The following is a 59,602-nucleotide window of genomic DNA, read 5'->3' on the forward strand; positions in this document are numbered from 1 at the left end:
AAGAGAGAGAGCCTTTGAGCTCCATAATGTTTCAGAAATAATCCTTGATAATCCATGATATGGCGTTTCATCACCGCAGTAGCTGCCGGTAGCATCTCCCGCATGAGCTCAGCCCCCTCTGTTTTTTTTATCAAATTTTTTTTTTTAAAGCTTTATCCCCAAAATCAGCACTTTTGAAACAGGAAGTGAACTAGAGGGATATGAGGCATGGCTAGAATGGGTGATCTGTTTGGTATTTTGAGCAAAAAACTTCATAGCCTTTTTTTAAATATTTTTTTATATATCTGAGACCTATGCTATTGCCTAAAAATAGCATGATAGGTCCACTTTAAATAAGGCATTCAAGCATGCAATTCAAGAAAATAAAGGGACCATTAATCGATACAGGTGATGTGAAGATTTCCATCTATCGTATACATTCCCTCTTTTCAGATGTACTTGACTTACATGAATATTGATAGAAGTACACTATAATGCTAACAATCACTACTAGGATACTAGGATACTTATATATATTTGGGCTCTGTATAAATATATCTAAACTGAAATCCTTGTTGAGCTATATTTACTGGCACTGAACAGCTAGAATGGGAAGATGACGGGAAGTTAATTATTCCCTTGTTATTTTATTTTATTTCACAAGATATAACTCACTTAATTACCATGTAGTACCAAGTTTATTGTTTATTTAACAGTGACAGGCAGTGAGATTTATTTTCATATTAAGAGCACAAGCAATCTACAGCATCTAATGAGCATAAGCATAACATGTAACAATTATATTATGTACATTTAATCAGATAAAAAGACAAAATCAAAAAACAATCATTCCCATTGAGACATCCTAGAGCCTAAACTGTTCTGTTCCAGGAGGTCAGACATAGCCAACTCCATTGAAACTCACACTTAGTGACTTATTGTTAAATAACTGAATATACACTGAATATTGTAAAAAACAAAACAAAGCAAAAACAAACAAACAAAGCATCACCGTGTAATACATGAGCCTGGGATTCAGTGTCTCACTAGATTTTACTACTTTATAAATCACAGAGCTATAATAGGCTCAGGGTTTTCCTCTTCTGCATTCTCTATCAGTTTATTGGTATCGACCACATCAGGTTGGGATCGTTCTCTGTCGAAGTAGAGCGGATTGTCAAAGGTGGGTAAGGTGGGACGGGGAGCCTTCTTGTAGACGAAAAATCCAAAGGCTATCAGCGTAGAAGTGACGGTAATTATCAGCACGACTATCAAACTGGTGTGGACACGACTGTGAGGATCCTTTTTCAGGGGTTCTGCACACATTTCATCAAAGAAGATATCAGTCAAAACAATCCAAACATTTATTTTATTTTCCGTTACATATTTTTGAAACCTGTCAATGTTATATTACTGTAATGGTTTTTTTTCCAATAATAATGATCAAATACTCAACGAAGACTTACCAGGTTTTCCTCCTGGATCTGAAGGCATCACTGTTGGGGGGGGGGGGGGGGAAAGGAAAATGTCTCATATTATTAATCTCTTTTATGTAATATAAATGTGTAATATTATGCTACATTCTGAAAAGAAACATTTAAATGACATGGTTAAGTGATCTTACCTTTGGGTGTTTCGCAGACGTATGATCTGTCGTGCCATCTGCGCCCCGTCTTCCAAGCCCCGTCCGAGGTGGCCATCTCTGCGTAGTCATTATCAGTGTCGTCTGCAGCCCAGTTAGTGTAGTCCATCACAGTTGTATCCAACCACATCCATGTTCCTGGGGCCAAACGGACAATGATTGTATCACTACAGGGGCAACATCTGGTAAACACTATATTTGGTGAATTCAAGCTAGAATTTTTCATTTGGAAGATTTTTTAAAAATGTTTAGTTTGTTTTCATTTAATCACGTACAAAACCAAGAGAGCTACAATCATTTTCAAATACATGCATGGCGAAATACATATAATACTATTGCAATTCATTTTTCAAACATTATTCCTTTGACCGACAGGTGGCAGCACTGCGCAAAGATACGCAACAATGCACCATCAAAGCTTTTTGTTAAGGTTTCCACAAGTTCAGTTTCAAGAGGAAGAAAATGTATTAAACAGGTTAGATCCGACGGATACACGCAATGCATTTCAGTGAGGAATAATTAATTAACTTTAAGAACAGTTTTTCTTTTAAATAAAATGTGTATTGGTACAAAGAGTGTAGTCGTACCTTTATGAGTTTTATACAAGCCGATCCAGAAAGCGGTGTGGCTATCTTGAAACATTTTCACATTGTTTTGAATGAATTGTTGCTCATCTGGATCTTCGATACTAGCCAGGATTCCACCTTCAGAACAAAATAACAGAACCGGTTATAACAATTACCTAAACCCTATTGCTAGTTGTGGTTTGGTCACATTTACTGACCTGTAGAACAACATTAACATGTCCTAATAAAACAACAAATATTAGGGCTAGGTATACAATTATTCTCTGCAGGATGTATCTCTTAGTTTTTTTTTAGAAAACTTTATTTTATATTATTTGGGCAGTACATGATATACAAAAGTTACATTAATAATACATATAACACACAATGAATACATATATAAATAACATGTGTCTCTTACCATGCCTGACACAGCTGCTAGCTGCATCTGCCCATTCAATTTCCTCTGTTATAAACAAATAACAATGACCCTTGTATGGCAGCCAGGTAAAACTCTGGTGGTACTCCTCATTCGTCTCGTCAGGGCAAATCCCTGGGAAGTTGGTTGACTCTGTTGGTGGCAAATCTGTGATTGACAGAGAAAGTATTGTTTATGTTCAAGGAAATCACTGCTGGCTCATAAAATGATAAGATGATATATGCTCTATGGTATTGCGACCAGTGTCTGCCACAGAAAACCTGCTTACTGTATGTAGAACAATACGATACAATATGTCAATTATCTCTTACATTTTCACAAAAATCAACTAAAATATAATTTGACAATTTTACGAGTTAGCTCTTCCAGACATTTAAATGAAAGAAAATCTACAATTAAATAAAAAGGATACAAATAGACCTCCTGTTACCTATAAAGTGTCACATTAACGATGTTTAGGCACTGTTCAATGTAAAGGAAGGACTTGCGCATGGACAAAGACATGCTATTGGAGTTATTGTTGATGTTATGCATCCATATCATGTTTCATTACACCCTTACTTGACACTATCTATTTGCGTTCGTACCTGAAGACTTCATGCAAACACTGTTCATGGTCTGGTTGCAGAAAGCAGTCTCCCATTTTCCATCCACATTAAGGAACACACACGGCCTGTTCCTGCTTGGTTCCCCTGCAGCCCAGCCTGCATTATTCAGGTGCCAGCCATCAATATACCTAAAATACCCTTGTGTCTGAAAACAAGAATGGATCAAATCACCATTTTAATTTGGCATGCATTGTCAATGGCTTTTTGAAATGTAATTTTGTGCCACATAGATTAAACAATTGTACACTTTGTTGTTTCCTCATGGATAAAATCTTATAATTATCTATAGTAAATCAGTTATAAAAACAAAAACAGTGAAACTCTGAAACTAGCCCATAGGAGTTGTTTCGACAGTAATGTTGAGCTTTCTGCAGCTATGTACCTGATTCTTGTTCAGTCCAATCCAAAGAGGGGCTTTGAGGTGCATAGCCTGCAGCTCCACGTGGGCCTGCGTCCACTCGTTTCGCAGGCTAGCCAGGTTTGCTTTTTCATTTTCACATAGCTTCTTTGCATTCTCCCAGGTCAGATTGTTAGTCACAACTCTGATGCTGTCATTTCCCAGATGTACATAGATGTTAGAAATGTCTGGTTCTGGTTGGGGCGGGATATGTGGGTCTGTTGAGAGGAAGACAATCGTTTTTTTATGTTTTGTTATTTTTACAGACATCTTATTGCCACGTAAACTGTTAATTTGACTGCAAACACTTTTTCAAATCATCTTTACTCTACTACGGAGAATGCACAATGATGTTTAGGCTATATAATGCGGTACCCTAATTTCTTAATTCAAGACATGCATACATCACCTTTCATTTTCATAAACTCACCAAGATTTTGAAGACAGACAAATCCATTGGTGTCATTGCAGCCCTTGATAAGCCATTTCCCGGTACCAAGATCAGGACTCCTTGTCATCATAACACATTGTTCCTGCTTAAGTATATTAGGAGTGGGGTGGGAAGTCAAACATCTTTACAGTATGACATTCAAATGTAAACAAATTCTGAATCATGGTTTAAAATTGCAGCAGTCTTGATTGATTGATTGGACTGCTTACTACCTTTATCTGGTGTTAAAAACTAAAAAGACTGATATTTAACTTTAAACAAGCAGCTAAAATGTTACCTCATCCCATCTTTTATAAAAGGTCCCCGGACGACGTCGTTGTTTCTAAAGAGCAGAACAAGATAACAAATATTTCAAACACTTTTTCCATCTAGACAGCAACTCAACAACAAGTTTGTAGATTGTGTGTACTTACAGAATAGCCCCAGTTGGTGTATAGCCTTGTTTTGCCATCAGTCCAGAAAAACCCGTCTTGTTTCAAACCATTTAAACCAATCCACAGGTCTGTAGTTGATATTTCAGCCATTTTAGTAGTCAAAAATGCTGAAAATGTAAATGGTAGAAATTAAGTCGTTATAACCTTTTTTGGTTCATTTTTTTTAAGATTGTGATTAAATTAGATTTAAATCAGTTAGAAGACACCATATAAATGACATCTCAAATATGTGCCTGTTAAATTTGTGCAGTTGTTTTAAGGTTAAGCAGGAACGTTCCCTTTCTGTATTTAGATCATATTCATGATTATGTTACATGATGATAATTAAAACAATAGGAATAAATGTGGAACAAACCTTGCACACGTCTTGTGGAAATTGACGCTAAATTGCCTCTCATGGTAATGCACTGTCTCCTTGCTTCCTCCCAGGTGGCCACTCGACTGCTAATAATACTGTAACACTATAAATGAGGAATAAAATATTGATTATTTTCCCTCTACAACCAAAAAACATTTTGTATTTAAGCTTCAAGGCCATCTGATATGACCTTCAAAACAAATCAGTCCCATGAGACAAAGAACATCTAAATGCTAAATAACTGAGATTAAATAAGTGGTATTGTAAGATTTGTGCTGAAGATATTAACATAATTTAGCAGTTGTTTTTCACCTTTGAGTCAAATTTGGTCCATTTGAGTGGACAGCCACCTTTAGGAGGGACTTTGGGGGCAGCAGTGCTGTTGACGGGTGGAGAGCCTCCTCGTTTACAGATGGATCGTTGCTCCTGGCCACAATTAACAGTACGCCAGAAGCCTATAAAGTCAGCAGAGATATGATCAGTAACATTTCACCAGCAACATTTTACTTACATCTAATCTTATTTAGAACATCTTGTCTCTTTATCATCGTTCAATTTGAATTTACTCACCCATGTAATAAGTCATAGTAACACAGCTCTCATCAAAGGAATTATCATTTGGTTGATTTTCATCCCATCTTTGATACCCCACTGGAGAATTATCCATCCACCTTAAACCACACACAGTTACATCAATTACAATGTGTAATCAAGCAAAGAATAGTAGTTTCACATTATATACTGTAACCCAAATTATATACTATCAACCATTTTTCCATGGTTCATAAACCGCAGAAAAATTAAATATAGAGGTAAAAATGACTTGCACATTTAAAAAAAAAAACCCACTAAAATCAAGAAAAGTTATGCATGAAGTCCAACTAAAGCGTTACAATTACTTAAAAAGGTAAACCGGAAGGTTAGGAAAAGTGGAATAATGCATGGTTGAGGATGACATAATGTAAATTATGCACAATAAAATGCACATAGTATTATCAGCAATAGGCAACAACGATTTCCCTAACCACTTTAGATCAAATCATTGTATTTCATTTTATATAATTTTATATTTATACTCACCAAAATGACCTATCAAGATCGACTGACAAACCTATATAATAGGACCCATAGCTTCTGGAAATCTGCAAACACACAAACACGCAACCTTTAAGACCCCTTCTAGTTATAAAAGGCTCTTCTAATAAGGGTACACTTTCAAGGTGTAAGAAAAACACACACGAAGACCCCTACCTGTTTCCATAGGAAGACATTTTCGTCTTTGCTGTTGATGGACACCAAGTCCCCATGCCTCTGCTGACAGAAGAGACGAGCGTCCTCCATGGACATTACCATTCCGTTCACATAATACTGACTCCCTCTCCACACAAGCCAGCCGTCAGATGTCGTGTTAAATGCTGCAAAGGTTTTAGAAAGATATTGACAATTTTCAATGTATTTTCTTTTTCAAGTTTTCCTTTCTTTTTTTTTCCGTTCTAGCCAATCTTTAACACTATAACACTCCTCATCTGAAAGTTTACAAAACATCAAAGTTAATGAGTTTTGGTCCTTTATATGGCCTATCCCAAGTGTGCCTTCATTCTTCTTTTTTTTTAAAGATATATTGGTTTAGGACAATAATAAACTACTTAATTAAGAAAAAGTCATATTTAAAAATGTCCCAGTTGTCTTTCACTTGGTTTTCATGACCCTTTAATATATTTGTATGTTCACATTTCAATAAGATGTGTTACATTTTGGGTTTTAGCATCTGAAACAGCCAATTGTAAGACTTTTGTGATCATTATATATACTAATCATAACTGTGAAATGTTAAGCTAGTACTTGAACACATCAAAAAGTGTTACATGTGACTGTAACTAAACAGCTATGTCTAAATGTGTTGCACTTGTTTCTATCCCCATGGGTGTGTGTTTGGTTATACAAAGTCACTTACCCACCACAGTATTATTTGGAGGTGGCTTTGGTGTCACTCCTGTAAGGCCACAAAATAATGTCAATTTCATGCAGAAGAAAGCAAAAACATCTCCCATCCTCCAGGTACTTGTCTTTGAGTCTTTTCTTACTTTTTGATCATGTTAATCAGAAAGGGTAACACGCCATCTTGCCTAGTTTTATTATCTGATTGAATATAAGATAAGTTAAATGTAAGATAAATAATTTGTGTTATTATTCAAGACATATCTTAAACCCTGTCGTTGTAAAAGTATTTCAGAATAATAAATACTTTATTTAACCTGGCAAATGTGTGATAGTTTCCTCATTAATTAAAAAATATAAATAAAACACAATATTTATATAAACATAAGAAATAAGAATGTGCAAAAAAACATATAATTTAAAAATAAGAATTAAAACTAAAATGGTCCAATGAAGACAAAATAAAATATAAATACATATCAAGTCAGTTGTTCCTGAAAGAATGTTTAAAACAACGTCTTAAAAGAAAAGCATTAACTACACTCTTTTTCAACCGTACCTGCGCGGATCTGACACAGCCAGTCATTGAACAATTCACAGTTCACATCGTTCCAAGACCCGGACTCATCCCAGTTGTGAATCCTGAACTCAGCACAAGATTCATCATTGTTGTGATTATTGGGCTCTCCTTCCTGCCAGTGTAGGAAGTTTACCTGTGAACGAAAATACATATTTACAGGATTGAGTGATTTTGATGATCAGATTAGTTGGAAAAAGTAAAACACAGTCAACTAACCGGTGATCCATCAGTCCATGTAAAACCAGAGACAGGGTCAGGAATACGAAGTCCAATCCAGGCTTTTCCGTGTCTGCAGTACAAAGATTAATAAATGATTTATCTATCCATATTATTAGTATTATTATTATTATTATATTGACTACTGTTACCCCGTATGACTTAATTGAAGAGATGAAAACTACAACAAAAAGTACTCAAGCAAATTAACAGATCTCAATTGCAAGGTGAACTTCTTATTCTATTATTTTACGTATTCAGTGTAAGTTTTGTGTCTTTTTTTATTATTTTTCTTTCAGAGGGATCTAATACCACACTGTATATTAATCCGTGTCACTTTTTAAGTAATAGTTCAAACAGGCTCATACCGTGCCACAACCAGCTCAGCTGAGCTGTGGATGCTGAGCAGGTCTCCTCCAATGGCCTTGCAATAATCCCTGGCCTCAAACCAGGTCTTCTCATTTGCACGAGGCCCTGTGAAAAACTGAGCACAAGAGGGAAAACCTGATTAAAGTAAACCAGATCATATTTATTTAATATTTGTATTTTTTTTTAACAAAAAATTGGAAATAAATTATTTGTGACCTGTGACATTGGCCCACACAAACAGTAATGTTTCTCGCCACTTGGGGAAACAAGTCGTTTACACAACACCGACATACAGTATCATCTCCTTTTAGTTCATATGGCAAACTCGTTAGCAAACAGTTATTCAATTGGAGGCGGGTTCCTCTCTATCTGGCCCAATATTTACTCTCTTTAGCTCTGTTTTTGGTCCCTTCTAACTCCTGAGGTAATCATATGTGGAATAAACCAGTGCAAACCCATTAATACATCACAGGAGAAACTATACTGTGTATATGTAGTATGGCAACATATATAGAAATGCTTGATTGTTGGTCAGCACCATTAAAACATTTTAGATTCAATTTAAGTTGCAACTCTGTATAAAATAATTATTTAGATAACTGTAACAAAGAAATCATAATTTCAGTGCCAAGTACTTGCTATAACTCCACTGATCTGCATTTATAACTTTTGACAGATAGTTTAAGCCTCTGATTACCAACCCAGTCATTTTGGCCAATATTCAACTTATGCTCATGATGATGATCAGATTGTCCCTAGAAACAACAGCTAACATACAATAGTAGTAGTTTAAAGTTTGGTTATATTTTTTGAATTAATTAATTTGATGGTAAATGTGAAAGGACATATTTTTCTGTTGGTATCAACATGTTTTATTTGCGTTGACCGCTGGTTGTACCTTTGAACAGAAGTTTCTTGTTCCAATTCGATTCCAACCCTCCTCACACTCAGGAGGTCTTTGAGTGGGTGGCACAGGGGTTAAAACTGCCCCCTGTGCCAGATGTTTGCAGATGTATTTCTCCGTATTGGTGCAGGGCAGCATATCCCAGAGTCCAGACAATATCCCAGTTGTGATGGCAACACAGCCTTTTTCGTAACCTTGATTTGGGTATAAATATGTTATTGTTAATCGAGGAGCTACTGGTAATGCCTCCTTTTTTAAAGATACAATTGCATCTTTCACCCTACCTGGCATTTGAGCGTTCCAGTGAGTAAACTTCACCGTGTCTGAGTTGGTCCACACAAATTGATCAATGTTTTTCTGGTTTGAGAGGCCGAGCCAGAAGTATTTCTCTGGCCTCAACCCAACCAAACTGACGAGGTAGGCATTATCCACTCTGGAAGTAGTTACACAAGTAGATGGACTTTTAGTTTTTGTTTAATCCAATCGTGTGGAATATAGTGTATGGCACTTGCACATAGTCATCTCATCTCTAATACAAACATAAGGGGTCTTACCCATTGGAAACATCAGCTAAGTAGGAGCTTGAGGTCGTGCAGGCATCTTTCGCTTCATCAAACGTCTTTGTCTCCGTTCCTATGAAGTAGCAATAGGACCCATGTCTTTTCCAACCCTGTAGGACACAGAGAACTAATTAGATCTTGAGAGTTGTGATTTTAAAATGCTACATATCCATTTTGTACAAAAAAGACATTTATCTGCATTGGTTCAGTATACATGAGAGAGATAATAAGCTGACCTACATCTGAACGTGATATATAGCCAGTAACTATTCAAAGGTAATTTCTGTCTTATTAATCATGCACTTTGATACTATATTATGAATTCATATTATATGCTTATAGAGCTCATATACTCTTTCCTCTAACAACATGTACTCACAGCTTCGCAGCCAATGTCCACATCTACTTTTACCGGGCTGGTTTCTGAGGAGCTTTGCTTCATACAGATAAAACCATGTTTATCTCCACAATAGTTATCCGCCCAGTTAGCATTCTGCAAGAAGAAAAAAACTGTAAAAATGATGCATACATTTGAATCAAATATACTGGATGGATTGACTACAACACTCATTCATAATGGGACATTTCTAATGCTTATTCTTTATCTTATACGACAGACAACAGATTTGTTCTTGTAATATTGAATGTGGTTTTATATGTAATATTGTCCTGCACTACGAGTAAATGTCTCTTATGTTATGACAATGACAATTTTACTGAATGTCACAAACAATAATAAATATATGCGAGTATAACTACTTACGAACTACGTTCGTAGCTTCCAACAAAATAAAATAATTGATGAATTCGACCCTAAGCTCTAAATTTGTTTCGTCGCCCAGGATAAGATCAAATCTGTCTTTACAAACAAAATGCATCTGCATATTTATTGTACAAATCAATAGAGCTTTTCTAAAGTTCCATTCAACCAGGGTGGTATCTGACCTTTCCCCATGTATGACCTGTATGGATTTAGTGGTATTGAATGGGTATAGGAAGGATACAATAAATAATAAAAACAGTCATATCCACATGGTGCTCCTTACATCTCCCTTCATCAGAACGCAGTTGACTGTATGTGCGGAAACAGTAGGTTTCCCAAACTCCCAGCTGGTGTAACTGACAGTGGAGTGGTCGCTCCATTCAAACAGCCCCTCTGTCGTCCTGTCGTTCAGCCCAATCCAAAGCTCATCAGTGGGTGCTGCAAACATGGGCAGTAAAGAATATACAGTATCTCATGTCAACCATTGGCAAAAATCTTACTCTTTTAACATGTTCTTCAACTATAATAGTGGACGTTTTGTTGATGTGAACATTGGTAAGAAATAAGCAATTGTAGACATCAGTAAATCTGTCAGCAAGTATTGCACTTTCTACTTTAGGTGATACATATTTTCTCAGTACATTGGTGTAGCTGTATTTGTTTCTTTATTATACTGTATTTTACAGTCTTCCCTATCGATTTACTCTGCTGTTAACTCTGTAAAATGCTAACCTTGTCTTCTGCAGACCCCTTAACAGTCAACAAACATTGAAATATATTAATAATTATCCCATTTTGAGATTGCGCCAATTAACAATGTCTCCGACATGATTATAAGTGCATCGTTAGTTATCTCATGAATAAATAACTAATCCTAATACATTTGACTGTATTTTTAAATTCTTGCATGTCATGGAGATCAACATTTTATGATGTTTAAGTCTGAGTGTGTTCATGTCAAATAAAAAAATAGATTAGGTTTTGAAATCAATCCACAGCATAAAAAAGACGTTAAGAAGTTAGACTGTCGTGTCATCCCGTACCATATCCAAGTTGCGAGATGATAAAGCTTTGGTCCTCCACGTTGCGGATGCTCACTAGATCCCCTCCTTCATTACGACAATCTATCTGAGCATCAGTCCACATTAGAGCTGTCCGCTTAAGGTGGAAACAGTGTCCATTGTAGGGAATCCAAGGGTCTGGACAAGATCCTTGCTCAACTGATGAGAAAAGGAACAAAAGGGGATGAATGACTGATACCAACAAGGAAAAACAGTAGCTTTTGGGAAGGTAGAATATGTTTATGTACTTTGTGGAGGAGTTGGAGGGACCCCGGGTTTGTAGCAGACGTAGCTCAGTTTCTTGCCGCAGGATGAACTTTGCCAGGTGTGCTGCCCAGCAGAGTCAAGAAATGCACAGTTGTGTCCAGGATTAGGAAGTGGATTACCTAAAAGAAGATGATGAGTTAACATGAGATTCCTTTCTTTATGAGTGGAGATTAAAATACACGGACTAGATACACTGACTAACACAGCCTGGTTTCTTGTTTCTCTAGATATCATAAGGTATAACACATCTTGCAATCCTGTCCAATAATATCCCTTATTTAAATGAGGAAGTTATGGGATCTTATCAAGGGAAAAAAAGTGGAATTTATTTCGAAAGGGATATTCATTTAGGGACAGGATGACTGGAAAATATGTTTTGTGTGCATGTTTCATTATTAGAAAAAGCTGATTTTTGTCGGCATTGAAACAGCAACATTGACAAGGATTTAGCTGCTTAATGCTTCATCATGATGCAAGCTAATTGCTAACTGAGTCGGTTTAGTGCTATGCAGGTAGTTTACAGTTTACAGTTTTTCACTAAAAACCACAATGGTGCGTGTCATGAGAGTGAACCATAACAATAAAGTATTAGGCTCTAAAACCAAAACAATAAGCTGAACACACAGTCAGTTAGAGAGTTTGTAGGGAATGATAGGGTCATTTCCTAGAGGAACTTTGGAAGATCACTTTGAACTGTTCTGGCGTGCAGACTTACCTGCAGTCCATCGCAGATAACAGAAGGGCTTCGAATCCGTCCATTGCCAGCCATGATCTTGGTCAAGGACCAGCCCGATCCACAGTTGAAGTTTCCCTGATCCCATTAGTGCTGTGTGTTAATGTGTGTTTGTGTGTTTGAGAGGGAGAAAAAAGGGAAAAGGACAGAGTAAAGAAATTGTTCCTCTTTTGCACATTGTTCCTCTTTTGCATGCTTTATAACAAGTCAGCAAAAGGCAGAATTCAAAGTCACACAAGGGAAAGCTTAAAAAATTAACCATGTCCTTTAAGAGTGTCAGGATTAGAGAAAAACAGTGCATATTAGTACATCTAATGATGTGTGATAAAAATATAATAAATAAACTGAGAGTGATTGGGAGCTAGTTTCAACGAGACCTACAGATTTGCAACCAAAGTGCAGAGGCTTCATATCACTCCTGTAAAAATGGATTGCACAATTTCCTCTGTGTCGCAGTGTCACAATGACCCTTGGACCAACATTAGGCTGATCATAATGTTCTGGAGGCCTTTTTTTCTAGAACTACTGGTTACTGGTAGTCATTGTATCACTGTCATTTGAAGTGCATTTTGTTTTGTCCAGGGACTGCAGATGAAAAATAACCTGTTGGCTAACTCTGGCGCATTTACAGAAATGTCAATCAATGTGCACTGACCCTGTCAAATAAATAAAAAAATTAATAAACTTGTTTCTTGTTTTCCCCCTAAACAAAACAACAACATGTCTATTGAATAAAACAATTTCAGTGGTTTGAAAAGTAAATGTCATTTGGTAAAACTTATTTTCAAACAAAATCTTAAGATTCCAAACGTACAGAGTATCTTACTGAAACAAATACTGGCCATGTTTTCCTTACTTAGAATAGATGCATTAAACATCATTTTAAATATCAATTTATAAAAAAGTGCTAGACTCTATCTCAAAAAGTTTAACATGTTAAGATCATTTAAGGGCTTTTTGATTTACCAACAGACCATTTAACCCATGTGAGATGATACATGTACAAAGTGACCACTCTATGGTGGGTCAGTATGCATCTGCACCATCCACCAGGTGGTATCTTACCTGAGACAAACGCCTGCTCGTGAGGGTCTGTGATGCTGAGCAGGTTGGCCGCCTGCTGTTTGCAGCTGGCATCAGCCTGGGCCCAAGTCAGAACCGACTGTGTGTTGATCTGGTAAAACGCTCCTGTGACAATGTTCTTCGCCCAGTGTTCATTGGCTGTTCAACACAGTAACATCAAAAAGTTAATACTGAATTAATTCAAACAACAATTCATCACTTTTTAACCTAAAAGTGAGCTCTCACATTGCATGCTTTGTGTTTAGCATCAGGTTATGTTGATTAAACTACACATCAACTCGTAAAAAATATCACGTAATATGTACTCTGAAACCAAAACGAATCTGCCTAAAGATGCATGTAATGTTGTAAATGAAATGCAGTACTCACAATTAGTAGGGCAGTATCCCCACCGTTCATGTTCATATTTTGTTTCAACTGCACACCATTGACGCTTTACCGAGGAGTCGTATGTAGTGCAGTCTCCAAACCACCGGTCTTTGTACATGAAGGGAAACATGCAGACCTTCCCAAACGCATTGCCTTCAAGGGTGTAAAGTTCTAAAAGGGAATCAAGAGGTTGATCAAATGAAATCGTCTTGAAATGTTTTCTCTTCTCACTCAATTTACTTCCGTCAATCACAGCCAAACTCTAGTGAGAAGAAACACGTGGCATCATTCAACTGACACAAATATGCATGATTTTTACTGGGATTTTTTATTGTGTTGTTTATTGTAGGGTGTGGCTGTTCAGTGTTCATACTGTACCTCTGTATGTTCTTGAACAAGCACCGCTGGCTGTCCCTGTGATGGTGAGCTTGTTATTGGGCCCGACAGTTCTGGAGAGAGCAATTGAATCATCCGGTTTGACTTCAATGTAGAGCGATTGGCCTTTGAGGGCAAGCAGTGTTTCATTCTTGCATTCCCACTTTTGTAGGTCACTGTTGTTACAATCGTAGAGGCTCACTTCACTCCCCACACTTTTGCCCTGAGCACCAAGGCACTTTTTGCTTGAGGTAACAAAAAGACGATCACCAGTCGTCCAGCGCACTTCAAGGCAGCGGACTGATCTTTTCACCAAACACGAAGCAGTGGCTTTGTTAGTGAGTGCAAATGGGGAATCTGCAGAGAGATGTGAAAACAGGCACAAGCATTAACTTCAAAGTTGGTCAAATAACTTGTTTTTTTCCAAATTGGAAATATTAACAAGTAAAAAGCTTCATAAAAATAATTAATTGGAGACTTCTTCTTTTCAACTTGAGCTCCTCTCTCTTCAAAACATTGTTTTTCTGTTTTATTATGGAAGACTACAGATGCCATCAGAGCCTCCTTAACACTGTCAGCTGTAGTCTCAACAAATACTTTTAATGTGTTTTAACATTAGTTTTGGGGAGGCTGTGGCGCAGTGGACTAGTGTGTTGGTGTTCGGATCAGGGGAGCACAGGTTCAAACCCCACTGCAGTCAGCATGTTGTTGTGTCCCTGGGACACTTCACCCCAAATTGCTCCTGTGGGGATTGTCCACAGTATTGAGTATGTAAGTCGCTTTGGATAAAAGCGTCTAACATGTAATGTAATGTTTTAATTAATGATTAAATTAAACTAATTTTCAGTAAAACAAACGTATGAAGGTTGCTAATCTTTACATCTGTACAAAGACACACGTTGACAGCTCACAGATGTCAACAATGTATATAAAGAAAGAATAAGTAAGTCCTTACATACAGAATATGTGACATAAAAGAAGTTGAGTGCTTACTTTACCATTTCTCATTGAACATTGAGATGTTGTGATGAAAAGCAAAAAGGCTGCTAGCGTTATCCTCCGGGTCGTCATTCTCCTGATAAGTCTCAGAGCCGCAGACATTGTCCACGCATTGCAAGCAGAGGACTTATGAGCATGTACATGAAAGGGAGGGAATCTTAATACTACTGTCACTGTCAGCTTTTTTTCCTGCTTCTGCACATTTCAACATTTTGCTACTGGTAAAAAAGGGGGGTTGGGAGGGAAGTAGGGGCAACATTCAGAAAACACACAAACACACGTACACACATGTACACACACACACACACACACACACACACACACACACACACACACACACACACACACACACACACACACACTTGCACGGATCTCAAACTCCAGAAATCTCAAAATGTGGCCCCATTTACTTCCTGTCGTGGAAGAAAATGATGTGTAAGAGATTTATGCTAAACATGACTCATCAATGTCGGGGGTCTGTGGTCTGGTGCAGCTTCCACCATCAAAGACTTTATTGCACCTCCATGGTTTCTGCCATTTAGGACCTGTCCCTCTGTGTCACTTTCCTTGCATTTTAATGTAAAAATGGGGATGAAATGTATATCTGTAAACGATGAAGTAAAAAACATATTAGGAGATGATACGTTTGCAGGATTATAGCCGAAAGTATCCAGTGTCTCTGTTGATAGCATGATTGAATTTATCTCATGTACACTTTCTGTGTACCTGGTCTGCCCTGCGGATAAACAAGCCAAACTAGTTCCAAATATGTTATTGTTGAACAAATTCAACATGAATCCAACACAAACGTTACCAATAAAAAAGTACAGTTTTCTACTGACAATTTGTATCCCTCAAACAATCTCTGAGCATAGTATCGCAGTCTTTTGCAATATTTATCGCACAAATTGAATTTACCATAGCGATGATGACGATGAATGTTGGGCAGCAATACTCTTTTTTTCATAATACTGTTGCAATGGTTAAGCCAGTGTATCTGTGTCATTAAAATATAAATTAAAAAACGTTTGTAATTATAAACAACTGGTTAGCTAAATGATAGCAACAACTTAATGCTACCTTGCAACACCCTACTGACCTTCCAGCTGTCATACCAAACAATGAGCTGACTTTTGAAGTGTGTATGCTTGCATTTAAACACTGCTTAAAGTCACTATGTTACTGTATTTTCTAAATACTAGAAGTTTTATTATAGCTATAAGGAGGCACACGATTACTTGTAAAGTTATCAGAGCAATATATTGCACTTTTGCTGATGAAGAGAAAAAATGTGCATCCTGAATGTAGCAACACAATATCCTGTTTAGTGGCAGAGGCCTTCAGATGTTGAGGTCTGTTCTCCAAACGTGCCTTAACATATATCATAGCATTTTATATTTTCACTTCCTCTTTGGTTATTCTCCTTTTTTCAGGACTGTGCTGAAATATGAACCTTTGTGACTGCAGTGATTTTTTTTACAAGGCTTACAAGTAGGACTAGTGCAAATTGTATTCTGCATTATACTCACATTTGTAATTAACAATGGCTTTTTGTGGCAAAAAAAAGAAAACATGTGCATCGGACATTGTAAACGATATAGAAGGTTAAGACATATTCGTTTGAAGTGGAAAGAGAAAGATTATGTTTATGAGATAGAAAGTAAAGTAGGAACCTTGGTTATATGCTGTTTCTTCAAGAAGCTTCATCTGCACATTTAACCAAATGTCTATAAAATATTGCTTACCTCCGTCAAGGAGATTATGTTGTTGGTTTGGTTTTGTGTTTTCAAGTTAAAAAAAAAATGTGGTGGAGGGTGAACCATTGACCAAGAAAAACGCCATTACATTTGAAATACATTGCCTTCAAGTCTGCAGTGTGTTTTTATCAAGGTCCTTTTAATGAGATTTTGAAGCCTGCGCTTACTAAAGTACTTTTCTACATGGCTTATAAACACAGTTTAAATGAATTGCTCTTTCCCTCTCAGTTATGCAGAATAGTGGTTGACCTCATACACTCCGGCTTCTCATAATGGACCTCATACACTCCTACTCATACGTGTTGACCTCATACACTGACACTGGAACATGCAGATATTTGTATCTCCCAGTTGGAAAATCAGATAAGATCCATTAAAGCAGGTCATTATCACAAAAATGACCCAGTAATGTGAGGGTAACGAACAATGAGAGCTTAACCGTCTTCATTTTAATGAAAACTCATAAATGACATGAAGTGTAAGAATGTCATCTGGAGAATGTCTTCCTGCCGGACTCGTCTGTAACTTTAAAAAGGACTGTGAAGATGGCTCAGAAGAAGAGTTTTGTGGTACGCTGAGTTTTTCCAGTGGTCGAAGAAGTACTCAGTTCCTTAACTTAAGTAAAGGTAGAAATATAAATTACATGAAGTGCTATACGTTTTCATGTGTGTGTGTGTGTATTTTTTTAGATTAAAATCCAAACTGACTCCCCTCACTGTATGTCAGTTAACCCACATTCATATTTTTACCTACAAAAACACTTTTCTGGAACATCTACGATACGTAACATCACCGTCGGTAACTTTGTAAATGAATGAGACGTACAACGAGGGTCATAAAGACGAGCCACGGAAATGTATCGCACTTTACTGAGAACCCTGTGGACTTTAAGCCTTAAGGGTCGACCGATAAGGACTCTCAGCCTCAGCTCAACTGTTGGTATAAAAGCGTCTCTCCAGTAAAACAGTCACAAACTGTTTATCAGAGGGTTGGCTGGGGTTATGATCACACTGGATCTTTCATTTTCTTTGGATTTTCTTGCCATGTGGTTTGTTTCCCCAGACATGAAGCAAATATGTGTTCTGCTGTCAGGTAAGGGTCATCATAGCTGGACATAATATATTAAAGGCATTCTTAGGCTTGGCCATATTTTGATATTGTGATTTGAAACCAGATATCCTCTTAGATATATATATATATATATTGAAGTATTGCATATGTGTCTGAGTTTTGATATTGTTTAACCACTTTATTGACTTTGATTTATCGAAAACAGTCAATTTCACTACATTGTCACAATCTCAAAATCAAGATATTTGGTCAAAAATATAATTATATTTTATTTTCTCCACATCCCCCCTGCCATTGTTGGTGTACATTATCTTGTGCATGGCTGTTAAAAAAGAGGTGTAAAGTTTGTGTTTAAAGTCAAAGGTGTTTTGCAAGCTCCCCGAGAAGATTTTCTTTGTATCTCTTCGTAATAAAACTCTCTTTACAGTATTGATGGTGGTCGTATCATCTTGTCCTGACGGGGGGTTCAACTGCACATCTGGAGAATGTCTTCCTGCCGGACTCGTCTGTAACTTTAAAAAGGACTGTGAAGATGGCTCGGACGAAGGGTTTTGTGGTACGCTGTGTCTTTCAAGTCTTGTTAAACCTTTCCAGTGGTCGAAGAAGTACTCAGATCTTTAACTTAAGTAAAGGTAGTAATATCACAGTGTAGAGATACTCCTGTAATACCTGCAGTAAAAGTACAAAGATATCAGCATAAAAATATATTTGTTGTCCAAATGTTCTATTTGGTTAATGATGAGTTTATGTTTTTTTAAACCATATATACTGCCAGAAAGCTTGTGAAGTTCACTAAGCGATCAATAGCGTCAAAAATAGCAGGAGTTTAACATTTCAATTATTATGTATTCGTCTTCTAAAAAAGCAAAAAATAAATACAATAAAACAGAATATAAACACAATACTGGGAACAAGAATGCTTTTGAATTATTTCACAAAACCTTTGGATACTTTCCATTTGTAGGCAAGGCAAGTTTATTTATACAACACCTTTCAACATAATGAAATTCAAAGTGCTTTACAAAAAGGAAAGACATTAAGAGCATTAAGAAACATATTATAAAATGGCATTTAAAAACACTCATTTGAAAGCAAAGATAATAAAAAATTAATAACAAAGGTACATGAATAAAAGTTACAGTGCAGTGTGAGATATGAATATATCAATTAAAAGCAGCGGCAAAAAGAAAAGTCTTCAGCCTGGATTTAAAAGTAGTCAGAGTTGCAGCGGACCGGCAGGTTTCTGGGAGTTTGTTCCAGATATTTGGAGCATAATAACTGAACGCTGCTTCTCCATGTTTAGTTCTGACTCTGGGGACAGAAAGCTGACCAGTCCCTGAAGACCTGAGAGATCTGGATGGTTCATAATTTAGCAGGAGGTCAGAAATGTATTTTGGGCCTAAACCATTCAGTGCTTTATAAACCAGCAGCAGTATTTTTGAAATCTATTCTTTGACACACAGGAAGCCAGTGTAAAGACTTCAGAACAGGAGTGATGTGATCCACTTTCTTAGTGTTAGTGAGGACTCGAGCAGCGGCTTTCTTTAGTGAGACCTGTAAAGACACCATTACATTAGTCGAGTCTACTGAAGATAAAAGCATGGACAAGTTTTTCCAAATCCTGCTGTGTAATCTTACTCCTTCTCTCTTGTTAAGGGTCATGTGACTTTGAGCATCACTCCTGTGGTTGGAACGGCAGCAGCAGTCCTGCCTCTTACCGCTGGAGACGGCAGATGGCAAACATCACCTCAGTACCTGGACTGGACCACAGCACAGGACATGCCTCTGGTAATTCTTAAACTACTGGCGTTTGTCATTTGTTGTATTACTTTGTGGGATACAAATGTTAATTAGATAGCATGATTGTTGATGTTCTTATTATTGTTTGTCGGTTGGATTCAGGACATGTCATGCATGTAGCTGGCGAAGAAGGCCCAATTTTCTCTACGGCCTATTTGGAGTACTTTGTTGACAACCTGGCTGCTCTGGGATGCCAGATCAGGTACTAAAACAATACATTTCCCCTTCTTTTAACATGTTATGTGTCATATGTGTTCTACAAAAGGATATGTTTTAGATGACAATGCATTTCAACTATATCATGCCAATTTATCTTGAATTTGTCATTTAGCATGTGCTAGCTGGTGCCAGTTTTTTTATTTGACTGTCATTGTTTTTCAGCTTTTGGTACTACCTTTACAATAACTCATCATCATCATCATCCTCATCCCTTAACCTCAACATGATCCGAAACCCCTCTATGCCAGAGTTGCTGCACATCTCTAAAAGTAAGACAGACTGTTGGGAGAAGGCTACAGCTTTCATCGGTAATCAGCCAGGAGGATACAAGGTTAGTCAAATACACTGTTTGTTTTTAAGACTAATAATAAACATTATCATCTCAAACTGTCCATAAATCTGCTAAGAAATCATAGAAACCAAGAAGCTTCTTACTCATGCAGAACTTGCCTGAGAATCATCACATATTTTAGTCGTCCACACATCCATGAGTACTTTGCAAATAGGAATTTCAAGTAACTAATTCTGCATAATTTAATTGTGCTTATTTGACAAAATGCAAACAAATACAGTCCTAAATAATAATAATAATAATAATAATAATAATAATAATAATAGGGCCTACACACGTTCCTGCATCAAATGCAACATGATATGTTATCTCCACATATCCTCAAAGGATTGTGGGAACTGTAGTAACACAACTTTCTGCATGTTTGTCTGCCAAATATAAAGTAAGCCATGGAAAACAATCAAAGTTACAAAGGGAGGATCTCTCATGGTACCTTTAGTAGTTTAGCTTTACTAATGTACTTAAAGGTTGGGTAGGTAATTCACTTCGGAAACACTTGTTGTTATATTCCATGGAATGCTCTTAACATCCCGATAGCAATTAATACATTAAATGCTTTGACAATAAATACATTAAAAAAATGCATCTGTGGAAGCCGTGGCGCTGTAAAAAGCACGACCAATCATCTGAGCCGGCCCGGCTAAAATAACTGGACGGCCTACCTGCCTGTCAGCCTTCCATCTGTGCACAAACTTATCTCATGCCCTCATTGGTTATGTGCGCGTTCGTGTGTGTTGGAGGAGGGGCTCTGTAAGGAAGTCTGAAGGAAGGGGCAGATTCTTTCCGGCTGCGTACTTTCAAATTCTAGCGCACTCGAGCTGGTTTCTCCATTCTTACCTATCCTACCTTTAAATTCTATCAGTGTATAGATTTAATTTAATTCATATTCATATTCATGGTGTAGCTCTCCAAATCATTAACTGTATTGTACCTATAAACTTTATTGTGTAAACAGTTTCCTGTTTTGTCACCTGGCGGATCAATACAAATCCACCTAATGGTTTAATTATTTTATTTGGCGTCCTGTAATCTCTGGTACATTTTACACAATACATTTGTGTTGCCATACAGACAAAGCTAACGTGGGCCGGAATGTACAAAGAAATCAAATTGTTTCAGTGCTTTGTACTGTTCAGAAGATTCTAACAGTTTTTTTGTTCTGAGGAATTTATTATTTAATCTTGGTAATTTTAGCAATCTGCCTCTCCCAAAATCAGCTGAATTGTTGAGTTTCAGAATGAATGTAGAGCAAAACATTTTTCTTTACACAGTTGGAGTTTTCCTTCAAACCTCCATATACGGTAGCCATAGACGTTATGTTGGACGATGTCATGTTTGAGAACTGTGCAGAGGGAGACGTCCCTGCAGGATCACACCAACTCTCATGTGATTTTGAAGAGGACACCTGCTCATGGTACCACGACCACACTGCCAGCCTTCTGTGGAGACGGGAAAATGGGGAATACAGTAAACCAACGGGGAAGGGTGAGTGCTCTACTGGCGGTATACAATCATTCTGTTTTAAAAAGGACTTGTGACTTGTTTTAGTGAAATGAACCAAATAAATGAACCAAATCAATTTGGGATCAATAAAGTACATATTATCTTATCTTATATAAACTCTACAAGGATTGTGCAATAGTGCAGGTGTTGGTTTCATTTGAGTTTAATTATAATGCACATTAGTGATGCTTAAAGTTAAATTACTGAAGTTTAATTGCAGTGGACCTGGAGCTTTTCTTGACCAGGGGTTCAGGGACATTGCTTGTTTCTATTTAAATGGATTTACAGCTTAGAATTTCACATCAAGAGATAACGACACTTTAGTAGATTAACAAGAAGAGCTTTAAGTGGAAATGTTTAGGGTTTCATTCTGCAAAACATATTTTGCTCAGATCGTATTTTATGTAATAAAAACACCTGAATCTTGTAACCTAACATCAAACTATTAACATATTAATTAACACATTATGATACTTGGTACTACCTATCCATAATAAATAAATATAATACAGGATGAAAAAAGGGACAAAGAGTGTGCCCATTAACCAAAATCAAATGGCAACAACACAACTGCATTAAAGTCTTGAACTGTCCATAAAATGTATTATTATCTGGTAATTCAGATAGAAACTTTTTATATTCAGTCTGCTTAGGATATTGCCTACTCTTTAATGTGTAACATGTTTTTTTCTCTTTTTCATGTCTTCTTTCTCAGGCTACTTCATGCTCATATCTGCTAAAAACAACCTGGACATCTCATCAGCAGCCAGACTCATCAGCTTCCCTCGACCTGAAGGTCACGTGACATGTGTGAGCTTCTTGTACCACATATTTGGCAACAGCATTGGTACGTGCCTCACTGTCTTTTTAACACATTTTTTAAATAAATAATATTTAATTAAACTAATCTAAATCCAGAGGTCAAAAGCTACATCCCAAGATCCACAACATTCAGCTCATTTTCAACCATCTTTTGCCTTTTCTCTTAATAATTCACATGCATCCTACAAATGCACAAGCTTAGTTGATCTTTTGTTGTCATCAGGTTCATTGAAGTTTATTACAAAGCTTTCTGGTGAAGAGGAGACGGTTGTATGGATGAGAAATGGCACCCAGGGAAACAAATGGAGATTCGCTGATCTTACCTTCGACAGTGGCAAACCAATACAGGTACAATTATTATTTCTGATATATTTTCATCTGCTGATATAATATATACATATATATTTTAGAGAATTATTCAGAATGAAATTGTATTTACTGTAAAGAGCTGTTTTAAGACATGTTGGAGAATTTCCAATATACAGTATAAACCCGTGCAAATACATTTTCCTATTTTAAAACACAAGCCTCTTATTTGTATTACTGTCTCACTGTTTCATATAACAAATACAAGTCTTTCTTCTTATTGAATGTCAAGCTTCAATTTGGTTTGGTGTCTCATTAACTTTCCAACCCAGCGGTTCCCAACCTTTTTTAACCCAGGACCCACTTAAGAATCTAAAAAAAATTCCGGCCCACATTCAACCATAAACAATACGGAGGCTAAATAAAGTTCTGATTGGTCAATTCAGAACATGTGACACGTTGTTAATCCAGTAGATCAGACCGCTGTCAAGGACTGTAATGACCGTTGCTAAGGAGGATCGAGAAAGGAAAGGAGGTTCAAATAAAAAAAAATCGTAATAATGAAAATGTTTCCAAATAAATCATAATGTTTTGCAAATTACTTGGCGGCCCACTTGCAATGCCACAGGTTGGGAACCGGTGTTCTAACCCATTTAAAAAAAAGTTAAATAAGTCATTTAAACCCTTTGTTATGGTGAAACCCCCTCAATAAATGTATGTCCTTCAGTTTATTATAGAAGCTGTGGCGGGAGGTACCCAAGGCAGCATAGCCATTGATGACCTGAAGGTGTACAGCAGTGACACCGGCTCGTGTCCGGCTGAGAGAGAGTGCACCTTCCAGGGCTCGCTGTGCGGCATGCTGCTTCGGCCATCTGCAAACTCCAGCTGGAGCCGCTCCATTGGGGGGTCGAAGCCTGCCAACGTCTCAGGCCCAGCCACAGATCACACTCTGGGGACGGAACAAGGTTTGCATCTCACTGAGATATACTGTATGCAGCTGACTATCTTTTCAACGAGAGAAGTGGCTAATTAGTAGTGTTAATGTCATTGGATGTTTGCTCCGAGTTCCTCCAAACAAAGAATCTATGAAGGATGGGGATAAGGTCGACTTTACATTCATTATCCCCAGTCTCAATTTTGCTTAAAGATTGAAACCTGAAAAAGAGATGCAATAAACACAAATCAAAAACTGGTACAATAGGGAATTTATTTATTTTTACTCAGATGTAATATCAAAGGGGATGGACTGATGAAATGGACTATAACTAGTAAGATATTGTATGCTTTTGTTTTTTATATAATTAACTAATTTATTGGAAAAAGGTTTGATATCTGATCATAAAAAGGTCAATTTCCTCATTACAGACTCATCTTCTTTGTAATTGAAATATCTCTTGATGATGATTTGAAGTCATTGTACATTACTTTTGTGTGATCCCAGGCTCAAACGTACATGCATATACAAATAAATGAATCAGCGTGTGCATAACTCCGCCCTTACTGTGCAGGTTATTACCTGAGTGCCCAGCTGTGGAGCCAGCCTGCTGGGTCCAGAGTTGCGGTGATGACTGCAGTGATGGAGCCCACCCCTGCTGACGGGGAATGCCTAATGTTCTGGTATTACATGGAGGGAAGTGGAGTGGGAGATCTCTGTGTTCTCCTTCAAACTGCTGACGGAAACAGTGAAGAGCTCTGGAGCAGAAATGGAGATCAGGGAAAACACTGGCGGCACGGACGAGTGACACTCAGTTCTGGTGCAACGTATCAGGTACTTGGTAGTGTGTTAGATATCAGGTAAAGACTGGTAAATAAACTAAAATCAGGGCAAAAAAGCATCTTACAACATTCTTTAAATTATTTTATAACTATATATTATTCAGTTTCCACACTCATGCACGTACATGTATACCTTTTTCGCCTGCCAATACAATAAGTGTCGATTATTTAATTGAGCTCTGCTTTTCCTGAAGCCTGCACTCTCTCACTCATACTGTTCCTATGTTAAACACGAAGCCATGTGGAAATAAAACAGTTAAAATGCATTGTGTCTGAGTGACAGGTGGTTTTTGAAGCTGTGGTTGGGGTTGAACCGAGGAGAGATATCGCCATTGACGACCTCATAGTTCTGAATGGCGCCTGTCCCGCAGCAGGTTAGTGACCTGTTGTGTGGATTTAAGTTAGTTTTTTTCATATTGCATGTATGTTGCAAACTATATGTGTTATCCCTCGCAGGATTTTGTGACTTTGAAATGGACTTCTGTGGTTGGGTGAATAATCGTCCTACAGAGTCCGGTTTGGACTGGGACTGGCTCTCAGGTGACAGCGTTGATGGCCTTATTCCAAAAAAGGACCACTCCACAAATTCTGCTTTAGGTAAGAAAAAATAAACAAATTCAACTAGCTGCATGATTATTGTAGAAACAATATGAGTGGGAGGAAGTTACCTAAAATGTTCATGCATGCACCTGACTAATTTATACTACCGACTTAAAGGGGTCCTGTTGTGCTAATTTTCAGTTTTCATATTTGTATTTTGTGCCTCTGACATGTAATGTTTAAAAAGTGCTTTATTTTCCTCATTTCCTCATTTTGTTTTTGTTTTGTTTGTCTACCTTCCCTCCCAAATGTAAAGCGTCTTTGGGTTCAAGAAAAGGGCTATAGAAATAAAATATATTATTATACTGCCTGTGCTGCAGCACCTCTTTTCACCCTCTGTCTGAAACCAGAGCCCAGTCTGCTCTGATTGGTTAGCTGGCTGGCTCTGTTGTGATTGGTCCACCGCTATTATGTCCCGCCCCTCAGCCTGTCATGTACAATGTGTTGAAGCGCTAGCCAATAGAAGCACGAATGTAACACAGTGATGTCAATATGGTAAGGAAGTAAACAAAGGAGTCCAATGGAGGCGGTTTAGGCAGGGGGAGGGGGGGGGGGAGTGTGGCGGAGATAATCTCCCTCTGGAAGTACTTGCCAGGTCCGACTTTTGTTGTATAGGAGGAAACATCTGCAGAAAACTCGCCATTTGGTAAATAGGTCCCAGGGGTGAAATCTAAAGACCATTCGGGAATATAGTGGGCCAAGCGACTGCCTTTATACTCTCAAACTTTAAGCCACCACTCAGACTTCAGGTGACAAATGAACCTTCTATAAATGTGAATCATGCAACAACCTATGTGCAGGACACTGTTGGAAATGATTCTTCTGGATTGTTTATGTTGCTTTGAACCCTCTACAGGTCACTTTGCATTCTTCCAGCCGTCTGACTATCAGAAAGGAGAAACTGCCCAACTGGAGAGTGAGACGATGGAGGGAGTAGACCGAGCTTGCCTGGAGATCTGGCACTATGTCCACGGTTGGCTTCAATCTGGTAAGAACAGTCTTTTCATTCTTTATTTACACTTTTTTATAATTTGACATAACAGTAAATATGGAGAAAGAGGGGACCATAAGCAGCTACAAGCATGGATTTAACCCCTGTATAAAAAATGATCTGAATTGATTTGACCTGAAAGGGGACCTATCATGCAAAATGAGTGTGTCATGTGTCAGGGAACTCACCAAGTGTCAGAAAACACAACCCTCTCTCTTTTCCTCCATACCCAAATCTCTAAAAACGGGGCTGCAACGGATCTGATACAGACTGATACAGACTGATACAGATTTAAAAATGACGTCAGGAACGAGGAGCTCCGCCTATATGGCCAACGCTCCACCTATCAGGGGAATGTGGGGTTGGGCCACGGCCGGCCATTGCCGCTCGAAAGCGCTGGAGACGCTGTAGTACATATGCCCGGCCTGTAAGTGGCGCTGTAGTCTGCCACAAAAGCAGCGAAGAAGACTTCCCGCGCATGGTTGCCATGGTTGCCCTTCTGTTTATTCTCCGCTGTGGCTCTTTTTCTCCCTCCCCGAGGCAAGTGTTTGCTCCCTCGCTGTAATTATCTCCGGTTAGTCCACCAGCAGATGACAAACACCCACCTCTCCGCCTCTTCCAAGGAACGAGGGGACCGTGCGGCAGAGTTTCAGTTAGATTTTTTTGCGCCGGTCAACATGTCCGTTAAAGTTTAAATCTTCCGGTCAAAATGAGAAAAGTGCCGGTCAAAGGTCTTCTTTGTTATTTATTGAGCTTTAAAACAAATGAATAACGACTCTATATAATCATATAAGAATAAAAACACGGAGGACGGAGATCTCTTTTTCTCCCCCTCTTCTGACAGCCCAGCAGCTGATCTCAGAGCACGCTCCCCTCTCCTGCAGGGGGGCGTGGTCAGCTGCAGCTCATTTGCATTAAAGCTACATCACAGAATCAGCCCCTGCAACAACAGGGCTGGAAAGAGCAAATAGAGCGAAATGAGGCATGGCTAAAATGCAGGATCTGTTTGGTATTTTGAAAAAAAAACTATATTTATATACTTTATATAGGTATGGCCCTACAATATATAAATATAGCATGATAGGTCCACTTTAAGTGAGATACATGACAGCATCAGTAACACTCAGAGCTAACCTGTACTGGAGCAACCCGGTATCACGGTGAGACGTGAACATGTGACGCTTTACCATTGCTGGGAGACGTGAAGATGTCACGGTTTCGTCTTTTCAAAACGTGAAAAGCGTGACAGCTACACGGTATTGTTAACCCATGTTAACCAGTGGAGAAATAACCGGAAATACCAAGCAAATGCTACCCCGACGTAATGATTTATTTTTTAATAGTCACACTCGATTACAGCGATTTTCTTGTTGCCCCAGCTGGTCGACACCTCTTTTAGCATAAACAAAGGCTACATTAATGTATTAAATCGATGTTAATCCATGCGTGTGGATGTGGAATTAACGGACGTGACGTTGTGCGATTGAGTTGCCAAGCAACAGCTTCGGTTCATATTAATTTACAAACTATTCAACTACAACCGTAGTTATATTTAAAAACATGTTAGAAGGCCTCACGAAATACTTTAATGCACATTAAAATGTAAATGTGAAGGAATGTGTGTATAACAAAATACATCGGTCATTAAACGAAACCGGAAACAGACGTAGGCAAGATCCTCAGCTCGATGATTGGATGGTTATCCGCAATGCATGCTGGGATTTGGTGTTTATGTGATGTGTAAATCTGAAAACCTTTTTTAAAAATACAATAATACTTTATTCCGAGTGTGCTTGCTTTTCTCTTTGAAAGTCGTCACATAACGGCATTGTAATACACGGTTCGGCTGCATTAAATATTACATATCTGCCGTAATTCTCTATTTATAGAGCCCTGATGAGAAGACTTCTAGACAAACATGAGGCACTGAAAACGTGACGTGGATCATAAATATATAAGCAATTAAACAACATCTTATATTTATTTTCACACAATACGTCTCCTTGCAGTATCAACACTAATTCGGCTGACTTTTATATTTGATCCAATTGGTAGATAGGCTGTATTTAAACCATAACCGTGCAGAGCTGATAGAAAGGGACACCTGGTGGTCAAAGCACGTTATTGAATTGTATTATTTTATTATTAGATATTAATAGGAGGATGTGCAAAACAGACAAACTAATAAGGCTTAATTTAAACATTAAAGAGTACTTTAGGTTAAGGTCTTATTTTGAATAAGAAAAAAGCTTTAAGAAGAATATGGAGGGATGAAACCCTCTTGAAACCGCAGGTCGTTCCTTCCTGCAGCGGTCAGACTTTACAACCAGCACTGCCCCTTGTAGACCCTCCTACACACACCACAACACAGACTATAACACCCCTTGCTGCTAAATACAAACCAACTTTGTGCAATATGTGCAATATATATATGCCATTAATAACTGTGTAATTTATACCTGGCCACTAAATCAATATATATGCCGTTTTGTTTTTGATCTGTATTTTTGAAAATTATGTAACTTTTTATCTTTTTTTTAGCATATTGTTTAATATATTATAACTTAGTACTTTTTTAGCATATTGTTTATTTTATTCTAACTTAGTACTTTTTTAACGCATGTAAGATATGCAACACTAAGCTGTCTGTGGCTCTTTCCTGCTGTAACGCTGCACATTTCCCCTCTGTGGAACTAATAAAGGTATTCTGATTCTGATTCTTTAATGGTCACACATACAGAGCACACAGCACACACAGTGACATTTGTATCTACAGATAAATATTAAGCCTGACAAAGTACTTAACGTCTAATATATTGCTTTCCTGCAATGTTAACTATGTTTAAGCACTTATTTGTTTATTATTTGTTTATTATTAAACTGATATTATACATATGTATTATACTCTTATAAGATGTATGTAGATAGTATAAGAAATGTGCAGAATGACAGTTTAATGGTGGAGTATAAACACATATTGATAGATGTCTTGTAATGCACTGTTGAGGAACCTGCGACCCAAGTTTTTCATTCATTGCATAACTACACAGTAGTTGTGTTTGTATAATATGATATGTCAATAAACCTTAGCTTATAAAATCTTGAAAGGGATGTTCAAACTAGTCATTATATACAGTCTTTAATGAACTATTAGTAGAGAATAACGATTAATGAATATACTTTATAGAGATCCTATTAATATCTAATAATAAAATAATAAAATTCAATAACGTGCTTTGACCACCAGGTGTCCCTTTCTATCAGCTCTGCACGGTGATGGTTTAAATACAGCCTATCTACCAATTGGATCAAATATAAAAGTCAGCCGAATTAGTGTTGATACTGCAAGAAGACGCATTGTGTGAAAAGAAATGTAAGATGTTGTATAATTGCTTATATATTTATGATCAACGTCACGTATTCAGTTTTGGCGGCAGTTCTCCTGTTTGTCCAGAAGTCTTCTCAGCAGGGCTCTATAAATAGAGAACTACGGCAGATATGTAATATTTAATGCAGCCGAACCGTGTATTACAATGCCGTTATGTGATGACTTTCAAAGAGTAAAGCAAGCACACTCGGAATAAAGTATTATTGTATTTTTAAAAAACGTTTTCAGATTTCACATTCACATAAACACCAAATCCCAGTATGCATTACGGATAACCATCCAATCATCGAGCTGAGGATCTTGCCTACGTCTGTTTCCGGTTTCGTTTAATGACCGATGTATTTTGTTATACACACATTCCTTCACATTTACATTTTAATGTGCATTAAAGTATTTCGTGAGGCCTTCTAACATGTTTTTAAATATAACTACGGTTGTAGTTGAATAGTTTGTAAATTAACATGAACCGAAGCTGTTGCTTGGCAACTCAATCGCACAACGTCACGTCCGTTAATTCCACATCCACACGCATGGATTAACATCGATTTAATGCATTAATGTAGCCTTTGTTTATGCTAAAAGAGGTGTCGACCAGCTGGGGCACCAAGAAAATCGCTGTAATCGAGTGTGACTATTAAAAAATAAATCATTACGTCGGGGTAGCATTTGCTTGGTATTTCCGGTTATTTCTCCACTGTTTAACATGGGTTAACAATACCGTGTAGCTGTCACGCTTTTCACGTTTTGAAAAGACGAAACCGTGACATCTTCACGTCTCCCAGCAATGGTAAAGCGTCACATGTTCACGTCTCACCGTGATACCGGGTTGACTGGAGAGCATGTGTGTGAAGAAGCAGGAAATAAAAAGGAACTCACCTTGTGGTATAACCGGCAAGAGAGAAAGCCTTTGAGCTCCATACTGTTTCAGAAATAATCCTTGATAATCCATGATATGGCGTTTCATCACCGCAGTAGCTGCCGGGTCCCGCATGAGCTCAGCCCCCTCCTTTTTTTTATCAATTCTTTTTTTTAATTTACGCTTTATCCCCAAAATCAGCACTTTTGAAACAGGAAGCGAAATAGAGGGATATGAGGCATAGCTAGAATGGGTGATCTGTTTGGTATTTTGAGCAAAACACTTCATAGACAAGTTACGTCCCCAGCTCGCTTAGGGTAAAAGGGAAGCAACACGAAACTAGGTGTTCTTGGTAAGAGGTTGATTTTAATAATAAACTCAAAATAAAGATGATATAACCAAAAATACAGGCTCTTAAAACCAGCTATCTGTTCAAAATAACTCTACACAAAACAAAGGCCACAGAAGTTCAGAAGCGTTTTACATTTTGGGTAAGGGCTCTATACAGTATACTGTCCAGGACATGATAGGGGCACTTTGACTAAATGTATATCCAAAAACGTAGGATGGTTTGATGAATAACAACAAGGATCCAAGAATCAGAGAACGCGGTACAAGAGGGCTTCTGGTTTTGCATTGGCGATCTGATGTGCATGCTCTTGCCTCTGCTTACTTTTTATGCTGATTTTCCTATTCTTATTCTCTGAAAACTTCGAGCAGCGGCTCCTGGACATTAACTTATCACTGGGACAGTTAATCTTCGTAAATAGACGGAGGGTTTCAGCCATATTTCAACATTTTTACGACGACGTCAGTCTTACAGTAGCGTGGCCTAGTAACAGCTAAAGCCTGGTAGGCTACTGCATGCTATTTAGCTAGTTGGTAGCAAAATGCCTCCGTTCTCTACAGATGACTTCCAGAAACTTATACAGAAGATGGCTGTGTTGGAAATGAAAATGCAACGGTTGGAAGTTAACGTGGAAGTGAATGGACTATGTCGTGGGAATGACACCACTTTACCAGTGTTGCAAAATAATGGAGAAGGGTATGCTAACTCACAGCTAGTTAGCAGCTACAAGGATTCCAAGGAACAGGAGGGCTGTGTACCGGGTAATAAATCTACAAGTGGTAGTCCTCCCTGGAACTCTGGGTGCAAAGCCTAAGAGTAAATCATTTCCATGGGATTTGGGAGGACGGATAACAGGCAGAGCCCAGAGCTCCGAAATATGTGATGCGACCGGCTGGCCTGCATTGTTATCACCCAGGAAGAGTGCCTCTTCAACCCCTATTCATACTAGGAAACAGCAGTGGACAGCTGCTAAAGGGAGAATTACAAACAATCCTCCTAAACCACCAAGTGTGCCAATCCAGAACAGATACGCTCCGCTGACCGAGAACCGGAGATCTGATGACCTGGATAACCTGTCCTCTTCACACAGCAGGGTAAGGACCAATAGCTACTCCAAAAGTAAAAGGCTAGAGGGAAAGCTAACGACTGGGCCTGAAACTCTGATTGTGGGTGACTCTGCTGTAAGAGATGTAAAAGGTCTGTGTAATAAGAACAACACCAAAGTACTCTGTTTTCCCAAGGATGTGGTCTCTGACTTGGCTGAGAAGATCCTGCATATTGGGGCTGAACATCCGACTGTGAAGAATGTGGTACTGCACATTGGAACAAATGATGTTGTGAAACAACAGTCAGAAGTGCTGAAAGAAGACTTTAAATGTTTGTTGGAAACTGCCAGCTCTATAAATGCAGAGGTGTTCATCATTGGCCCTCTACCGCCAGTCAGAAGAGGAGTGGAGAGATTCAGCAGATTGTTTGCACTGAACACCTGGCTTTCAACGGCCTGTACTGACCATTCTGTTCATTTTCTTGACAATTTTAACTTTTTATGGGATCGCAGACATCTTTTCAAGGCAAATGGAGTTTGCCTGAACAAGTCAGGAGTGAAATTGTTTATCTCTAACATATTCAACTGCCTGCATCATCAATCTGTTCCCTCTGCCAAGGACAAGCGCCTGAGGAATGTTCTGATTATGGGAGACCTATGAGACACATGGAGGAGTCTCCACTGCCCGTCACCCCCCCCCCCCCCCCCCCCCCCCCCCCCCCCCCTACTCCGTTCACCCTTTCACCCTCGCCCACCCTCCTGGAGATCGTTGAACACACAAAGGAGATACAGAGGGTTGGCACCGATTCCTTCCTGGAGTTCAAAGACCAAACGAAGGCGATACGCAGGATTGGCACCATGTCCTTTACCCCCGTTCCTCAACGACGCCCACCAAAATCACTGCAGAGACGCGCACCATCTCCCCCGTCCTCATCACCGCGCCTACGTCAACCACCTCCCCCCCCTGGCAGCATGTCCTCTACCCCCGCACCATCTCGCCCGTCTCCATCACCGTGCCTACGTCGACCACCTCCCCTCCCTTCGAGGGGGCATCTGCAGTCTCCGAAGCCTGATAAGGATGTGTGTGTACAAAACACAACAAACTCTTACTGATATGTGATGGGTCCAGGCTCAAGGGCGTATGGCACTCTCAACTCTTTCCAGGACATGTCGGGGCCCTGCCTGCCAGTAGCTTTGCCGATATCTGTGTTGATAGGTAATAGATTAAGAGCGGTGAATCATAGAAACAGGAAGCGCTCAAACGTTTGTGTGAGTTTATCTAATTTAACAGTGATTCCATGTCAGCCACAGCTTGTTACAAAAAACATGACTGATAGTGTGTTTAACAAACTTAAACTAGCTTTATTAAATGTCAGGTCTTTGGCAGGAAAAACATTTTTAATCAATGATTTTATCACTGAGCACAATCTCGATTTTATGTTTTTAACAGAAACTTGGATTGAACAAAATAACAGTGCAGCTGTTCTTATCGAATCAACCCCTCCCAACTTTAGTTTTATGAGTCAGGAAAGAATGCATAAGAAAGGGGGTGGAGTTGCTATTCTGTTCAATGATTCCCTTCAATGCAGGAAGACATCGTATGGAAACTTTGATTCTTTTGAATATGTGGCCCTTCGGCTGAAATGCTCCTCTCGAGCTCTGTTCCTAAATATCTATAGACCACCCAAATACTGTGCAAGCTTTTTTGATGACTTTACTGAACTGCTGTCTATAGTGTGTATTGACTTTGACCGTCTAGTCATTGTTGGTGATTTTAACATCCATGTTGACAACCCCCAGGACAGAGGGGCTAAAGAACTGTTTTGTGTTCTTGATAGCTATGGACTGACTCAGCATGTGACGGAGCCCACGCACAATAAGGGGCACACTCTGGACTTAATTATCTCAAAGGGTCTGAATATCTCTAAGGTTGTGGTGACTGATGTTGCACTCTCTGACCATTCCTGTGTTTTCTTTGAGACCTCTATTTCTGTTCACAAAAATGTTCAAAAAGAGGTAACCACAAAGCGATATTTAACTGAAAATACTAGCGAAATGTTTACTCACAATTTTTCTTCCACACTTGCCCCTGCTAACATCTCAGTAAATGAGCTAGTAGATCATTTTAATTAAAAAATTAAAAATGTTATAGATGCCATTGCTCCAACTAAGGTAAAGGAAGTGTCTGGCAAGAAAATATCTCCATGGAGAAAGGCCATGACCGTGAAAACAGAAAAAAGAGAATGTCGAAAAGCTGAACGCAGGTGCCGAAAAACAAATCTCCAGGTTCACTTTGAAATCTATAAAGAGAGACTTGGCCTTTATAATTTGGAATTGAAAAACGCACGACAATCGTTCTTCTCTGACATCATTACCAAAAACAAAAACAACGCACGTGCCTTGTTTGCTACCGTCGACAGACTAACTAACCCCCCAGTGTCAGTAGCCTCTGAATTTCTATCCACCAGGGCGTGCAATGATTTTGCCTCCTTTTTCACTGACAAAATTCAGAAAATCAGACAAGCAGTCAGTGCCTCTGCATCAGGAACAGCAAATGTGTTGTCCCTATCTCCACTTAACATCAATTCAAACACCATGACACAATTCCATCAGATTAATGATAAAAACCTAGAGGACATTATTCAACTTCTGAAATCCTCCTCTTGCTGCCTTGATATTATTCTAACAGGATTTTTCAAAGATGTTTTGCCTTGCATGGCCTCAGATCTACTTCATATAGTAAACAAATCTCTTCACTCAGGTATTTTTCCACAGGCCCTGAAAACTGCAGTCATTAAACCGCTCTTAAAAAAGAATAATCTAGATGCTTCAGTAATGAACAATTACAGGCCCATATCAAACCTGCCATTTCTAGGTAAAATCATTGAAAAAGTTGTTTTTCAACAGTTGAGTAATTTCTTTCATTTAAATAACTGTTTGTGTTCCAGTCAGGCTTTCGTCCAAACCACAGCACTGAGACTGCTCTTGTAAAGGTCTTTAATGACATCCACTTAAACACAGACAGTGGCAGAACTTCAGTGTTAGTATTATTAGATCTCAGTGCTGCGTTTGACACTGTTGACCACAGCATATTACTAGACCGACTGGAAAACTGGGTGGGACTTTCGGAAACAGTTCTAAATTGGTTTGAATCCTACTTAAAGGACAGAAACAACTTTGTTTCTATAGGTAAATACACATCTGAGTTGACAAATATGACATGTGGGGTTCCTCAAGGCTCCATCTTGGGGCCTCTTCTCTTTAACATCTACATGCTACCACTGGCTCAGATAATGAAAAACAACAAAATAAGTTACCATAGCTATGCAGATGACACACAAATTTACGTAACAATTTCACCAGGAGACTATGCTCCAATTCAAACACTGAGTAAGTGCATTGAACAAATCAATGACTGGATGTGTCAGAACTTTCTCCAATTAAACAAAGATAAAACTGAGGTAATGGTTTTTGGAGCCAAGTCAGAACGTATAAAAGTTAGTGCTGAGCTTCAGTGTGCAATGTTCAAACAACAGATAAAGCCAGAAATCTAGGTGTAGTCATGGACTCTGACCTGAGTTTCAACAGTCACATTAAAACTGTTACTAAATCAGCCTACTATCACCTAAAGAATATATCTAGGATTAAAAGACTAATGTCACAGCAGGATTTGGAAAAACTTGTCCATGCTTTTATCTTCAGTAGACTCGACTACTGCAATGGTGTCTTCACAGGTCTCACTAAAAAATCTATTAGGAAACTGCAGCTGATTCAGAACGTCGCTGCTCGAGTCCTCACTAACACTAAGAAAGTGGATCACATCACTCCAGTTCTGAAGTCTTTACACTGGCTTCCTGTGTGTCAAAGAATAGATTTCAAAATACTGCTGCTGGTTTATAAAGCACTGAATGGTTTAGGCCCAAAATACATTTCTGACCTCCTGCTAAATTATGAACCATCCAGATCTCTCAGGTCTTCAGGGACTGGTCAGCTTTCTGTCCCCAGAGTCAGAACTAAACATGGAGAAGCAGCGTTCAGTTATTATGCTCCAAATATCTGGAACAAACTCCCAGAAACCTGCAGGTCCGCTGCAACTCTGACTACTTTTAAATCCAGGCTGAAGACTTTTCTTTTTGTCGCTGCTTTTTAATTGAACTATTCATATCTTAGCACTGTAACTTTGATCCATGTACTTTTTTCTTTTAATGTTTAATTTATTAGCTTTTCTTTTTAATGACTGATTTTAAATGCCATTTTCTTAATCTCTTTCATTTTTTGTAAAGCACTTTGAATTGGCTTGTGTTGAAAAGTGCTATATAAATAAACTTGCCTTGCCTTGCCTTGCCTTGCCTTGCCTTGCCTTGCCTTGCCTTGCCTTGCCTTGCCTTGCCTTGCCTTGCCTTGCCTTGCCTTGCCTTGCCTTGCCTTGCCTTGCCTTGCCTTGCCTTGCCTTGCCTTGCCTTGCCTTGCCTTGCCTTGCCTTGCCTTGCCTTGCCTTGCCTTGCCTGCCTTGCCTTGCCTTGCCTTGCCTTGCCTTGCCTTGCCTTGCCTTGCCTTGCCTTGCCTTGCCTTGCCTTGCCTTGCCTTGCCTTGCCTTGCCTTGCCTTGCCTTGCCTTATCACACATCTGATATCCTACAAATATAAATTATTGTTTTTGTCATCAAATGTAAATTCCATCTTTTTGATGATTAATTTTGTTGCTTCCAGGGCCCTCAGATATTAACCTCACAATGTTTGTGAATGAGAGTGCTGGGCTGCGTCCTGTGTGGAGTACAAGAGGATCTTTAAATGACAGGTGGAACCAAGACAGGGTGGATTACAATGCATCAGGGCCTCACCAAGTAATGTGACATGTCTTGTTTCATAATAAACCCTGATAAGTGACATGAGGTAAAAACTCTGAACTAACCGTCATTCATCATTACAGATTATATTACAAGCCAGTTCTCCCAAATCAACTGGTGGGAGCTTCTCCCTGGACGATATCCACATCATCAGAGGACAGTTTTGTGATGACATTTTCCCGACCACCACTCCAAACCCTGTTACTACGACAACCACCGCTCCTGCCTCCGCCATGGACTGCACTTTTGAAAAAGGTTACCAAGAAAAACAAGGGACGGGGAATCTTCTAATGTTGTTGTTAAGGCTTGTGGCCAAAATAATTCAATCAAAAACTGAACAATCTGAAGACTTTAAGCTACCCTAGCCTAATTCAGCTTTTGTAATGAAATATGTTAATGTGATCTCTCTATTACGTTTTTGAGTTTTACTTGAGGCCATTCAGATATTTGCATACTTTCAAGCAAATGTTCTATTTTTTATTCATTATCTATTATTACAAATGTAGTATTTTAAGTAATAAGAATTTTAAAAAGAATTTTTGAAACAGGTCTATGTAGTTGGGTCCAGGAGGTCAATGATGATCTGAACTGGACTCTCAGTAACGGATTTCAAGCGCACGAGCCATGGGATGGACCTCAGTATGATCACACTCTTGAAAATAAGCAAGGTATTGAATATTGACAAAATAATCACCAAAGTTGTAAAGAGGCTTACACAGGAACTGAACTATACCTGAAAAGATATGTAACCAAAGAGGAGCTGTAAATAGGATCAGTTGTCTGTGAAACATTGCACTGTTTGTGTTAGATAAGATAACGCAGTGTTTTTGTCCAAGGAAGATATGCTGTGACTGTAGAGAAACATCCCCAAGATATAAATCAACATGATTAACTGTTTTAGTCATTCTTTTTTTTGAAGCAAAATCAAATCAGATTTGAGGATTTATAGGCAACACAAGACATTTTAAGACTTTTCATGGACTTAATGATTTAATGATTACATATTGAAATCAACATCGATATTTCAGGTAGTTTCAACCCTAAACATTAACCCTTTCTTATACTAGATTTGGCACATAATTCAGATTTATGTTTGTGTTTTACTACTATTTTTCATGTTATAGTTTCTCGAGTAGTAGTATAGTAGTCTAGAGTTTATTTGATTTTAACAAAACATGTTGGGTATTGTAAGACTTAAATGAGTTGCAACTGATGTAGTTTAGTCTTCTAGTCGTAGCTTATTTGCAGACATTTTTCCTGGTTAGGCTTTTCGGAAATAAAACACAAATACAAAATCTAATACAGGCATAGAAACCATCAATTAAACAGACACAGAGAAAAAACTGCTACAAACATCCACTACAAATTTGTATTAAAGTCGAAGAAGAAAAGCGCCTTAGCTTTGAAATCCAATAATGGATTTATTTCTAATGGCACAATTTTGGTTGATTACAAAACTATTAAATCATAGAATGGACAGAATACTCTGATGTAGCACCATGCTGCAGTATTCAGTGTTTCCTCACAGTCTGGCAGTCCTCTCTGTGTTTTATTATCCACCAAGGCTTCTTCTTACTGATGAATGGATCTGGATCTAAGAATGGGGAGAGAGCAGACGTCTCTGTTCCTGTCGTTGATATTTCATCACGTTTCTGTGTTGGATTCTGGTTCTTCATGCTCGGGCCTTCAGTATCCACCCTGGACCTGCTGGTTGAGACAGTATGTACCCTAGTTAGAGCTTCTTTAAACTGTCTGTTAGAGTCATTGATACATTCAAAGGAATAATAGTTTGCTTTGTTTTAGAAATCTTCTGAACTGTTAGCCTGGACTCGTCGAGGAACCCAGAACTCAGAGTGGATTAACGCACAAGTAACAGTCGACATGAACAATACAAAAAGGGTAAAATTGAACTCAACCACATATCCTTGCTCGCATGCTTTGCATTTTTATATGTTTTTATGCTGATAATCAATATTTTTGTTAAATGCCGTACGTTTTTCTCCTTCATCTACAGGTGATGTTCAGAGGCCATAGAAACACCAACAGCCAAGGATTCATTGCCATTGATGACATTACAGTGAGGGAGGGGGGCTGCAGTAATCAGAGTGTGTAAACACAAACTGCCATTGCTTAATTTTCACAGCAAAGAAAAACAAACATATAGATTATATACATTATAACTTATTTCCCCCTTTCAGATTTATGCGGCTTTGATTCAAATTGGTGTGACTTTGAGGACGATGTCAGACATAAGGGTCGATGGATTCGCGAAATAGGAACAAAAAATAATGTGGATCACACCTATGGAACTGAAAATGGTGAGTAGCAACCTTCATGCCCAAATTATCCGATTTAAGAGCAGTGCAATCATCTAGATCAGGTGTGTCAAACTCAAATACACAGTGGGCCAACATTAAAAAAATCGGTACTAGTCGAGGGCCTGACTGGTTCAATGTTTATTGCAAAACTTATTGAAATGAACTTATTGCACATATTAAACCTGAGGAAATCCTCAGGATGGAGTGAAGGTGTGCGTGCAATATACCGGCGGGCCAGATCTAATAGTAACTAAAAATTATCCTGCGTGCCGAAATTAAATCCACCAAGAGCCTGATTTGGCCCCTTTAATTACCGCTGTTGTGCCCCCCCCCACAACAGCGGTAATTCAAGTTTAAAAGTCTCAAAAATGCTACAACTACTGTCACAAACTGGATGAATGTGAAGTATTTTGTTAAAGGAGGATGAAAGCGTAATTAAGGAGTCACTTTGATGGTTATTGGACTCAGGATTAATTAATTTGGATTCCCGCTGTATGAAGAAATTAAAGGACGGGCGCAAGTGGAAACAATTCACAAAGGGATTAAACTGTTTAAAACACATGCTGAAAGTAAACCGGATTTTGCCGATGTGTTTATGTGGATTCAAAAGTCGTAAATAATCTACAAAATGGAGGAGACCGATCTGATCGGAGCAACTGTGACAAATAATCCAACTGAAACCGGCATGGACAATGACTATGTTTTAAAAATGCGCTTATCCAGAAAAGCCTGGTTTGGACACTTTACGGGCAGAAGAAACATTTCTATTAAAGAAAGAATTATACATTTCTGTCTTTTTATGCCTTTAATACTAACTTGAATTTTTATTAAAATTAATTAATCAATTATTTTTTATATTTTATTGTAATGTAGAGACAAGGCTTTTAGTGACAATCATGTATTGCCAATTATATGTAAAAAAAAAAGTCTAAATATGATATTTGGCCTCAAATCATCTGAGGCCTGGCCCCCCAGGTTGGGAACCACTGATCTAGATGATGGTTTTAATGCTTGGTTAATTAAAAGTAAATCAGACAATATTATGAAGTTGTTATCTGTTTGAGCGACTGTTCCAAATCTGGGAATCAGTTTAAATATAACTTTGAACTAACGACTTTCCTCTAGCCTTGTGCAAATGCTAGCATGCTAAAACGCTAAAATAAGATGATGAACTTCGGAATGTCCTATAACTTAAATGTAGCATTTAGCTGACAGCAACTCAGACTTTGTGGATATGAAGTGTGGAAGACCTTTGTCCTTTGATAGTTAGATTAAAATTAGCTAGCTAGAACTGTTTCATAATCACATTTTGATGTCTTACTATTTGTACAATGTAGATACTTGACCTGTCTCTTTGTGTTAGGTTTCTACATGACTGGGATGACATCCAACTCTACACAGGCTGAGGTAGCTCAGCTGCTCACACCTGAGTTTCTTTCAGCTACAGAGATATGTGTTCGCTTCTGGTGAGTCTAGTGCTGCCTTACGTTATACACTGTTGTCTGATGCATATTTAATGGTCTGCTGTACTTGTTCAGGTACTGGATACCTGCAGGGTCTAGTAACATCCTTGCCGTGCATTTGCTGCGCAGCTGGGAGCTGGAGGATGCACTTTGGCAACGATCTGAAGCGCCCTCTGCAGGCTGGGAGGTGGCAGAGGTCACTGTGTCCTCCCCTGCACAATTCCGTGTAGGCAGCTTTTTCTAATTTTCTATTTCCAACACTTCCTGCCAATAAAACTGCCTTTTCCCTGTCTCCCATTGGTCTACTTCCTATAACAGTTCCTATCTTTCACCAGGTGGTGTTTAAGGCAGATCATGTGACGGGCACCATCGCTACAGTGAAGTTAGATGATGTTTCTGTGAGGGACGGGGCCTGCAGTCCTCCAGGAAGCTGCGACTTTGAATCCGGACAGTGCACCTGGGTCAACATCCCCAAAGAAGATGGACACGACTGGGTGCTGGCACGGGGGGGCTCCCAGGGACCGCCCACAGACCACACCACTCAGACCCCACAGGGTACCAACTTTGATGTACCTTACAATGGAATTATCTAGGGTTTTTTTTGCTTTAATGTATCATTAGGAAGTAAATGTTGAAGGCACAGTGTGGTGGCTATAAGACAATAACACAATCTGAGTTTAAATTGGTTCCCATAAGTCATTCACCACACATTTCTGTCTGCCAACGGGTACGACACACGGCACAAAGGAACTGTGTCAACCTTTGCACAACCAAAGAAGAAATCGCTATTGGTTAGGGTTAGCCAAGATAACCCAAGATAGAGGAAATGGTTAAACAATTGGAGATGTATTATATCGTTAATAAAGCTTTGGGAAAAATGATGTGGTAAGTCTACCACTCAAAAAAAGCACCCTAACTTGTCTATTGCCACTTTTAAATAATAAAACATATATGGAAAGGCAATTGCAGTAGAAATCCCAGCAATAATTAACGTTCATTTGAAAAGCCTCAGGAAATATTTGGGTTTAAAGTTAGCTGACTAATTATCTCAACAACCATCAATGATTGATTTACGCCACATTAGCAGCTGTTAAACTGACAGTCTGTTACTTATTAACTTCTGTTTTTATCTCTGACTTATGTCCTGTTGCTGAAATCACATCCGCCCTGCCCCACAAATCATATCCTTATGTCTGTTCTACAAAAGCAACTTTAAAATGAGAAGGCTACAAAATCATTATCAAATATGTATCTTTCTCTTACTGACATTGATCATGATGCATTTAGAGTTTGAAAGGTTCCAACAGCCAAAAAGAATGTGTAGCATTCACAGATGATAGCTTGCACTGGAAATAATTCCCTCTTGGTGGTGCACCATTAAATGACAATGCAATAATCAGGTAATGCAAGTGCCAGCAAAACTTAATCATCTAATTATTATCTTTGCATTTAGGTCAGTTCTTGTTGAGCTCCTCACTGCAGCAAACCCACAGCAGCGTCTCTCAGGCTGTGTCAGAGTGGATCGTACCCAGAGACAGCGCCTCCTGTCTCACCTTCTGGTACCATATGGACAGCAGGTCAGCACTACATGACGAACCACGACCTTTCACACTGTTCAGTTTGTGACAATGTGGAGGATGCACTTCATCCTGTTTAGTTTCCTCATCGACTTCCTCAGAAAGTGAGCACAAGTGGCATTTAGACGTGAATCACCTGCCTCCGCCACTTTGTGCAAGACAAAGAAGATCCTGTGACAGAGTTCACTTTGTACACACTGTGAGAGTTGTATGCAAAAATGTCAATTTTGAACAAAGAAAAGGTTTGCGCTATCAAGAAAGTGTAAAAATATGATCCACGTTAAATATAGCAAGTCAAAGTAGAACAAATTAAATTTGATAGATAATAGAGTAATTAGCTGTTTTCACATGTCACATAATAACATGACTCTGTTGTTTGTCAGTGCCTCGGGGACGTTGAAGGTGTTGATGCGTTCAGGGCCATCGGAGGAGAAACCGATGTTCAACAGTAACAGCAGTGGACACGGCTGGACCAAGTTCTCTGAATCTTTAGAGAGGACGAAACCTTTCCAGGTAATATAACAGAGGCTGAGTGGTAGACATCAATAAACAATAAGAGAATGACGGGATATTTAAGCAAATATTTTCCCTGCTTCTCTCAACTACCTCATGTTCAGCTGCTGATCGAAGCAGAGACTAGCAGAGGATTCATTGCCATCGATGACATCACTGTCACACCAGGCCTTTGTCAAGGTACTGATATTGATTTTTTATTTCTATATCTAATACATGCACCATGGGTAATTTTAGACTGTGTGTATCTGCATGTCAGTGGCTAATCTTGTGTATTACCGGATCCATCAGCCTAATCTAATCTGTCCACATAAATGACTAAGTTCTCATGATTCCAGTGCCTAAGTATTTCTGAGAAATCTCTATATATATATAATGGACTGTTTTATATTGTCATCGACTGCTGACTACACATTCTCTTAAGTGACCGGGACCTCAGATGTTCAACAGCTGCTTAGGTAGCAATAGACATTCCTGCAAGCAGCTTGGCTACAATAAATCTTACCTAGTGTGTTTCCGGTAACATTTTGGCCTTTGCTGTGGTTTGAAACCGACATCCATATAAAAGTAGGAGCATCTTAAGACTGCAATAATTCAATGCTTGATATTTTATGATCCACTAAAGTTGTGCATCTTGACTGTAAGGGAGTTTTTCGAGTTTCTTTATGCCAATATGTCTGATGATAATTCAATAAATAATAAACACATTTTTTTCTTTTTCTTTTAGTGAATGAGACAGGTTTGGGATTTGTGGGTTGCTCATTTGAAAACGGCACATGTGGCTGGGAGGACATCAGTGCAGGCCAGTGTCAGTGGACGAGAACAAGGAATACTACTGGGAACACTGGACCCTCCGTGGACAACACAGTGGGCTCTGAACTGGGTGAGCCTCCTCTCATTCTGCTTCTGCATCCGGATCTAGTGTGAAGGCCACTAACAGCAATACAAGGCAGAGCAAAGAGGTTACCAACATGTGTGATGCTCTGGACTTTGGATTCCATAAAAAAGCAAACATAATGTGTATCAATCTGGATTTCCCTTCAGTTACAACCCTGCAAAGCGGAAAGAAGAAAGACATTTAGTTTTTTTTATCATACATTTTTAATCGTAAAAAATGTGTTTTTACAAGGGTAAGAAAAGGCTGAATAAGCAGAATATGTTTCCTCTTTTTCAATAGTTATGGTTGCATTGTCGGCTTTAGGTTTAACCACTGCTTCTACATCCCCATCCTGTTGTTCTGGCTTGGATTCCTTGATTTGAATGGAAATTATAAATGAAATATACTGTTTATGAATTCAGGGTAATGCTGTTAGGTCAGCTGCTATCACACCTAAAATAAAATGCCCTAAGCTCTGAAAAGACAATGAAGAAGGGCAAAAACGTCCTGCAATGTATACGAAACTCAATTTAAACTGACTGCTGCTGACTGTGCATGGAAAGATTATTCTATAATGAAACACTTTGGGTTCTTATCTGTTTATTCCAGGTTGGTACATGGCCTTGGAGCCGGGCCAGGGAACTGAAATGACCCCTGCTGCTGTGCAGAGTCCCATCATGAACCAGGCCAGCGCCACCTGCACACTACACTTCTACTACAACATGTTTGGAGAAGGTATGTTTAAAATAAACTACAAGGAACTTTTATTTAGATTGTGGCTGTCCCTGGGGACAAAAGCAGCAGTGAACCCTCACTTGTGTCATAAGGTCATCATCTGACTATAGCGCCTACATTTCTTTTGGGAGCAGGTGATATGAGGACACATTGTTTTTTTTTGTTATACACTTAATGTGGGTTGCAGGTTGCATAGCCTTGCAATGCTTGGCTTACCCAAAGTCAGTATTGCTATTCAAAACTTTCTACACATACTTGAAGTCAAGGTCTTGAATATGTTTACTCTTTTTAGCGGTGCATGCTCTTAACTTTATGCATTCTGCTGTTGATTGCCTAGTGGCTGTTGGTCATCACACTCAGTATTACAGAAAGCTTTGCAATGCCTGTTCTTTAACTTTCTTTTGTTATCATTTTCTGTTCTTTCTTTGTTGATCTTGCCCCCCAGTAATTGCCAAAACCACACAATATATTCTTAAAGGAAATGTCTACCCTTTAACTGGCTACCATTCTCCTCATAGTAACTTTAACTCTTCTCATTGGTACAGACATGGAGGAGCTGAAGGTGCTGCTGCACGACGGCTCCAGGACCACCGCACTGTGGTGGCTGTCTGGTAACCATGGAGATGTGTGGCGTCACGGTGAGGTAACGGTTGGTCGCATCCCGGTGTCCTTCACCATCCTGTTTGAAGCCTCGAGGACCTTCAACAGGCCCGGACACATGGCCATCGATGACATAGATTTCACCAACTGCTCCATGCCTGGTAGGTGACCTGCTGTACCAACACACACTTTATTTCAGCTGTCTTCTTTTCTTCTCAAGCTGATTCTTGAAATACGTTTGGTTTTCTCAGAGGCCCAGCCCTCGTGTCCAGAGAATATGTTTACGTGCAACAACAGTGTGTGTGTCGGGCTCAACCAAATGTGTGACTTCAGCGATGACTGTGGGGACCGATCTGATGAGAACAACTGTGGTGAGACATCACAAATGTTTTAAGGTTACAAAATATGTTAAAAATGCTGAATATACTGTTATGGTTGATTCATCAAGTCACACAGACACTCCCTGTGTACTTCCCCTTGTCCTGAACACTGTTTAATTTCATCCGTTAAATATTTAGGAGTTAAGGTTTTACTGTATAAGAAAGTAGTAATATAAAAGTATGTGATATGAATTAATGTACAAGTATGGCGTGCTGTATAAAAATGCATTACACAATCATAGAGCTGCAATGATTAGGTAATTATTGGATGGACAGAAAATTAATTGGAAGCTGTTTGTTTTTATAATAGTGTATATTCTTTATTTTTTACCATAACTGACCAACTGGTTTCAGCTTCTCAAATCTTAGAAATGTTCTGCTTTCCTTTTTTTGACTGTCTTACATAACAAGAAATGTAAAGATGTCCCCTTTCATGGCATTTTCCACTTTTTTCTGATGGTTTTTCAGAGTTACAAAATAATTGATTAAGCAATAAGAACAAGCTCTACACATTCACAGGTTCATTTTTCTCCAGGAGCAGTTTTCAACTTGTCTACCTCTCACTCCCTTTTACCTGAAAATAATACAAAATGTAGAACAACAAGGTGTTTTGGAGCGCTGCAGCTTTGAACAAGGCCTGTGTTTCTGGGAGCAAAGTGACGTAGACACAGCAGGAGCTGATTGGACGCATCGCAAAGGAGAGGAAGCCTGGCCCAATCACGGGCCTCCGAGGGATCACACCAAAAACTCTGATGCAGGTATATCACTCTCTGAGCTGCTGGCATTTAGGTAAAACTCATGGGCTTTGACTGAATAACTCACTAGATGGAAAATCCGTCATTTATTCAGTTTACTACTGTAAAAAGTAATGTTGTGTAATGTTAACTTACTATTGTATTTTCTTATTTCATCATTATACAGGTCACTATGTCATCCCTGGGGCTGAGCTGAATGATCAGACGTCAGAGATTCTCTCCAAAACTTTACGACCCAGCTCCAACTGCACTGTGAGTATTCAAGGGTGCATGTAATATCATATCAAAATGAAAGAGGTGAATAACTGTGTAAAAGTTGACATGAGTGCCATCCTGACAAGCTGATAAAAATGCATATAAATGTAGTAATACAACTTTTTTTTTTTTTTTAAAGCACGCTAACATTTGGTCATTAGCACTCAACACACAGTACACATTAGGCTGGTTAGAGTTGCATACGTTTTACAGATATTTTGTTATAAACTAAATATAGGAATTCAAATGTAAAATCTAATGATAGATCTAAATAAAAAGGCATAATGAGCAGGATTTTACCGATAAACACTGTAAGTAATCAGAAATTACTGAATTGTTTGGCAATGTCTGTATCTGCAGAGTGTGCATAGCTTTTATTATCAAACGCTTAATCTGATCTAAAGTAAATGATTAACCACTATTGCAGGTTGATGACAGTTCATGAGACAGTTAAGATTATTTAGATAAAACTAATGGCTTTATTGTTTTTAAAGCACAGCATGGCCTCTTTTATGTACGTCTGCTCACTGTGAGGGCTCGTGTTGTTTCCGTGCAGGTGAGATTCTTCTTCTTCAGCCTGGGCGACGCTGCAGGCCGACTGACAGCCCGGGGCCGCACACTTCGCTCTGGGAGAGACGACGCTGTGTTGTGGCTCGGAGAAAACTCCCAGAGCTACAGCTGGCAGAGAGCAGAGGTCACGTTCTCCACTTTGTCTATTAGCAAGGTCAGTAAAGAGGCACACAATTCAGTAAATGACAGCCAAGGCCTACTTTATGAATAATTCTCTTATTTGTATCAATCATAAGAGATCACAAAGAGGAAATACATCTTTTTTAAAGCTGTTCAATATTTAATGTGAACAATGGGTCAAATGAGGACATGTTTGAAAGAGGGAATTGACACTACAAAATTACATAAAAGCCTGGCTTGAAATATGGGTTTGACTTAAAACAATATCAATATATTTGAGCTAAGATCCAAAGTGTCTAAAAAAGCCTAATAACTTCTAGTTCTTTTTTAAGAGTGTCTCCTCCTCTACTTCTCAGCTTGTCTTCAGATATGGGCGAGGTGATGGGATCAGGGGGATGGTTGCGCTGGACGACATCTCTTTCTCCAGGGAGTGTGAATTTGACCCTGACAACAACAAACTGCCTGACACACCCCCCACCTCTGCCCCCCCTACACCCTGTCAGGTAATACTTTAAATAATAAGCTCCTATTGTGAAATATCAAACTGTAGTCCTGTGGAATATAATCCAGAGCTGTTTTCTTTCTCTGTGTTGCAGGGTAATGAGTTCTTCTGTTGGCGGTCAAATGTGTGTATTCTGGCTTCTTTAAAGTGTGATTATCATGCAGACTGCCCGCAGGGGGAGGACGAGGATGGCTGTGGTGAGCTATCTGTTGCATGCACATACAAATGCTTCTACCATTTTATTTGCAGAATACAATTTCTTACAAAAAAAGAAATGACATCTTAGATTTTCCTAGATCCATTAGCAGGCTGCCAGAAAGTAAAATCAGGATGGTAACTCGCATTCGTTTTAGCGGGGAGAAATCATTTGAGCATGTGGGTCAAAATGAATATACATAAAAGTTGAGAGAGAATATGTTTTCATGCTGAATGTACAGTATTGCACAATAAGACAATGATAAGGAAGCTGAAACCTTTAAGACATTATTTACATGATGCTAATGTAACCCCAATCTCAAAACACTTCTTGTTTTTACCATAATATATTTGTATGTGTATATGCAAGTTCTGATGACAGCCGAGTGGCCAAATCTGGCAGTGTTTAATTTAAAGGAAAATGACTTTACTGGTTCACTAACAAAGGTCAACCTTTTCTACCACAAGATTTAGTAAAAGGTCGGAATTATATAATGTTAGCAACAAGATGTTACAAAAGCAGACTATTTTAATACTTATTTTCAAAAACATGTGAATCATGAACCAATTTTCGCCTCCGTTGTTTCCCAGCAGTATTACTCACGCCTTGTCTTTAACTTTTAGGTGGGTGCACATTTGAGAGTGACCAATGCCGATGGATGGACACCAGCGAAGGACAGATGATGTGGCGGAGACAGGAAGCCAGTAACAACACCGAGCCGCCGACTGATCACACCACAGACACAGGTTGCTTCATTATTAGCTTCAATTATTTTAATGTAAATAGACCCAAAGGACCGGATCTTCAGGGAAAACATTGCTTAGAAATCCTCATAACTACACTTAGCATGTTAAGGGGTCTACTTTATTTATTTTGGTTGTTTTTCCTTGTTCTCAGGCTACTACATGAGTGTGAATTTAAGTCAGGGGTCCACGCAGAGTGAAGCCCGCCTCCAGAGTCCCCCACTCCCCCCTGCATCTCCCTTCTGCCAGATTCTGTAAGTGACACTAATATCCACAACATTAACCTTCCTAGTATCTGTAAAATATGTTCTTTGTTAGTGTTGAAAATGTAAAGTATGAATTGCTCAACACTCTCCACCGCCCTCGTCTTTCTTCCCAATCCAACACTCTCCCCTTCTAACTTCCTTCTTTCCTTAACGCAGGTTTCACTTCCACATCCGCGCAGAGAGTGCTGGGTCACTCAGAGTGCTTATGCAGCAAGCTGAGGGGAGTGAAGCAATCCTGTGGTCACGCAGTCAAAACACTGTCTCCCATTGGACCCCAGAGCATCTGCCCGTAGGCCTGAGCCCCCAGATTTATAAGGTGTGCAACTGTGTATCCTACATCTAACAGATTCATTATGTTTTAATCCAAACAAGAGGGGCGTACAGACAAGTGACATATTAAGGCGGGAAACTGCAGGCAAACTCTTTTTTTTTGGATTTTGAGTCTTCCTCAAACTAGTGCAAAAGAACTAGTATACATTTAGGTTTTTATTTTAATTAATTGTCTATTTGCATCTGTGTATTTCTCCTAAATTTAATAAAAGTAAGCAATGAATAATGCATAACTAAAAATCACATTTCTGAAAACTTGTAATACAAAAACGAATTATCTAGGTGTTAGTAATTAACTGAGGAACTGGGAACTGGTTTGGTAATGTAGACTTTAGTTTACCCTATATACCTGTAGTATCTCCCCTTAAAGGAAAACAAAATCACGTAAACACCATGGATACAAAAGCTTCCATACAGAAAAAAATGATTAGGATATCACATCTCAATCCAATTCAACACCTATTTATATTTTGGACTGTCTTTGACTTGTGTACCACATGAACTGGCAAGTGAGTGTATTTTCAAAAAACTAGGGAAAGGAAATGATTAACAAAACAGTGAAAGAGTAGGGGATGTCAATATCACTCCATGTGGGTGAGGATTGTGGGTAAATGTTAGAAACTACTTTACATTTTCCAAAATATGTCCATGTGCAGGGTGTTTAAGTGTAGTTTTCTTTGTTGTTAAGGTTCAGGTTATTTATTTGTACCCGTAGGTAGATTCTGTTTGCAGAGAAAAAGACAAGGGTTCCATCCTGACACTAAAATCAAACACAAACAACAGACACATCTCTAATAAAGGACTAAGGACAACTATCGTCAAAAGCATGAATGGAACCATCTCTCTTTCAGGTTTGGTTCAGTAGCGTGAATAAAGTGACTCAGACGGACACTACTGCTGGAGACCAGGTTGTTGCTGTGGATGATATCTCTTTTCTAAACTGTGAAAAATCCTACCAACCACCAGGTGTGTAAGGTTCATATCTGAATTGCATGTGAAGGAATTGGACATGAGTACTAGGGATAATTCACAGATTGTATACTTTGTTAAAAATGTCAGAAAAACGCAGAAATGTGGCTCCTAATAAATCCACGTCTCCCTCCTCAGCTCTGTCTGCCTGTGGCTGCTCATTCGAAGACGGGCTGTGTGTTTGGGTTCAGGGCGCTGAAGACGAGTTGGACTGGCTCAGCAGGACGGGTCCAACCGAGACCCCCAACACCGGGCCCACAGGAGAGCACTCTACCAGCACAGGTCACTTTAACTTCAGTCTCCTAAAACATACAAATAACTAGAGAGTATTTGTATTACTTCTCATTTAATACAGGAAGTACAGCATCGGCTGTGTTGAGAAATGTTCCTTTGCAGCAAGCAAGATCAACATTAAGCTAAATGTGCTGCAGCTACAAACACTATGGATAGGTCAAAGGTAAAAGATAGACATAAGTAAGCACAATTACAATCCTCATATAAATAAAGCATGCAACTTGAAACAATAAGGAAGTAGGAATATTCACGAAAAATAATGATTATATAATGACAAAGATCAGCAACTGACCAGTAAGAACCATTAAAGCATGTGAGTTCAAATCCATGATAGAAGTATGAATACAATTAAATAATTATTGGACCTGTTAACCGGATTCATGGAAGAAAAGTTTTACAGTAAGTTAGTTTTTTTTATCTTTATCTTTCAGTGTAGCTGTGGCCACAAGTGACCATTACTGGGAAATAACTGTCACAAGAAAAGAAAAGTCACAGAAAACGAAGAGTGACTAAATAACGCTTAACATCAGTTATACCACACTCATACTGGTCATCCCATTCTGGTAAACAACTACAACAAACAACCAGCACAACAAAGTAATACCACAGAATACTTGTTTTAAAATAACAATGATTTCACAAATAATCACAAGGCAGCTTTTACAATGATAGCAAATACTCTTTGTTGATCAGAATTTAGGAAATTATAATTTGCCTTCGAATAGCCACATTTTACTTTTCTAAAACCTTTCCTCTAAACTTCTCTTTTTCTTCTTTTAAGTTCATTATTCTTCACAGCTCATTGGTTTATACAACATGTGACAAGGCATTGCAAATACACTTTCATTGTGTTGTGGATTTATTACTGTTTTTGTTCTTTCACAGGGAAGTACCTTTACATCGAGAGCTCAGCACCAAGTGTGAAGGGAGATAAGGCCCAGCTGAAGTCTCTGCTGCTGCCGCCTGCTGGTGGAAAAGGATACTGTTTCACATTTTGGTACCACATGTTCGGAGCTACTGTTGGATCTTTGAAGATGCTCCTGCAAACAGCTGATCCCTTGAAGAGAACATTGGTAAATAAAATGCACAAAAATGTAGTTTGCTAATCTATTTTTTTTTAAATGCTGGTAAAGGTTATAAGTCCACCACTTCAGCCTCTCCAACACACTCAATTGTAAAGGCTTTATTTTCATATGCACTGTAGCTACAGTGTAGATATGGCAATGAAAACTGTCCCAAGGTCCTCCAACAATGCAACATAATATACAGTATGTATAGTACATAAAACAATACAACAAAATAAAAAAAAATAAAAAAAATAGTGCAAGACGAAACAGAGTAAAATAAAATAATGGAGATGTTGTTGCAAGAGCAAGCAGTCAGCAAAGTAATACCACTGTGTACTTGCTTAAAATAATAATAATGATAGTTTTTTATGTTTTAACAAGTTTAAGGATTACAGGGGTCAGAGGAGGCCACTTGTTGGAGTCTGGACACTTTACTTGACTTCCCTTTACTACAATGTTAACAAACTGAACGGTTGTGAGGTTGAGAAATATTGGTGACTGCTCCTGCTGAGTTTTCTCTCTGTTATTATACTTTTTGCATAGTTGTGAAATCCTTGTTGCACAATGACATTAATGCATTGTATAATGAGTGCAAGCTGCACAGTTTCAGTGCATGCCCCGGTGTTGCAAAAGCATCCTCACATCCTCATTGAGTGAATCAGCCTCATGTCTTTCCTGTAGGTGTGGCAAAAATCAGGAAATCAGGGGGACGAGTGGCGGCTGGCGAGGAGTCATGTGACCTTGCAGGAAGTCCACCAAGTGATTCTCGAGGCGACGGTGGGGGGGGAGGCGGGAGACATAGCCATCGATGACATCTCCCTCATCAGTGGACCATGTCCCGCCTTTGGTAATACAACTGAAGCTGCAGGAAACAAATACAGAAAGAAACATGTTAGTTTAGTTGCACTGTCATTTCCAGTGATTTGTTTGTTTTGTGAATCGAAATGTTAAAGACTGAGTAAAATAACTAGAAAAGAGGTAGTCGAGGCACATAAAAAAAACTCCTTCCCCTCCTCGGTGAATCCATAGACTGTGAATCATATCCACTCAACCTTCCCTCCCTCCTTACTGGCTCTTATAGACTTGTATACTGTCTAAAGCAGGGGTGTCAAACTCAAGGCCCGGGGGCCAAATCCGGCCCGCGACTTCATTTTCTGTGGCCCCACAAGAGCTCTGAAAGAATATTATATGTTTATTATACGGTCACATGGCGATTTACAGAAGCACGTTGCCCATAAACTACATGTCCCACAATGCATCTCAAATTTGACTTTTTTCCTCAGAATTTGACTTTTTTTCTCAGAATTTGACTTTTTTTGTCACTTTTTTCTCTCCAAAATGTCACTTTCTTTTCAAAATGTCAATTATTTTTTTTACTTTTTAATTTGGCTTTTCTTTTTAAATCATTTTGTGACGCTCTCACTGAAGAGACTTGCAATTACTTGCCCTAGACTTCTGCTTTCAGACGTAGTTAATTATGAAGTTATTACCCTATCAGATAATAATCCAATGCAGAGGCAATCATGTAATATAATACATTATTTAATATATATTATATATATATGTATTTTTGATATAGTCTTAAAGTTACAACCGGCCCTTTGAGTGCAACCATAATTCCTACGTGGCCCGTGATGAAATTGAGTTTGACACCCCTGGTCTAAAGGGAAGTATCAAAATAAATACCTCTCCTTTATTTACTGTATGTGATTGATACTTTGTTGGGCAATATGAAAGTGGAGGAACTGATAATTATTTTATGATACTTCTTATAATATTTGAAAAATACAAGAAACTTTTATACTGTGTTTTTTCTTTGTCTGTAAAATACCATTTGTAGGCAAGGAGGACTCTGTAGCTCCACATTACTTAATTCAAAATGCTATTTTAACACATATTCAACCTTTAACAAAAAATATAGTTGTACTTGTGATTTGAATATCAAACTAGTCCATATTGCGATTTCCATAAAATGTGAATACATTTTGCATCCCTACTTGACACAACATTTAAAGGATACATGTTTAATATCCCTATTAGACTGGGTCTCATACACAGTGTTTAAGCAATAATGAGTGCAAAAGTTACCATTATCTTTCCATGCAGTAACTCTTATAATGCTTCCCAAAACATTATCTTGTAGATGTGTGTGACTTTGAGGAGGGCAGCTGTTACTGGCAGCAGCAGAGCGACGATGACTCGGACTGGGTCAGAGAGACGGGCTCCACACACAACCCCCACACCGGGCCGGACAGCGACCACACCACCAACACCCCCACCGGACATTACTACTTCCTGTCCTCCTCTACAGACGACCTCCAGGGACAGACAGCTAAAATGTCTTCACCGCTGTACCCTGCAGGTGAGACAGGACAGATGATTCACACAGGACCAAACATTAAGTTGAACGTCTTACAAAGAAAATACCTGATTTAATGCATTTGAATACAATATGATTAAAGGGTTTGACTTTAGGATGTATAGGATCTCCTCTCCCTGCCCAATAATCTTGCCTTTAAGTTCATTAAACATACAGTGTCTTCATCCCTTATAGTAAAACATTTGAATTCAAAAGAAAAATGACTGACTGTCATATCATTAATGAAACGTACTTAGAATAAACTAAACTGAATCAAACTAAAATATCTGGACATATATGCAGTTAAAGGTGTACATTTCTTTCGTTTTTCATGTATCTGATCTGGTTCTCCTTCCTGTGGCCCTTCAGGTAAAGGGGTCTGTGTGCAGCTGTGGTACCACATGTACGGCAGAGGAGTTGGCATGCTGAATGTTTACCAGCAGAGCGAAGAAGGGAAGGAAGCTCTGATTTTCTCTCAGTCAGGAGACCAGGGCCGGCTGTGGAGGTTCGCTCAGGCGTCACTGCTGCCCCGGGTGCAGCCTTACAGGGTGAGTGACCAAGATCCGCAACCAAACAGTCTGCTGATCACACACAGACGTTTTGGGAAAAAGTGATATTCATAGACAATGCTTGAAGGTATAATAAATTACTCAAGTAGTGAACTTAAGAACAAGTTTTTTATTTGTTATGGCATCCAATACATTTTTACTCTTTTACTTTATTACATTTACTTGACAGCTTGAGTTACATGTCTCATATCTCGCAACCTCTCCACATAAAACTGATATTATATTGAAATATAAACTTGTTTTATTTATTTTTGCAAACCCAGCCTTACAGGGTACATAAGTGAACCGCCCCATTAATGGCCCATGCTATTAGTTTAAAAAGAAAAAGGAAAATTACTTTAAACATTTTCCCGTTCCTTTTTTAATGCCTCGCGTCTAGAACTGTCTCAAATTGAGACTATAATGTGATAAAATAAGCCTAAAAATACCTATATAATTCTCATTTTGCTCTATATATATTAATATTAGTTAGCAGTTTAATGTTCCTCGATTTGTGTTTCAGATCGTGGTAGAAGGTGTGAAGTCCGGCCCCACGCAGGAGGGGGACATGGCCTTTGACGATGTGCATCTGACGGACGCTCAGTGTCCTCCTCCGGGACATTGTGACTTTGAAATCAACACGTGCAGCTGGAGCAACCTGGGAGGGGACGTGGACCAGGAGGACTGGCTCCGAGGCAGGGGGGCCTCCACAAACCCCAGCACCGGACCCAGTGTGGACCACACCACCAACTCAACACACGGTAATGATACGGACATCCTATACCTCTGTGTGACCAAATCCAATTAATTTACACAATCAAAAAACTAAATTCAGTTGTAAATCACGTCTGCATTTTCACTAAAGAGTAACTAGAACGTTAAAAGTTTCCCAGCACATTATCAACACTTTCCCCTCGTTGCTCTGATGTCCTTAGACTTCAAATTAAAAAAAAATCTGCCTCAACAAATTCCCAAATATATATACTAATATTATTTTCAATCCACATCTTCTAACAAACATAATTTCTGATTATAAGTACCAGATATGCATTCATTTTCATAATCTTAACCCTTTCAATGCCAGTTTGTACAGTACATAATGTCAGTGTTGTTTTTTATGAAATGCACTGCTCCAACAAAAATGTAATTATTTACAGTATACAAAATGCTAGAGGGATTATATTTGTTCACATTCTAGGATATGACAGTGATTAGTTACATCCATTTTAATGCATTTTTATCTTTTGTGCGTGAAACAAAACAGTAGTACTTGTGAAATGTGTGAGAATGGCTCAGTCTGGTGGAAATTGTAAAAATTACACTTTGGAAGCGTTGGCTATATATATATACTAGTTTGAAGTGATGTTGACTATATCATGTTATATAATAAGCTTTACTTTCTATCAGGTATATTGTTTGATCTTGTCATGTTTCCACCAGGTTACTATCTGTATGTGGATAACTCAGTGGGCGAGTGGGGGGACAATTCCTTCTTGATCAGCGACGTCTTCCAGCCGGCCACTAGAGGTCACTGTCTCACATTCTGGTACCACATGTATGGCAGCCACATTGGGACTCTCAGAGTTTACACAAACGACAGGTAACGAGCAGTTAGTGTCTAATGACGAGAGGAACATAAATCATGAACCGTACTCTTAAAATGATTTAACTTGTGCTGCCCTGTCTCATAGAACAATGCATTTAGGTGGCAACGAAGAAGGGATGCTGAAGTGGATTGAGACAGGAAACAAGGGAGACAGGTGGAAGGAGGCCAGTGTGACTGTGAAACATAATGAGGCATTCTGGGTAATGAAGTATTTTTGTTTTATCTATCAGAACAAATGCATGTATGAGAAAAATCAGGGTTTGACGTGTTGGTATTTTCCAGCTGTGGGAAGTTATCAACTACATTTACACAAGAACTGTAATATAATTTAGACTTGGTTTGACTTTTTATGCTACTTTATTTATATTTAAGAGGGAAATTATGTACTTTTACTCCACCACTTGTACATTTTTTATTTTAAGATTTGACAGTATCTAGTCCAGATATCTTGTCACATTTCAGATGCCTTTGAGTTTGACTTCTAAACTCATTTGAATGTTTGAATGAGGTAATTGTGTTCAACATTTCATTACAAATATTTAGATAATAGTCCCATAAATATCAAAACAAAATGAATGAAGTGTTTTTCCTCATGTGATATCTGACATTTCTGATTTGTATTTTGACATTAAACGATCTTTTTGTCGCAGTTTGTGTTTGTGTATCAGCGGGGGATGAATCCAGGAGGGGACGTTGCTCTTGATGACATCAGCGTCCGCCCTGGCGGCTGCTACTCAGAGCCCCCCATCGGCCCTCCTGATGATGATAATGGTAACTTGACACCCATTTGACCCTCTTAAACTGGCATACATTCAGCAAGAGAAAGGAAAATGTATGTTCTGCAGTGTTATTTTCCCATTAAGTAATGTCAATAAGAAAAAAACTATTTATCCAAAAATCATTAGCACACATTGATATTAGTATAAACAAATCATTTATGTCTGCATTATTAACCAACTTTTTTTTTTACCCTGTCAACAAATCCCATTATAGTCTTTCATACTTTGTGCCTGTTTTCTAGCACACCTTGCTATGTTGTTTACAGATTGTGTTTTTAATGTATCACAGTAACACACAGTTAGCCCCTCATATGGAAGGATGACACTTAACTTTCCCACGGACTCATTTAGTGGCATTCCTCAACTTGAATCAGCTTTAATTAAGAGATGCAGATAATGATAAGACTCATCGGAAGCTGATGCCAAACAAATGTGTTTTATTGTGTTTGCACATGAGTTTATCCTGCCAACTACTGTTTGTTATCTTTGTGAGCCATATCTGATTATTGTTACACAGAAATCAGATAATCCCGCTACCACCCGCGTAACACCCTTTTTTCCACCTGAAACGTACCTCTAATAATAAATAATGTCACAAAAGAATAGTTGAATATTATTTAGAAAAGGCTATTAATATCAATGTGTCACTGTAGTTCTTAGCAAACATTAGACAAAGAGGAGGAAGTAGTGCATTCGTTACAGACTTTCCGCAACAGGTTAACGTGTGCGATATTGACAAAGACATTGAAGTCAGATGTTGTGTTTCATCTTGTTTCTGTGTGTCTGCAGACATGATGTCGGCAGGTCTGGCTGTCGGTCTGACTCTGCTGGCTGGAGTTATCATCTCCATCTTCCTCGTAGTGCTGAACAAGAACAGGCGGTGTAGCACAATGTACAGAGTTGTTTTTAAATACATATTTACTTATAAAGAAACACCAAAGAATGCCGGTTTATTTTGACAGGTGACATTTCTGCTGTGGTGTGTTTCAGGAATCAGCTGATGATTTTAAATGAAGACACAATTGACCAGAACGCTGAGTTTGACCTCTTTGACTGCAAAATACAAGTAAGTAGCCGAATGTATCAATAAAACATATTATCCATCCTTCAAGGAGCGCAGATTATTAAATACAAATCTATTTTTTTTCCCTCCAGGGCACAGAACATGGAACTCAATCAGACCTTTCCTTCTATAACAATCTGTATAACCCCTCGTCAAATGAAACTGACACCACAGTGACTGCATCTGATGCCTAGTCCAGATCAATAACTCCATGAATAAGGAGTCGAACGAGCAGTGATGAGTTGATGAGAAGTCAACTAACTCTGAGTAAAATATGTTTTGAAAAGCTTTTAGTGTTATTATATTGTTCATTGTGACGATTATTTTTTTCTTTACTGCTGAAACTGGAAATACAATTCTCTGTTTTGTAAGAATGTATACATAGATACAATAAACTGGCTTAATTTTCAAGTTTATAGCTTTTTGTGTGAGATTTGGCCAATGCAATAGCAGAGCAACTGTGCAAGAAGGAGCCACAACATTTAACAGAGCTGCAGTTGAATTCAAAATCAGAACTATACTTTCATTTTGCTGAAGGCCAGATTTTACTTGCTAAATTTCATAGGGAGATATTGTACTTTTCACTCCACTACCCACAATCGTTAGTTACTAGTTACTTATCGAAAGAAGATTACATAATTGTTAGGGCCTCTAGAGTTGTTAACATTTTTCTTGTAAATGTATTTTGTATTTGAATAACTGTTTGTGGCTCATAGAGGTAAACATTTTCACATTTCGCAAAAAAGACAAGAGAAATAAAAAGATGAACGATAGAGAAAAATCTTAAAAATAACAACACAAATGGATTTGTGTATCAAAACACAGAGGGGTGAGATCAAAATGGGTGTGGTCCGAGCAGAGCATGAAAAGGGGCCAAATCATTATCAAATGTTACATCTCTGAATATGAATACTCTCATATTTTTTGATATTGCTTAAAGAAATGTAAATAATAATAATAATTTTTAATATGTATATTCCATGGGATTCTATGGTATCAAGTTCAGGTTTCTTGTTTTCATGTGCACAACAATTACAGAGAATCAGTCAATGGCAGTGCACATCGGATCCTAAATCTCTCAATGGAGCTCAACAGAGCGTCTGGCTGGAAAAGTGTCAGCATATTTTTTGTCACACCTGCTCAGAAGTCTCAACACCAAGACTCTTCAGCTGCTCGACGCCAATCATTGCCACGTGTTTGTAGCCTGTCCAAAAGAAAACACTTTCTCAAATAAGATATAAACAAAATAAATGGCTTTATTTGGGACAGTAATTACTTTTAGGACGACCTCCTTTTAAGGCCTTAATATTGACATCCGCAAATATTCAAACTAAATACTAATCAAGTATGTGTTTTACTGCCTAAACCATGGTAACATAATATTGTTTATTAGTTTTATTATCAAATTGTAAGAATTACCTTCTTCATTAGGCTTCAGGGATTGAAATGTGGACATTTGGGAGGTGTGGCAAATGCATATATTCAGAAACCCCTTATTTTATTAAAATGTACATATTTATTTACCTCCTTTTTTTCTTCTTTCTACTACTTTATTCTACTGTTCACAGGTGCTTTGTGTCCTCTATAACATATTTCCCGTTTCATTCATCTGTCGAGATTTTCCAGCACTATAGTTGATAGATTTGTGCGAAAGTTGATCGTGTTTGCAAATATTTTTGAACTGTTTTATTGGATAGGAGAACCCAGAGCCATATGGCGCTGGGAGAACCTATACTTTAAAAAATGGGCGCAGTTGTCCTTTACGTTACATTCCACAACTGTCTGCAGTGGGTGTGGAACAAACCATTTGCATCTTCTTTTGAGGGGGGGGGGGGGGGGGCGCAAGAGGCTCTGCTTTTGCTGTAATTCAATATATTGTATACGATTTTTCAATATTCAACAGTAATGGTAATATGCAATGCAGATACAACGTATAATTTATTAA

General features: G+C 38.6%; 2 protein-coding genes across 3 annotated transcripts; one reads left to right on the plus strand and one right to left on the minus strand.

The window, feature by feature from the left end:
* Nucleotides 1-658: 658 nt before the first annotated feature.
* On the minus strand, nucleotides 659-15,223 carry LOC117542205 (macrophage mannose receptor 1-like). 2 transcript variants are annotated; one of them, XM_034209757.1, is made up of 31 exons: nucleotides 15,091-15,223; nucleotides 14,096-14,449; nucleotides 13,718-13,888; nucleotides 13,331-13,486; nucleotides 12,248-12,358; nucleotides 11,514-11,651; nucleotides 11,248-11,424; nucleotides 10,488-10,642; nucleotides 9,821-9,934; nucleotides 9,436-9,551; nucleotides 9,166-9,314; nucleotides 8,876-9,075; nucleotides 7,977-8,092; nucleotides 7,609-7,681; nucleotides 7,372-7,525; nucleotides 6,829-6,867; nucleotides 6,126-6,289; nucleotides 5,955-6,016; nucleotides 5,445-5,545; nucleotides 5,187-5,329; nucleotides 4,872-4,977; nucleotides 4,496-4,623; nucleotides 4,360-4,404; nucleotides 4,062-4,164; nucleotides 3,617-3,849; nucleotides 3,214-3,379; nucleotides 2,609-2,773; nucleotides 2,209-2,325; nucleotides 1,604-1,759; nucleotides 1,446-1,475; nucleotides 659-1,295 (listed from the first exon to the last, which is right to left on the minus strand). In XM_034209757.1, the coding sequence occupies exons 1-31, from the start codon at nucleotides 15,191-15,193 to the stop codon at nucleotides 1,048-1,050; spliced, it is 4,293 nt and encodes a 1,430-aa protein (XP_034065648.1). In that variant the 5' UTR covers nucleotides 15,194-15,223; the 3' UTR covers nucleotides 659-1,047. The 2 variants fall into 2 exon arrangements, with proteins under 2 accessions (XP_034065648.1, XP_034065647.1); XM_034209756.1 differs by having other exon boundaries at nucleotides 4,062-4,167.
* Nucleotides 15,224-17,332: 2,109 nt separating this feature from the next.
* si:ch211-106h4.4 (MAM and LDL-receptor class A domain-containing protein 2) lies at nucleotides 17,333-58,068 on the plus strand. Its single transcript, XM_034208854.1, has 51 exons — nucleotides 17,333-17,417; nucleotides 18,347-18,475; nucleotides 19,576-19,707; nucleotides 19,822-19,921; nucleotides 20,101-20,269; nucleotides 21,562-21,775; nucleotides 22,509-22,640; nucleotides 22,839-22,963; nucleotides 23,649-23,886; nucleotides 24,430-24,689; nucleotides 24,981-25,071; nucleotides 25,154-25,294; nucleotides 26,154-26,285; nucleotides 36,636-36,769; nucleotides 36,856-37,027; nucleotides 37,321-37,440; nucleotides 38,337-38,491; nucleotides 38,576-38,671; nucleotides 38,787-38,877; nucleotides 38,971-39,090; nucleotides 40,454-40,556; nucleotides 40,629-40,779; nucleotides 40,889-41,108; nucleotides 42,007-42,130; nucleotides 42,514-42,643; nucleotides 42,748-42,823; nucleotides 43,371-43,526; nucleotides 44,130-44,255; nucleotides 44,801-45,016; nucleotides 45,107-45,226; nucleotides 45,832-45,993; nucleotides 46,157-46,242; nucleotides 46,802-46,969; nucleotides 47,292-47,438; nucleotides 47,532-47,634; nucleotides 48,257-48,379; nucleotides 48,531-48,630; nucleotides 48,799-48,958; nucleotides 49,824-49,938; nucleotides 50,080-50,223; nucleotides 51,121-51,308; nucleotides 51,984-52,149; nucleotides 53,446-53,664; nucleotides 54,031-54,209; nucleotides 54,733-54,970; nucleotides 55,650-55,809; nucleotides 55,901-56,015; nucleotides 56,466-56,586; nucleotides 57,384-57,486; nucleotides 57,585-57,660; nucleotides 57,750-58,068. Exons 1-51 carry the CDS (start codon nucleotides 17,333-17,335, stop codon nucleotides 57,849-57,851), a joined length of 7,233 nt encoding a protein of 2,410 aa, XP_034064745.1. The 3' UTR covers nucleotides 57,852-58,068.
* The last annotated feature ends 1,534 nt before the right edge of the window (nucleotides 58,069-59,602 follow it).

The sequence above is a fragment of the Gymnodraco acuticeps genome, unplaced genomic scaffold (genome assembly GCF_902827175.1).
Source record: "Gymnodraco acuticeps unplaced genomic scaffold, fGymAcu1.1, whole genome shotgun sequence".
NCBI lineage: Eukaryota > Metazoa > Chordata > Actinopteri > Perciformes > Bathydraconidae > Gymnodraco > Gymnodraco acuticeps.

What these genes read in the sequence shown, in the direction of transcription:
- LOC117542205 (XM_034209756.1), bottom strand. Translation starts at nt 15,193, where the DNA reads ATGTCTGCGGCTCTGAGACTTATCAGGAGAATGACGACCCGGAGGATA. An exon ending in CGAGCAGGCGTTTGTCTCAG is followed by an intron (nt 12,359 to 13,330) that starts GTAAGATACCAC and finishes ATTAACACACAG; the next exon opens with CACTAATGGGATCAGGGAAA. An exon ending in CTTGTATAAAACTCATAAAG is followed by an intron (nt 1,760 to 2,208) that starts GTACGACTACAC and finishes GTTTGGCCCCAG; the next exon opens with GAACATGGATGTGGTTGGAT.
- si:ch211-106h4.4 (XM_034208854.1), top strand. Translation starts at nt 17,333, where the DNA reads ATGTCATCTGGAGAATGTCTTCCTGCCGGACTCGTCTGTAACTTTAAA. An exon ending in TGGTACCATATGGACAGCAG is followed by an intron (nt 42,131 to 42,513) that starts GTCAGCACTACA and finishes GTTGTTTGTCAG; the next exon opens with TGCCTCGGGGACGTTGAAGG. An exon ending in CACACCAGGCCTTTGTCAAG is followed by an intron (nt 42,824 to 43,370) that starts GTACTGATATTG and finishes TTTTTCTTTTAG; the next exon opens with TGAATGAGACAGGTTTGGGA.